This window comes from Muscardinus avellanarius (genome assembly GCF_963383645.1).
Source record: "Muscardinus avellanarius genome assembly, chromosome: 4".
Classification (NCBI taxonomy): Eukaryota; Metazoa; Chordata; class Mammalia; order Rodentia; family Gliridae; genus Muscardinus; species Muscardinus avellanarius.
Genome location: NC_137789.1, coordinates 39,063,245 through 39,135,333, shown reverse-complemented (window position 1 = coordinate 39,135,333; position 72,089 = coordinate 39,063,245). Strand labels below are relative to the sequence as shown.

The 72,089-nt window shown below is 42.1% G+C and overlaps 1 protein-coding gene across 1 annotated transcript; it reads right to left on the bottom strand.

The window, feature by feature from the left end:
• Positions 1-35,541: 35,541 nt before the first annotated feature.
• YWHAZ (tyrosine 3-monooxygenase/tryptophan 5-monooxygenase activation protein zeta) lies at positions 35,542-56,509 on the bottom strand (the record flags this gene model as incomplete). The annotated part of the gene is made up of 5 exons (XM_080694376.1): positions 56,207-56,509; positions 39,822-39,945; positions 38,946-39,109; positions 38,772-38,867; positions 35,542-35,601 (listed from the first exon to the last, which is right to left on the bottom strand). Exons 1-5 carry the CDS (start codon positions 56,498-56,500, stop codon positions 35,542-35,544), a joined length of 738 nt encoding a protein of 245 aa, XP_080550502.1. The 5' UTR covers positions 56,501-56,509.
• Between the last annotated feature and the right edge of the window lie 15,580 nt (positions 56,510-72,089).

The window sequence follows — 72,089 nt, the reverse complement described above, 5'->3', positions numbered from 1 at the left end:
TCAAATAAAGAATAAGAAATAGGGCTGAGGGTGCAGGTTGGAGCTAGAATGCCCCTGTCTTCCATCCCCAGTACTGCAAGAAAAGAAAAAAAGAAAATAAGAATATATATTATAGATGATACTATCCAGGTTTTTCACTGTTGGAAAAGATGAATTTATGTTGAACTAATAATGTAAAGACATAGATACAAAATAAAGTGTGGTTGTATACATATGCATGTGTATGTACACATACATGTATTTCCTACGTCTGTCTACATAGGGAGACAAAAACACAGAGGCACTCAGGCAGCAGTGAGCACACTAGCACTCAGATCTTGGTTTCTGAATACCCTTCCCCCCTAAAAAGAACCAGGGCTCCTTGGGAAAATGGTTGATTACAAGAAGAGACAGTACAAGATGAGCCTGCCTGAAACATCTTATGCCAAAAAAAGTATAAATGTGTGTAAAGAATCATGGAAACATATAAAAAGGACAGAAGAGCGAGTTTGAAGACGATTCCAAAGGTCAAATATAAAACAATTTAGGCACAAACAACTCATGAAGCCAGGCGTGGTGGTACAGGCCTGTAGTCAGATACAGGAGGATTTCAGGTTCAAGGCCAGCTTCAGCAACTTAATGAAAGTCTGTTTTGAAATAACATATAAAAGGACTGATGATGTAGCTCAAAGGTAGAATGCCTCTGAGTTCAATTCCCAGCACATAAAAAAAAAAAGATAGTAGCCGATTATACCTCACTGATTCAAATGGAATTGATGAGTTAAACTAATATAAATAAATGGGGAAATGGGAAAAGCCCTTTCTTAATTTTTTTTTTTTGGTATTAAGGGTTGAAGCCATCAATGCTTTACCACTGAGATGTACCTCCAGCTGTTTTTATTTTATATTGTGAGATAGGTTCTCACTGTATTGCCCAGGCTGGTCTTGAAATTGTAGTCCTCCTGCCTCAGCCTCCTGCCTCAGCCTCCTGCCTCAGCCTCCTTTTCTAGCTTGGGAAAGCTCTTTCTTATAGTAGAATGCTAACTAATAAATGCAGAAGGAATGATGAAATTAGAACAATCACCATCTCGCAGTCTTCATGGTATAAACTGATTCGTTAATAGAATCATCAGTAGATACAAAAATTAGTGTATTAGAGTGTCATAAGCAATAGTATAGTGACATGGTCTTCAGGTACAAATCACTCTGCAAGATTTAGTTATTAATTATAAGGAAAAATGGTAAGTTTGCATAAAGTTCTAAAACTATCCAACAACCACCATAACCAAACATTCAAAGGTAACATGACTGGTCCTGGGACAGATCAATATTGCTTACCTTCTGAGTCAGGCACGGGGAAAATACAACAGCCCTTCTCTTATGTTTCTGCCAAAAATGTCTGACCTGAATCTAATTGTGAAGAAACCCAAATAAACGTAAACTGAGGAACTTTCTACAAACTTTCTGGCTGGTATGCTTGAAAAGTGTCGATGTTGTGAAAGGCAGAGAAAGCCTGCGGAGCCGCCGGGGGTGAAGGACAAGTTATAGAGACAAGTGAGGGCTGCCTGCTCCGCGATTGTCTTTTGCTATAAAGGACAAATGGGGACAACTGGAAAAATTTGAACAAGGTCTACAGTTAGACAATATCTTATCAAACGTAATGTTCTGATGTTTTACAATTCTTATTTACAATGTTTATTCTAGAGAAGCGTCTTGTTCTTAGGAGACAGACACACACGCTCCTATTGGAGTGAGGAAGTATCCTGTTTACAGTTTGCTCTATTTGGGGGTAAATGTTAACATTTGGGCAATTTGGATGAACGGTATGTGGGATTTTTTGGGTACTTCGTAGTTTTACAGCATTTCTGTAAGTCTATAATTATATCTAAACAATAAGGATGTGAAAACAACTGTTTTCTTATTTCTCCTGTTCTTGCAGGCGGTGCAGGGTCAGTTGGTTGGTTGTTTCCTGGCCTTACTTGGGATCTTTCTAATCTGCAGTCAGAAGCTGGGGCAGGAGTACTCTAGGCACAGGCTCCATTTGTGTCTCCTCTCCTGTTCTTCGTTGGAGGGGGCTGGGAAGCTGAGCTCAGCAGGGACACTGGGACTGGGGCGTCTCTTCCCATACAGTCTCATAACTTCTCCCAGGCTTCCCACTTGGCCTCTCCAGCCGGGTAGCGGATCCCATGACACCGCAGCTCAGGGCTCCTAATAGTGCCAACGTGGAGGTCCCCAGACCTTCCTAGGGCCAGAAGAGGCATGTGCTACTTCTACTGTAGCACAGTTCTTTTGATCCAAAGGGACACAGGGATGGCTAGATGTGGAGGGACTCACAAAGGCGTGGCTACCTGGGAAGCAAGGCTACTGGTGCCACTTGTGGAGACCAGCTTCACTAACCCTGAAGGCCAGGGGCCCATCCAGAAGCAGAACCATTAGGCATGGCACAGAAAAAGGGGTTGTTAAATGAACTGGAGCCCACACAGTGGGGGAGAAACTGAGGAAGAGGAATGGGAAGGGAGGGGCTGGAGATCCAAGGAAGCATGGGTGGGGTGACAGGTCAGAGTTTACCGGAAAACCTGCACAACCTGGCCAGCCCCCTGCTAGAGGGGAGGCCGGCAGAGAAGTCAGGAGGAAGCGTGGCCTCAGCCAGGGAGAGGGAGGACAAGAGGCAAGCTCCAGCACCTCTGCGGAGCCATGATGACTTTCAGAGGACACTGGACATTGTTGGTCACTGTTTTGCTTTCTGCCTTCCAAATCTCACCTGGATTTCTCTTTGGCTAAGTCTAAGCTGGAACCAAGACAGTAAAGGGGATTGTGACAGTTCTAGCCCCAGCCTCGCAGAGGAGACACAGTATAAAACCGTCATAAGAGGGAGAAGAAAGGACCAAAATTGAGCGCTTACAACTGGGCTGCAATCTGCAAGTGCATTTGGATCTAGACAAGGACTCCCATCCACAGGGTCATAATTATGTACATTTGTTAAGCCTCATAACTATAATCAAAAGCATCACGTTTTCATGGATTAGTCTGACTTCTATCTCCTTTGAACCAATGGCTTCCAATACAACCTCAACAAGCAAGAACAGAGCTGACGTTTAAAGCTTAATCTAAATTCTTTAAGAAGAATTTAATTTAATTTCTTTAAGAAGAGCACAGGGTTACAAGGTCAGATCAGGAATTTATCCACAACAGTTTTCTAGCTTTCATGATGCTGAGAGCCAACATTCTCTAACAAGAGCTGACATTATGTCTTTTTTCTTTTCTACTTCCCTTATTCCTCCTCCTCTTCCTCTTCCTTTTTTCTTTCCTCCTCTTCTTCATAGCACCAAGATTGAACCTCCAAGCTACATCCTGAGCCCTTTTCTTATTTTTTTTTTGGTTTCCAAACAGGGTCTCGCTAGGTTGCTGAAAGTCTCACTATGCTGCTGAGGCTGGCTGCGAACCTGCCATCCTCCTGTCTCTGCCTCCCAAATATTGGGACGACAGGCATGCACCATCATGTCCGGCTAACCAACATTATTTCTAACAGTAACAATGCCGACAGACATTTCAGCCTCACCGGTACTTCCCGGGCACTGTACTAAGAGTGTCAATCCTTGTTAGAACCTTATAAAACAAGTACTATTATTATCATCCCCATTTTATAGTTGCGGGCTCCAGGGCACTGAGAGGTTGGAAGGCTGCCCAAGGTCACACGCAGGCAAGTGACAGAGCCAGGGTTTGCTCCTGGGCGGCAGCAGGGCAGTCCAGTGCTGGAGGCCACTCTGAACCTGTGACTGAATTGCTTCTCGTTCCATTCATTACCCTCGCCATCCATGCCCAGGGAATGGGTAAGAACAGATGTTCAGAATAAGAGCCTTGGGCAGTGTCGGGCACTTTTGTTTGTAACACACTTGTTTATTCATTTTGTCAGCCAAGATCGACTCAAAGCTTGCCATGCACCAGGCACCAAGCTAGGCTTGGAGCGACTGCGGGGCGCAGAGCCTGCCCTGTCCCCGTTCTGGAGCACGCAGAGGAGGGAGCTCACGAATGTATGAGCTCATGCGAGTGTAATTGAGTGTGTACGTTTTAAGGGAGATGAGTCAACCACCTGCAATTTCACTATTTCCTGCACATTTCAGCAGGAAAGCGAATATTTTCTGAAGAACCTTTTGATGAAAGAGTCAAAGTCAATTACTCTGAGCACACGTGCTCCCTGACGGCCTCCCGCTCCGTGGGACCCTCCCCTCACCCCGCCTGCTCATTTCCTCCTCTCTTCCTGATTTCGCTTTCACCTGCTGGGGTCAGCTGGCCACCAGCCCTCCTGCTTCACAGAAACTAAAGGGAAATGAATTGTTGGCTAATTACCGAGCAGCCCATCCCAAGAACGCCGAGGACATTGTGAAATGATGCATAGTTATCCCTGCAGTAGATCCCACAAGCCTGGAAAATAAGTGGATGTTTCTAAATCTCTCCAAGGCTCTATGCGGAAACCGTACAATTTAAACCCAAACGATCTCTCTTGCGCCCTAATTGCTGAAGGGTGGTGATAATGTTTTTTCATCCCAAGAGTCTTCTGGGGACGAAGGAAGCTAGGCTGAAGCCACTGCGAAGAACTGGAACTCAAGGCAAGAGCTTTTTATGAGCGTTCGTGGCTTTCCATATTAAAGCAAGGTGTCAGGCTTGGCAATACAGCCTCTAATCCCAGTCCTTGAGAGGCTGAGTCAGGAGAATTGAAGGTTCGAGGTTAGCCTTGGCAACTTGTGAGACTCTCAGCAACCTATTACGACCATATTTCAAAACAAAAAGAAAAATAAAAAAGGGCTGAGGATGTAGCTTGGTGGTACAGTGCCTCTGTGTTCAATCCCTACGGCGCCCGCGTGTACATACACACTCACATATACACACACACACACACACACACAAAGCAAGGTGCTTTCTTTGGGGTTACTGTCTTGCCTTGAGGGTTTTAGCTGGAAGGTGTTGTGAACTGAAAGTTTTTTTCCCCCAAATCCACATGATAAAGCTTAGTGTCCAATGTAATAGTATTAGAAGGTGGGGCCTTTGGGAGGTAATTAGATCTGAGAGCGGAGCCCTCCTGAAGGAGATTAGTGACCTAAGAAGAAAGCTGAGACAATCTGTCCACCAGGTAAGGACACAGCAAGAAGACAAGAGCTCTGCAGGGGAGCCCTCGCCAAGAATCCCACCAAGCTGGCATCTGACCTTGAGCCCCTGGAACGGCAAGAGACTAATGTTGTTTAAGTCACCTAGTCTATGGCCTTGTTACAGCAGCTCAAATGACCAAGATGAAGGGATGGAGACACGAACATTTTCAGACTTTGCCGTCTCCAGTCATTGTGCCTATTCATCTCACACATTCAGAAATTTTGTATCCTCGGATTTAATCCTGGAGAGTGTCAACTCTGTAGAAATGACACGGACATTCCAAAGCCTGCAGGAGCCAATGACTCAGCAGTGGCAGTCGTGTCCCCTGGGCTGGTGGGCAGGAGTTAGTCACTCTGCGCTGCGGGGAGCTAGCCCGCCTCCCAGCAGTCCCCGCTCGGCATGGACGTGGGGTTCTCAACTCTGACTTCATCCCACTTAATCATCACACCCATCCTCTGGGGCAGAGGCGTGACATCACAGCTGTTCACCAATATGCCAGGCTCTCCTGTCTCACTGGCGGGGAGGACTGTGCTTTCTTGCCACCTTGAACTCAGGCTCCTCTGTCTAGCTTGCTCTGGCTAATGAAGTGGGAATAAAAGCGATCCACTTTGAGTGCCTTGAAGGATTTAAACTCTGTCTTCTGCTGCAGTGATTTTGAAGCACATGTTGAAGAAGTGTGTTCACATTCAAACTCCCTGGAAAGCTGAATCAACCCATGGAGAACAGAGTCCTAGAGAATTAATTATCTTGGACCCACAGTGGACTTTTTTTTTTGGCAGTATTGGGTATGGAACCCAGGGACATTGTACTTTCGAGCTACAGCCCCAGCCCTATATTCTAGTCTTTTTATTTTTGAAATAGGGTCTCACTGAGTTGTGAAGGGCATCACTAAGTAGCTGAGGCTGTCTGTGAACCACAGTCCTCCAGTCTCAGCCTCCCAAATGCTAGAATTACAAGCGTGCGCCACCACGCCTGGAATACAGTGGACATTGTGCATGAGTGAGAATAAAACTTTAGTTGTATTAAGCAACTAAGATTTTAGAATCTTTGTTACTGCAGTATAAAAAAAAGCCTATGCTATCTGACACAAGTAGATATTATTGTCCTGATTTTAAAGATAAGGAAACTGTGCAATTGCTATGTGATGGTAAAAATTTAAAATTCAATTCAAAATTCTTTAAGGATATAATGCCTCCCTCTCATAACTTGTCTCTCCTTTTTCTTCTTTCTTTCTTTCTTTCTTTCTTTCTTCCTTTCTTCCTTTCTTCCTTTCTTTCTTTTTTATACTGGGGATTAAACCCAGGGTCATTCTACTTTTAAACTATATGCCCAGCACCCCTGACCCGTTTTTGAAACAGGATCTCATCAAGTTGCTTACGGTCTTGCTAAATTTCTCAGGCTAGCTTTGAACTTTCAATCCTCTTGTCTCAGCCTCCCAAGTATTGGAACTACAGCTATGTGCGTGCCACCATGACTGGCTCTTTCTTTCTTTCTTTCTTTCTTTCTTTCTTTCTTTCTTTCTTTCTTTCTTTCTTTCTTTCTCTCTTTCTCTTTCTTTTTCTTTCTTTCTTTTTTAATTTCAAAACAGGGTCTCACTAAAGTTGCTGAGGCTGGGCTCAAACTTGTGACCCTCCTGTCTCATCTCCCTAGTACTGGGCTAACAGGCAAGCACCATCATGCTCCACTCTTCTATCTTTTTAAAACAGCGTTGCAACTCCACCCAAAATCCATCTCCTGCTTCCATTGGTCCCTGTGCGATAGGCTAAGGCCCCTGAGGGCAGAGATTGTGCTATGAACTGTTGTACACACAGCAGACGCTCAATAAAGTTTAGTTTAATTGAATCACTTCCAAGAACGCTAAGCTTATTTTATGAGATACAAAACAACCCATTGTGTGATGATTTTTCTTTTTTTTAATGCAATGTGGGGGATTGAACCCCCTTACCAGTACTCTACCACTGAACTATATATACTGCAGCCCATAATTTTTCCCTCCCTCCCTCTTCCTTCCTTTTTTCTTTCTTTCCTTCTTTCCTTTCTTTCTTTTCTTTTCTTTCTTTCTTTCTTTCTTTCTTTCTTTCAACTTTCTTACTTTCTTTTTGGTAATATTTGGTATTGAACTCAGGGGTGTTCTACCACTGTGATGCACTCCTGGCCCCCTTTTTATTTTATTTTTTTGAAACAGGGTCTTGTTAAGTTGCCAAAGTTGGCCTTGAACTTGCAATCCTCTTGTCTCATTCTTCTAAAAACTGGGATTACAGGCAGGCACCACCATACCCAGCCCATGATTTTCTTTATTAGTAAGTCAAACAGTTTGAGAAAAATAAAAGATTAAGCATTTAAAAATGAGGCTGGGCATGGTGGCGCACGTTTGTAATCCCAGCATTCGGGAGGCTGAGACAGGAGGATCACGGTTCGCGGCCAGCCTCAGCTACTACTTAGTGAGGCCCTTTGCAACTCAGTGAGACCCTGTTTCAAAATAAAGAATAAAAAATAGGGCTGGGGGTGTGGCTTGGAGGTAGAATGCTCCTGGGTTCTATTCCCAGTACTGAAAAAAAATTATTGGCGAAAATATTTGATTGAATGACACTATACTGTGCATTTTACATAAATGATCTCACTGGAGCCTGGTGTGGTAGGTGTTCTTCAAAGATAGCTGCTGTCAAGTTCTGCCTTCCCTGGGTCGGGATGCCACTTCTTCCACAGAGAGGTGGGGTCCTTTTCTCCTTACCTTGAGCCTGGTCTGGCCTTCTGACTTGCTTGGACCAAAAGACAAGTGGAAGTGATACTGTGCCAGTTCTGGGTTTAGCTCTTGGGAGACCTGGCAGCTTCTATTCTCGTTCTGAGGAAGCCAGAAGCCACACTGCAAAGAAGCTTGGGCAGATTGCTGAACAGAGAGAGAGCGGGAGCATATGGAGAGAGGAATCGAGGCTCCAGCACCTGCGTGAAGCCTTCTGGCCTCCAGCTAAAAAGAGCTGTGCAAGGAGCCCAGCTGAAGCCAAGTGAAGCAGAAGAAACTCTCAGTGAGCCTTTCCCAAATCCATCCTTCCTTCCTTCCTTCCTTCCTTCCTTCCTTCCTTCCTTCCTTCCTTCCTTCCTCCATCCTCCTTCCTTCCTCCTTCCTTCCTTTCTTCCTTTTTTCTCTTTCTTTTTTTCTTTCTTTCTTTCTTCCTTCCTTTCTTTCTTTCTTTCTTTCTTTCTTTCTTTCTTTCTTTCTTTCTTTCTTTCTTTCTTTCTTTCTGCTATACTGGGAATGGTACCCAGTGGCATTTAACCTCTAAGCTATGGCCCAGCCCTATTTTTTTATTTTTTATTTTGAAACAGGGTCTCACTAAGTTGTGGAAGGCTTCACTAAGTAGCTGAGGCTGTCCACGAACCTGAGATCCTCTCATCTCAGCCTCCCAGACACTGAGATTACAAGTGTGCGCCACCACGCCCAGCCAAATTCTTGATCTATAGAATCATAACACATTTCTGTTTCAAGTCACTGTTTTGGGGTGGTCACTGCACAGTCATGCTTAATGAAAACTTTTGATACCAACTTTACAGTATGAGTACTACTGAGGCTGGAAAAGCTTAGGAATCCTAAGGCCACACAGTCAATAAGGGACAGGACCAGGATGAGAGCCCAGTTTCATCTGAGTCTCAAGCCTGTATTCCTAAACATACTCTACATTGTCTCTAAACTCAATTCATTAGTTTAGAAAAATTTTTTGAGCACTAGGAATGGAACCCAGGGGCATCCTACCTTCAAGCTACGTTCCCAGCCCTATTTTTATTCTTTATTTTGAAACAGGGTCTCACTAAGTTGCAGAGGGCCTCACTAAGTAGCTGAGGCTGTCTGTGAACCCGCCATCCTCCTTTCTCAACCTCCCAAGTACTGGAATTGCAGGTGGAACTTTTAAATATATTCCATACAACTTGGCCTTTTCATCATTTCAATACATTTAGTATAAAAGGGAATTCAATGACAGTTGCAAACTCTCCAAAGGACTTTGCTAATCACCTCTTCTAGTGGTGATATGCCCTAAGCCTTGTGGGCCCGACTCCCCCCCATAACCTTAAGACAAGAGGTAACTCGCAGTGGCTCTCATCCCAGCCGTTGATGTTCATGAGATCCCGGGAGTCTGAAGTCAGTAAGTCTATTGGGCTGATGTGCACCCATGTGACCATAGGTGTGCTTAGTGAACCACTGTAAAGATTGTAAAAACAGAGCCAGGTGTGGTGGTGCATGCTTGTAATCCCAGTACTCAGAAAGCTGAGACAGGAGAATTTTAGGTTCAAGGCCAGGCCCAGCAACTTAGCAAGCCCCTGCTTAAAAAAAAAAAAATGTATACACACACACACACACACACACACACACGCACACGGTTCAATCCCAGGTACCTATTCTGGCAACTACCCTGGATGCCCCAGTTGAAAGGTCAAGCTGCATGTGCAGTCCCTGGGAGAAAAGCATCATTTGAGACAGAGAGGGGACCAAGGAGCACTAAATGGGCTAGATGTTTGAGTGAAATCCCTCTTGGAAATGAGTCCTCCAGGTGCTTTGAGTGATACTATGTAGTTCAGGCATAAACCTTTCAGCTGAGTCCTTCCCAGAAATCTGACCTACAAAGTCAAGAGCAAAATAAATAGTTTTATTAAGCCACTAAATGTTGGGGTGTTTTGTTTCATAGCTATAGGTATCCAGAACACTAAGTAATAAATGTTAGAGGCAGGGTGTGGTGGCACATGCTGTATTCCCAGCATTCGGGAGGCTGAGACAGGAGGATCGCTGTTCGCAGACAGCCTCAGCTACTACTTAGTGAGGCCCTTTGCAACTCAGTGAGACCCTGTTTCAAAATAAAGAATAAAAAATAGGGCTGTGGGTGTAGCTCAGAGATAAAATGCCCCTGGGTTCAATCCCTAATACCGCAAAAAAAAGGTTAGAAAATGACCAATAATTAATTTTTGATGAACCTGTAATTAAGCTATAAATCATATATTGGAGCCTTCCTTAGACTGTGAATTCCAAGGAGATCATATTAACATTAATGTTCAAAATTCAGTGGCTCTGCCACCACCATCACTGCTCAGTTCTCCTGGACACTTTTAGGAGCCTGTGTGTCCCCACACTGGCCTGCCAGTTGCAGTCCCTGTAGAGCGTTCCCACATCCTTCCTCTGCTCCATGCCCCACTGCCCGGGATGCCACTGCTCACTGGTCTCCTCAAAGATGCTGTCCCCGCTGCTCCCTCAGCCACCAGCCCCAGGCCCGGGCAGCGTGGGATGAGGCCAGAATTTCACCAAGTCTCTGGTGGAGTCAGTTCCTTCAGCCCTGGCTCTCACCCCAGCAATGGCCTCTGTTTAAGGTACCAGGTGGGGAACAGCCAGCACTCCCTTGTCCCTGATCCCATCCCTCAGCCCTGCTTCTTCTGTGTCCATAACACAACACAGCACCCACCACCACCTCCTGAAAAACCAACACCTTCTAAGGCAATTAGTGGGTATGAAGGAGCCATAGGAAGGAATTCTGCTAGTTCCTGTAACCAGGGCCTGCCAAGATGCCCTTTTGCAGGGATTTCAGAAAAAAAAAAAGAAAAGAAATAAACAAATCATAAATATTCCTACATGCAAACAAACACTTTTTAAGCATCGCAGAGAACTAAGAGAGATCTTAAATACCTCTTAGACCTTTGCATTTCTACTTGTCAGACAGCAAGATATAGATGTGGGTAACTCTACAAAAGCAGGGCTCCACATCAAAGAACAGGGTTAGCCTCAGGGACAGAGCAGAAAAAGAAGATGGCGATGCTGGGCGGGGCTGGTGGCTGGTCTGCAGCAGGGTCCCCAGCATTCAGCGGCAGGCCGAGAGCACCCTGTCAATAATGAATGGAGCAGACAGCTCTCCAGGGCCCCTGGAGCCTCTACTCCTGAGATAGTTAAATTATTGATGGGAAATACATGATGTTATGGGCTGAGCTGACAGCTGGAAAACAAGCTGACAGCAATTTGAATGGATTCTGCCCCAATCAAGCAGAGGCCACACTGCTCAGAGATGCCCCAGGCCCCTGAGGCTGAGGATGCTAAAGGAGTTGGGATTTTTAAAGGGCCCATGACTCTCTGTCCAGAGTGCATGGTGGGTTTATCTAACAGTGTTCTTTATTATGTGTGAATCTCCTGAGGCCCTTGATGGGTCCTCAAGCCTCCACACACCAGAGCTGGTGCTGGGCACCTTCCAGGCATCACCCATTCTCCACCCTCATCTCCAAGGGTGACTTAGGCAGGAGCCTTCACCTTCTTGGCTTCTCCCTCTGCGTGTCTGTTTCTGTGTCCAGATGCCCCTGTATATTATAAAGACACGGTCATGTGAGATCAGGGCCCTCCCTAAAACTTCATCTTGATCATCTGCAAAGAACCTATTTACAAATCAGGTCACACTAACAGGTCCTGGGGATTAGGATTTTGACATCTCTCAGGGATACAACTCAGCCCAGAGCAGCCCTTTGTATCAAACCTGGTGTTTCTTTCTCTGCACTGGCTCCTGGACCCATCACCACCCAGTCTCTGCCTTTCACTTGTCTGTTGAGCTCAACTCCAGGTCCTCCTGGCTTATCCCTGGAGCACTACACCATATCTGTGCTTAGCTGTGGCTCCAAAGCCCCAACCAGGGTGGCACCAGAGGCCCTGGACCTTTGAATGATGCGGCTCCCTGTGTCTCTGTTACCTCCTGGAGGACTCAGACCCCTTCCTTTTACCTGGTGTGCAAACTGCTAAACCTTCTGGAGAGTGTGGAAGGTTGATTGTCACCTTCCTAGAAGTGGATTTGCTTCCATGTTCACAAAAACAAGGAAAGACGCCTGCACTTCTTGGCCTCTGGGGTCAGCATCGGTGCACAGAGCTGGCTCTCAAGGGTCTGTGCGCCAGTCTCAGCTCTCACGTAACCAGCGAGTGGCTTTGAGCAAATCACTTAACCTCTGGAGTTTTCCTCATTCACCTATAAATGCATGTATTAAACTAGATGTTTCTAAGCCCTTTGGATTGTATGACTCACGATGGGCTGGCAGAGATAGAGCAGAAGAATGGTGATATATTATTCCTCCTGGAACCTGTCAGGACAGAGTCTCTGCTGTTCATTGGTTAAAAACTCGGGGGCCAGCAGCACATTGCCTGGGGTATGAAAGGTGCTCAGTCGATGTTTGCTGAATATATATAGAAGGGTCAACAAATTCATGTGTGTTACAAAAATGTAGTATCTTCCACGAGTTCTGATCTTTTTGCCCTTTTGGAGACAAACTTGAAGAACAGAATGTTTTATAGCTGGATGGAGCTTCCTACATAGAGGGGCACGCCAGCAGCCTATGGGTGGGCCCCGGTGGACCCCACGGAGGACATGGGCTCCAGGGCACATTTTGTCCTCAAGATCCTCAGATACTCTTGCTCAGAACGGCTCCTTTGTCCTTGGATTGACACGCCATTCCCTTTGGCATTGTCTCAATGACTAAACCATGAGAAAACTTAGTGCCCCAGAAAAAAATTTCCCAAGGAACAGCAAGCTCCTGGAGTAAAACAAAAGCATAGCCAGGCACAGGGGCACACTCCTGGAGTCCTGGTACTTGGGAGGTTTTGACAGGAGATAGAATGAAGATTGGGGGTTATCTTGGGCTGGGAGAGGGGCAATGGGAAGCAACTGCTTAAAGACCACAGGGGTTCTTTTTGGCATGATTAAAAAAAAAAGTTGGAGCTAAATAGGGGTGATGGTTGCATAAACTGCAAATTAAGTTCCACTGATTCATTTCCTTTATTAGTTAATTCATGTATTTTTATGGCACTGGGTATTGAACTCAGGATACTCTATTACTGAGCTCCACCCCTAGCCCTATTTTATTTTTTATTTTTATTTTTATTTTTTATTTTTGGTGGTATTGGGGTTCCTGGGAAGCCCTTCTATCTCCGGGCTACACTCCCAGACCTATTTTATATTTTTGAAACAGGGTCTCTTACACCAGTGCGGCTGGCTTCGAACCTGCGCGATCCTCCTGTCTCTGCCTCCCAAGCACGGGGATTACAAGCGTGCGCCACCACGCCCGGCTCTTATTTTTTTATTTTTGAAACAGGATCTCGCTAAATTGTTGAGTTGGCCCCTCCTTCAGCCCAAGACAATTCCCAATTTTCATTCTATCTTCTGTTACATCCTCCCAAGTACCAACACTACAGGCTGTATAAGAGCTGACACCCCTCCTACCCTCAGGGAGCACCCAGGAAGCATCTCAGACAAGGGGCACTCAGACTGAGTCTCCAAGGACCATGTTCTGGCTGAGGTGTTTGGGGTTTCAAGGATTCAAAATCTCTGCAAACCAGCAAAGGTGAAAAGGAAGCTTTTACGGTGAGGCTTGAGGAATCTTCTGAAGCCCACACCCGGGAAATGAGTCGCACAGCCCAGGGCCACTGAAGGGAAACAGGACCCCGGGAAGTCCAGAGGTCCAGTCGGTCCTCTTCCTTGCTCCCCCTCCTCTGCCCCCTCATTTCCACTTCCCTCTGTGGGGCTCTTTGCTGGTCACACCAGCTTCTGATTGTTCATTAGTTTGTAAATGACCCCAAAATGGCTGCATAGGCTGACAGCCTGGAATCCAGATGAGCTTGTAATACCATTTGTTTTCTTTTTGGTGGTGGGTTTTATCACTGACCAATAATTTATGGCACTCAATCAAATTCTAGAGAGAAAGCGGTCTCATCGATTGGTGCAATTGTTTAGTCCAGGCAGCTCGAGTCACCAGCAAGCCAGCGACCGTAGCTGTTTTGGGCTCGGGTGGCTGCCTCTAGTTCAGTGAGCAGAGACGGTCTACGGGGCTCCTCTTCCGAGGGCGATGAGCCAGGCTCCTATGGGCAAGATTTTTGTTTCAGTTCTGGTTTTTTTTTTCCAAGCTTGTGGAAAGAAGTGAACTGCAAAAGAAAAGTGAGCTCACTTGTAGAAGGCGCAGGTGTAAGGGCCGGGGATAGCGGTGCTGTGAGGCCCCTTGAGAGTTTCAGGTCCAGAAGAGCTATTCTGATGAAAGTCGGTAGGGCTGAAATGGCACCAACCACCTAGAACAGGCCAGGGCTGCGGAGAGCTGGCATAGTAGAAATGCCTGGATGTCAGGCCAGCCTGGATCTGCCGTAAGGTTTAATGTGTTGTGTGCATTTTTACTCAAGGGTGTCAGTGGTCCGTGACCTAACTTCCTCCTTTTCCGAGTCCTAAGGGTCCAAAGGAACTGTTGGCGCTGGGGGGGGTGGGCCAGGTTGGGGGGGCACCTCCAGCAGCCTGTGGGTGGGGGATAGCTCAGTCCTCTGGCTGCCGTCTGAGTCTTAGCAGACTCTATCTCCCTTTCTTGGCCTTTTTGGGAATCAGGGAGGAAAGCAGATTGAGCCTTGTCGCAGGCTGCAGAGAGCTCTGGATGAATAATCACTAAAAATGTAGAAAGTTTCCAAACAGGGTTTCTCCACTGACACCACCTCTATCCCTGCGAGAGCGAATGTCTGCCATTCAGTGTGTACAGATGACTCGTCTGAGTGACTCCTTCCCTCCCAGTCTGCAGGAGTGACATGGGTCAGGGTGCAGAGAGGAAAGGAACCAACGTGTTAGAGTCTGTGACCTGTACCGGACACGGTACCAGCCCGTACGTGTCTCATTTAGGGACCCCAAATACTAGAGGATTTGGTCCTACCTCGCACATTTGTATCCACTTCATGAACACTTTGATTCCCATTTATTTCTTGTGAAGCTCTGGGTACTGGCAGAAAAACATCCAGCACATGGGAATGAGGCTCATAGGGGGACAGTACAGCCTTTCAGCATCATGGCAGGTTAGAGGCCACCTGAGAACAGAACAGAATTGGGCTGTCTGGTACAATAGCCACAGGCCACATATGATTAACGAGCTCCTGACACACAGCCCGCCTGAACTGAGATGTGCTGAGTGTACAATCCACACTGGGTCTCAGAAAATTAGCTTGGCAAAATTATACCAATATTTTTTTATTATGGGTACATGTTGAAATAATATTTTGGACATATTGAGTTTAATAAAAATATATTATTAAATTAATTTCACCTTTTAAAATGTGGCTATTAGAAAATTTATAATTACATATGTGGCTTGCCTTATATTTCTATTGGACATTCCAGTGGAATGTACTTGGCATATTTCATTGTTTCTTATTAGTTAAAAGCCCCAGACTTGATGTTACTTGTTAACTTGTAAATATGTGTCCAGTAGAGATGCAGATAATTTCTGTTGAGTGGACAGATAACCTTCAAAATTTATGACCTATTGAACATTAATCTTTTTCACACCTAGCCCAGCAATGGTATCCTAACATTTTATTGTTAACTTGCTTATAAATATCTTAACATCTCACATGTTGTTTATAGTGGTCTTATTGGTTCTCTCATTGAGTTAGATAATCTCTCTGGCACATGTTCATTTTATATTTTTCTGAGAGTTGTGGTTTTTACCTTTTACACCATTCCTGTCTAATGTGAATAGAATACAAGCTACATGTATAATTTAAAACTTTCTAGTAGTCACATATAAAAAGTAAAATTAATTGAAAAACATTTTTAGCCCTATATGCCCAAACTGTTGCCATTTCTCCATGTTATCAATATAAAAGCACCATTGGGAAGTAGTTTACATTTTTTTTTTTTTTTTTTGGTGGTACTGGGGTTCCTGGAAGCCCTTCTACCTCGGGGCTACACTCCCAGACCTATTTTTACATTTTCATTTTGGAAACAGGGTCTCCTAAGCCAGCGCGCGGCTGGCTTCGAACCTGCGCGATCCTCCTGTCTCCGCCTCCCAAGCGCGGGGATTACAAGCGTGCGCCACCACGCCCGGCGGTTTACATTATTTTTAATAAGTTTTTGTGATCCAGCATATCTCAGTGTGGATAAGCCACATTGCAAGTTCTTAGGAGTCATGTGTGGCAAATAGTTCCCATATGGGGTAGTGCAGGTTTCCATCCCATCCTTAGAAGCAAATGACTATGTCCAACAGATCAGGGAGCTTAAGTCATCCCCACTCACTGTGAGCTGGAAGGCAGCTGTCTCTGCAAAAGGATCTTTTTATATCCAAGGTGGCCAGTACCTGAAAGTATACTCCAATGCTTTGGCAATCTTTGTCTTGCCTTCAGACATTTCCTCCTCTCCATGTAATCTTGAGCAAATCATCTCCACCTCTGCATGCTCAGCTTCCTCATTTAAAACTTAGGGTACTGGACTTTCTACCATTGATGAACCATCATTCTCTGAACTACCACAAGGGTGGCATTCTCTGGGGGAAGGCAGCCCTGACTCGTGGAGGCTGTCAGGTGCCTAGGAGAATCCTCTACCTGTTCTTACTCATTTTCCAGTAAGTGGTGCTGAGAGGCTGGATATAGGGTATGAAGCTACATTTCCAACCAAGAAGTGGCCACTCCCTCTGGACAAGTGGGGAGACAGAGTCTGGACATATTGAATTCCAGGACATATGAAATTGACCTTAGCAGTCAATTGCCTTCCTCTTGGACCTACACGTGTGTGCCTTTTCAGGATCTCTTGCTTTCTGAGCTACTATAGTTAATCTTAAGCAATATAAGATAAAGTGTAGTGATAGAATTTCCTCTGGAGGCTCCCCAAGATAGTGAAGGAAATAGGGAGCCAGAGTATAAACAAAAGTAGGAAGGGAAACCTAGCACAGATGACTAAGGAGCTATAACCAAGTCTTTGTTTCTGTGGGTGAAAGTCATTAGAGCCACAGAAGAGGACCAGGGATTAGGCTGAGAGTATTTCTTTTAAATAAGTCAAGGAGGGAGAAACAAGCTGGATATACCTTCTCCCATCCCAACAAGATGTCTGTCGCTAGTTGTTAGAGACCCAACACCCATACATAAAGGAGAGATTTGATCTACTGGGTGCTCCAGAGCCAGGATCCATGCGACACAAGCCGCAAGGAGGCCAATTCCTGGGTGCAGGTTATGGGAACCTCTTAGGATGGAGGCATCCTGCAAGTCAGCGGGCAGCCTCCAAAGACAGGCGAGTCCTGGATGTCCAGGCAAAGGTCAAATGGCCTCTGGAGAAATGGTACAGGTAGAGGCTCGAGACTCCTCTGTGCTTCCCCATTTGAGTTACCCTACTATATTTAATAACGGTTATTACATGAATCAAATTATCATCACACTTCATAAATACGTACAATTAAAAATAAAAATAGAGACGCATTTGTTGACGTACGCCTAGAGTCCCAGCTACTCAGAGGCTGAGGCAGGAGGACCACTTGAGCCCAGGAGCGAAGTTGACCAGGTTGGTACATCTGTCTCAAAAGACAAAGAAATAAAATGAGTAAAAAAAAAAAAATGAGTTTTGATGTGAGAGAAAAAGTAAAACATTTTATGAGGAAAATATATTAGTATACTTTCCTATTAAAGACTAATATTAAAAGAAGTGAATTATTTGAGCCATAAAAATAATTACTGTAGCCAGGCATAGTGGTGCACCCTTGTAATTCCAGTACTTGGGAGGCTGGGACAGGAAGGTCGTAGGTTCAAGGACATCCTCAGCAAGTAGAGAAACTCTCAGCAGTTTGGCAAGATCCTGTTTCAAAACAACAACAACAATAACAACAACACAAATTTTAAAAAGGGTTGGGGGTGTAGATCAGAGGTACCCTGGGTTCAATTCCCAGTACCACACACACACAAAAAAAAACTGTGCTTGAACCCTTATCAGACTATAAGGACCTGTACCTTTTATCTCAGCTTCTCCATGTTACTTGGGCTTAAGAAGCTGCTCATCATATGCTGAGTGAATTAATTAACAAACGATGAATCAAACAAATGAATGAATCAATGGCTGAGTCAGTAATGGATGGGTGAACATGCCATTCTTCTATCAGATGAGCAGTGAGCTAGGTCATTTTCTCCAATTCTGAGACAGGACAGTTCAATGAAGGAAGAACAGACAGGAGAATCTGTCCATTCCTCTGAGCTGAAGCCTGGCAGGGGACAGTCCCTTTTCCTACCATTTCTTTGGGGCAGAAGGGCCGGGTGCATGCCTGTGAAGCAGGGCCCCACCCCTGCTGGTTGCGACTTCAGAGAGCCTTCTGGGGCCAGGCTGGGGGAAAGTGCAGCAGGGGTCCTTTCTGTCACATTGGAGCATTCCCATCCAGGGAGGCCATTTATCCCATCAAGCCACAAGACTGGCCTTCTGAGTGAGGGTCGTAGGGAACTGCTCCTTGTTATCTGATCTCCCAGCCTCTGGGGTGTATGCTGACCCCTGTATGCTTCAAGGGCAGGAGTTTGAGAAGTTTGTTATGGGACATTGATCTGGGAGAAAAGGATCCTCTGCCCCTGTGTTCATGGGCTCAGACCTCAGGTGGGAGGGACCACAGCAAGATGTGCTGGAGATAAACTCTGCTGCCTTCTCCTCTTCCCTGGAGCATGGGGTCATCAGTCACACCCCTGTTGGGACATCCAATACTCTTCAAGTTTTCCCCACCTGCCTCTCCAGGCCATCACCTCAAATCCAGGCACAAACCTTGGGTTTGTTCAGCTGTGACTTCCTCTTTCCAGGCCTGAGCTCTGCCCACCTTCTGCCCTCCAGCTGGCTGACCCTCCAAAGCCAGGCCTCGACCTTGCTTGGCAGCTCAGATGGCTGATTTAGGGCAAGTCAGTCAACTTGTCTACGTAGCTGCCGCAGCACCAAAACAGCAAGGTGAATACCAGCTCCATTAACCGTACAGGGTGGTTGTTAGAAACAGTCATCCTGGTTGTGAAAAGATTTGACCATTTCATAGTGCCACACAAATGTAAAAAGATACATGGTTATGTTTTAGGAGAAATTTGATTCATGGGTTTTTTTTTTAACTGTGTAAAGTGTGGGCGGCAGGGCAGGTACCACGTCACTTTCTCATGATGCAGGTGTCAAGTGTGAGGTGGAGGGAACAGTCTTTGGTACTTTGTCCCTGTTCCATTTTTATCATGAAAATCTAATACTAGTTCCCTGGACATTGGTGGTGATTTCCTCTCCTCCTTCCAGGTTTACAGTGTTTGACAAGAAAGACATTGGATTCTGAAGTGCCAGAGAGATGATATAAAGTAATGGAGTCTCTCTCCTCTCCCCTTTCCTCCTCCCTCTTTGTAACCAACTTTAACTTGGTTGCCTGATGAAAAGCAGAGGCTCGAAATGAGCAGTGTGAAAGCCATACCTTTCTGAGCCTGGCAACTCTGTCTTATAAATCCTTTAAGACAGGTCCTTAAGAATCCCCTTCCTACCACATGACCCAGCTATACCACTTCTGAGTAACTCCCAAAAGGGAATGAAAACAGGCAAATATAGATATGCATGAATATCTATGTTTATGATAGCACCATATGGAACCAGTGTAGGTGTTCATCAATAGATGAACTGATTATAAAATTATGGAATATATACACAATGGAATTCTACTCAGCCATAAAGAAGAACAAAATCCTATCATCTGCAGGAAAATGGATGAAACTAAATGATATTATACTAAAGTGGGATTAGTCAGTCACACAAAGTGAAAGGTCAGCTGTTTTCCCTCATATTAGAAGCTAGGGAGAAACGGGACCCAAAGGGTCTCTAGACAAAGGAGGAAAAATTTCCTTTTAGTGGAGTGCTGGAGGGGGCCTAAAGGAGGGAGGGAGGATGGTGGTTTGATGAAGGACACACTCCATGGGTCATGACTTACGTACACAAAATTACCAGTGACAATCTCAATTTCGTGCAAGGGGACGGTGAGGGGCAGGATAGACGTGTATGTGGGGACGGGGAGGGCTGGAGTGCTGTGTGCATGTACGTCTCTAACACTCTGACCCTCATCGTGATGTATGATTAAAATGTACCAACTAAAAACAAACATGAAAAAAATCTTCCTGTTGGAGGAGGATATCAGATCGGAAAAGGATATTTGATCGGAAAGCCCATTATCAGAACTTTTTATGGAGAAAACTGAGTTCAGAGATAAGAAAACTGTCACCTGTGCAAGTTCACAGGAGCCAGCAGGAGGTGCCACTCAAGCCTGCTCTCTCCAGTGGCCCACAAGGAATGCTCAACATCATGAAATAAAGTCTTACATTTTATCCACTTGTATTTATAATAGAAAAAATGGCTCAGAATTTCATAAAATTATATATCCTTCTCATCTTTATCCCTGATGCACCCAGTTCTCTTGAGAGGCCACTAGACATGCCAGTGTTTTAAATATTCTTTATTCTTTCATATATATATATATATATATATATATATATATATATTATATGCAAACTATCTCTTTTGCCTTTTGGTTTCTTTTACTTAACAATATATTTTGTAGATTTTTTTCATATGAGAACATAAAGATCTTTCTTTTCTGTTTTATAGCTGGCCTGTATTGTGAGACGTGGGTAATTTCCAGTTGTGTGTTATTTAAACAAAGCTGGACTGAATGACTGCAGGATACCTGCCTAGAAGTGGACTTGCTGGGTTGTGTGCTCTCAAAATTGAACAGATAATGCCAAATTGGCCTCCCAGGCCATGTCATGAAGCATCTTCCCAAAGTGATGTCCAAGAACACGTTCTCTTCACCGACACAGCATGTTTTCAAACTCCACGATCCTTGCCCACGTTCCTGTACCCTTGACCTGCGCTCAGGCCGGGTGAGGCTCACTTCCTTTTATATTCAATATACCTCCCAATTAGTTGAAAGCTAGATGTCACTCTTCTGGGAACTAATGAAATAGAATGTTCCAGGAAAAATAAAGCACATTCTTCCTATAAGGTACAATGTAATTCTAGCCAAGCAGCCATTTCATTTTAGGATATTATTTATTCCCTATTTAGCCATCCCTCCTTGCCTGAGCTACATGGCTCTGTGTAGGAAAGGGCTCAGTATGGTGCACTAATGCCTTGCACGTCATCTAGGTGTGCATAGGCGTGAGCCACAGCTAACCTGAGAAGACTGTCCCAGAGCAGGAGAGGCAGGGAGGCCTCTGAGGAGCTGCTGTGGGGCCACGTGGAGCTCTCTCCCACATCCCCAGGAGAGGGTTTCTCCTTGCTTTGCGGGGTCTGATGAGGTGGCCCTGTGCCCTGCACCCCTCAGAACAGAGCGGCAGGACGTGGAGCCCGCCTGCCCCAGGCTACGTGCGGCCCCTCAGGCACAGCCGCCATTGCAGTTGGCTCACCTCTATGTGTTTTGAGTGTCATCTTGTGTGTGTGGAGACGGGGGGCGAGGTCTTGGAGATTGGCCCTTTCCGCTTATTCTTCTTTGTGCTATCTTTGTAAGTGGTAAACTGAATCTAAAAGTGACACGACTTGTATCTTTCCCTCTTGAATCCATCAGACCTTGGCCTTGGTCTTGCCTTGTGTTTTACACATGACTTTTATACTCTGAATAAAATAGCACTTCTATTTTATTACTCATTTAATAACACATTTATATCATACTTCCTATACGCTAGGTGCTTTACAAGGGTCACTAAATACTTGCAACGACCCTACAAAGTAGATGATATTATTATTCCCACTTTTAAAATAAGGAAACTAGAAGGCCCAGCGTGGTGGCACACGCTTGTAATCCCCGCGCTTGGGAGGCAGAGACAGGAGGATCGCGTAGGTTCAAAGCCAGCCGCGCTGGCTTAAAGAGACCCTGTTTTAAAATAAAATATAAAATAGGTCTGGAAGTGTAGCCCGGAGGTAGAAGGGTTTCCAGGAACCCCAGTACCACCCAAAATAAATAAATAAATAAATAAATAAATAAATAAATAAATAAATAAATAAATAAATAAATAAATTTTTTGAAGATTTAAATAAGTTTATTAAAAAGAAATACAGAAAATAGAAATACAGAAAATAGTTACAACCTCATGCCAAAATGGCATGAGGGGGGAGGGTGGCCCGGGCCAACTCACCACTCCCCTAAATAATAAATATTTTTTAAAAAAACAAGGAAACTAGAGCCAGGTGTGGTGGCACACGCTTGTAATCCCAGCATTTGGGAGGCTGAGGCAGGAGGATCGTGGTTCGTGGACAGTCTCAGTTACTTAGTGAGGCCCTCTGCAACTCAGTGAGACCCTCTGAAAATAAAGAATAAAAAATAGGGCTGAGGGTGGAGCTCAGAGGTAGAATGCCCCTGAGTTCTGTCCCCAGTACTGCAAAATAAATAAATAAAAAATAAAATAAAATGAGGAAACCAAAGCTCAGAGTGGTAAAGAAACGGGTCCAAAGCCAATACGGTGGTATATGCCCATAATCCCAGCTACTGAGGAGGCTGAGGCAGGAGGATTGAAAGTTTAAGGCAAATTGTGGCAACTTAGTGAGACCCTGTCTCAAAATAAAAAGGGCTGAGAATGAAGCTCAGTGGTAAAACACCACTGGGTTCAATCCTTAGTCCTGCAAACAAAACAAAACACGTCCAAGATTACAAGGTTTGTGGCAGCGTCGAGACCCGCCCCTGAAGCAGGATGGGCTGCTCCGAAGCCGGTGCTCAGAACCACTGCCTGTTGCCACTTGATGCCTATCCTACAACACTTTTTCTCAAACTGTGGCCTATACAACACTTACATCGGAATCATCTGGATGACTCATGTAACATGCAATTTTCTGGGCTCCAAATATATGTTAAGAGAATAACTGATAAGGAGGACAGACGTTTCCAGCATCTAGAGGTGAGACACCCACCTTGCAGCAATGCTGCCCCTGGAGGAGGACGATAGACAGGAGGGGACTCTGGCGACCAAAGGAGCCACCATTAAAATTTGAACTCCCTGCTGGGCGTGGTGGCGCATGTTTGTAATCCCTGTACTTGGGAGGCGGAGACAGGAGGATCATGCAGGTTGGAAGCCAGCTGTGCTGGCTTAAGAGACCCTGTTTCCAAATAAAAACAATATAAAATAGGTCTGGGAGTGTAGCCCTAAGGTAAAAGGGCTTCCAGGAACCCCAGTACCATAAAAAAAAAAAAAAACCAAAACAGAACTCCCTACTTCTAGACTCTTGTATTTGAAGAAAACTTATTCCTATTTGGCTAAGCCACTTAGATTTTTGTTATACACAATGGATTGCAGTCCTAATGAATATGCAGTTTCTTTGAACAGGAGCTACAAGCCAGGCATGGTGGCCCATGTCTGTAATCTCAGTACTTAAGAAGCTGAGATAGGAGGATCGCAGGTTCAAAGCCAGCCTCAGTAATGCAGCGAGACCTTCAGCAACTTAGTAAGACCCTGTTTCAAAATTAAAAAAAAAAAAACTAAAATAGGGCTGGGGGTGTTGCTCAGAGGTAGAATGCCTCTGGGTTCAACCCCAGTACCACAAAAATAAATAAATGGGAGGAATATATTTATTTGACTTTCTGGAGCAGCACTGTAGAATAGAAATGCAATATAAGTCAAATCGGAACTGGCAGACTCAAACTGGGTCCGAGCCCCCTGTCTCTGACTCTGCCTCTCATGCAGACCCCTCCTCGGCCCTGGACTTTATCCCGCTGCATGTTAACAGGAGAATGTAACTCTGGTCCCAGGCTGACCAGAGTGTACCTAACCACCAAGAGGATGTGCTCACCAGGTTACCAGGGCTGGTGGGCAGTTCCAACCTCGCTAGGTCCTCAGCTCCCCCATCCCTCCCGCTCCTGGCTGCTCTGGCTCCACCTGGGCTGAAGGGAAGAGGAAACAGAAGCCTTCCTTGACGGAACCCGAAGGAAGCTGGTCATTGGTCTCTTCTGCCCCTGACATGCATGGCTGAGCCATCTTTTGCAATCCCTTCACCCCTTTCATCCAATCCTTGGGAACTTGTTGCTGATTACCCCTTGGGAGCCACCCCTCCTAGCTCCTGCTTGACGCTGGGTTCTGTGGGTAAATCCCACAGACGCTGCTGTGGGGAATCCCACCCAGGCAGTCCTTTGAAGACAAGTTCCTTTTAAGACAGCTATAGGCTTTCTTAATCTGGGGCCCCTGGAAACAGGTCCACATTCTTGCCTCCCCAGCCCTTAGGAGAGGAGGCTGGCGCTGGTGCTCTCCACCATCTGCATGGCTGGCTAGCTGCCACTTTTTTTGTTGTTGTTGTTGCTTTTGTGATATTGAGGGTTGAGCCCAAAGGTATTCTACCTCTGAGCTACGCCTCCAGCCCTATTTTATTTTTTATTTTGATACAGGGTCTAAGTTACTGAGGCTGTTCTCAAACCTGTGATCCTCCTGCATCAGCCTCCCAAATATTGGGATGACAGGTGATGTGCTATCTCACCCAGTTTGGTTGCCACTTGAGACCTTCCCATGGATTACACTTGTGGGGAGGTCCCAGGGGCATTCCCTCCTTCTCCTCTCTACCACTGGGCAGGCAGATGATAGTGGGAGAAATGCCTGGTACTCTAAAGCTTTCTCCAAAGGAATTCAATTTCCATTTTTTGGGGGCTCTTCAAATTTGACCATTTATAACACCATCCTCAGAAAATGATTCTCTAGACACTTCTCTTGAAAATCCTGGGAAAGACAAAAATAAAATAAAACAAAACCAAAGAAACTAATGACCAATAGTTGATCTGTACTATTTCAGGGTCCTAAGTAGAATCTTTACTTTTTAATTCTCTGTCCTCTGAAGCCAGTCAATTTTTTCTTGCAAAAACCAATTTAGTGACTTCCGGGAAGATGGCGACCGAGAAAAGCGGGGCTTAAGAGTCCCGCTAACAACCAATCTCCATTACCACAAAAAAAGAGCGCCTTTCATAGCCAGAAAACACCATCACCAGAAAAACAAAAAAACCACCAGGCTCCAGAGAGAAAGCGGACTGAGAACAGAGCTCAGGGCCACAGAGGAGACACACGCGCCCGAGGACGCGGCAGCAGCGCCATACTGCCGGCGGCAGCGGCGAACTCAGCGGACGGCTACAGCAAGCTGAGGTGAGCCGATGCGGAACAGCCAGGCGGGATCTTTCGGCGCAGACAGCATTTAAAGCTCCCAGTGGCTGAGCTCAGCACACGCTGCAGGGATTCAGAGTGGAAATCAAAACCAGAGAAGAAAAAATACGCCAGCCTCATGGCCGAGGGCGTGGCAGAGGCGCCATATTGCCACCGGTGGCGGCAGCAGCAGTGAATTCACCGAGTCCAGTACAGCTACATCTGTGTACTCAAGAACAGTGAGTCAAATTGCGGGCCACAGAGGAGAAATCCCAGTATTGTGCCTCCTGGGACTTGACCCAGTGAGGGAGTGGTGGTGGCAGAGATATCACACCATAGGAGAGCGTGCAACCTGGCACCCCCCATAGTTTAAAGCAGCCTCTATCGACTCCCTGGGTCGGAGACTCTGTGATACAACCCAGTAAAGGAGTAGTAGGGTCTGAGATAATACAGACTCGAGATCCAGAGCACCTTAAGTGAAGCCATAGTGACCCAAGGGAAGAACCCAGAGAAGGCACAAACCTCCGAAATCATGGGAAAGAGGAATAACACTGGAGTAATGAATGTGCACAACCCCACAACATCAGAACCTGATAAAACAGAAAATCAGAGATTTCTAGAAGATCAAATCAGGAAAATAACTGTAGAAATAATAGAGGTGCTTCGAAAAGAACTCAGAGAGAGCCAAAAAGAGATAAAGGATGCAATTAATGAAGTAAAGGCCTCAATTCAAAGCACAAACAACCGATTAGACCACATGGAGAACAGAATCTCGCTCTTAGAAGATGAGCAATCCAAAAATGAATGCACAGTTTCTAATCTAGAAAAAGATATCCAACAGCAGGAATCTGACATTGAAGAAATATGGGCCCATCTTAAGAGAGCTAACCTAAGAATAATTGGAATAGAGGAGGGAAAAGAAAGTGATACCAAAGGGATCAACAATCTCTTCAAGGAAGTAATAGCAGAAAATTTTCCAAATATAGAGCAAGAGGTCGATACACAGATCCAGGAAACTTATAGAACTCCCTTTAGACAGGATCCGAGAAGAGGATCCCCACGCCATATAATTGTCAAAATGACCAATGTGGAAGCCAAGCAGAGAATCTTAAAGGCAACAAAAACAAAGGGCCAAGTGACATTCAGAGGCAAACCAATTAGAATCACTCCAGACTTCCCAAACCAAGTCATGAGAGCCAGAAGGGCTTGGAGTAACATATTCCAAACTCTGAAAGAAAACAACTTCCAGCCAAAAATTTCCTATCCAGCAAAACTTTCTATCAAATTAGATGGAGAAATAAGAAGCTTCCATGACAAACAGAAACTGAAGGAATTTATGTCTTCAAAACCAGCGCTAGAGAAAATACTCAAAGAGATTAACTACAAAGAAGAAATAGGTAACACTCACCTGAACCAGAGAAACAAGAGTTTCCATCCAACAGACAACTAAGATTGGTTATCTGTGGAGATTCATTATTTATGTTAGTCTTTTACCTATCTCTAAATTGTATTGTTTGCCTTTATTGTTGTTAATTTTTAGGATTTCTAGTTGGAATATTAATATACCTTCAGATATAGCATTTGGAAATATTTTATCCAATTCTATTAGTAACTTTTAACTCTGTTTACATTGTCTTTGGATATACAATATTTTCTTTTATTTTTTAGGGAGTTTGTATATTCTTCTGTTGCCTGTGCCATTGAAATCATATCCAAGAAATCACTGCCAATTTCAATGTTGTGAGGTTTTATGACCCAGATTTTCTCCTAAAAGTTTATAGTCTTAAGATTTATATTTAGGTCTTTTATCTAGTTTGAGTTAATACTTGTATGTGGGATTAGGTAAGGGTCCAATTTTATTCTTTTCCATGTAATTATTATTTTTCAACAATATTTAGTTAAAAGATTATTATTTCCACCACCAAATCTTCGTGGAAACCTTGTCAAAAATAACTTGACAATATAGGGAAGAAGTTAGCTCTAGGATTGTATTTAACTCCAATGGTCTATATATCTGCCTTTAGAACAGTACTACACTGTTTCAATTATTGTAGCTTTATATGGTTTGAAATCAGAAAATATACATCTTCTTGCTTTGTTTTTGCTTCGAGATTGTTTTGGGTATCTAGAGTCCATATTCCATATCAGGATAGATTTTTTTTCTGAAAAATAAATATATGATAGTTTCACCTAAAAAAAAGAAAAAAATATTCTCTGGTAAGAAAGAAAGCAAAAAAGAAATATTGAAATGTTATCTTTAAGTCATCAAAAGCTTGGTATCAGACAAATGAAACTGTTATGTGAGATTATCATTTTTAATTTTGGATAAATTGCTATAATACTAGATGTCAACCACTAAGCCAAGCATGGGAGGGAGGGATGGGGAGAGAATGGGGTGGGGATCGGGTGGGGGCTGACTGGGCGATGTGTGCATGTATGTCTACAAAAGTTTGTATCCCACTATGATGTATGAATACAGTGCACCAATAAAATAAAATTTAAAAAAAAAAAAAAAAACCAATTTAGTAAAAACAACCCTTGAAGGGTCTCAGAGAAAGAGAAAAACAATTGGAAACCTTAAGATTTGGCCACATGTAGATAGAAGATGCTTTCATGACTTGAACGGAACCAAACTCAGTTCCTCAAAAGGTTGGAAAGGGAGAAACCTTAAGATGGTGAATTTGCTGGAGTCCTTTGGCTGGTATGACATGATACTCTTCAGCCCCTGCCCCCCCCCAAAAAAAAAATAAAGACCCACACACTACTAAAGGTCTTTAAAGATGGTTCTGCACCTTCATTTTGGAGTCTGGTACTTTCCATTCTACTTAACATTTAATAACATCCTTCCCATCTTGGCCTTTCCTTTGACTAAATCTTTGTCCCATGCTCTTCTAAAAAAAAAAAAATGCATGAAAATAAAATAAAATAAACTGGAAATAAAAGTAAGATAGTATCAGGGCTTAGTGAATTGGGTAGCAGTTTTTTCTCTATACAGTTTTTCTCTATACAGTTTTATACATTCAGTTTTTTGATATTTAAACAAACTTGGACACCATTTTTCATGTTTTCTTTTCCAATGTTATTTTTACCATTCAAGCAAGTCTTTGTCTTAAATTTTTTGGTCTATTGCATTTCATTTTCATTTAGTTCTTTTCCCTCTTGCAACTTCTGTTGCCCAGAATTAGAATCGTCATCTGTGTTCATCGAATCGATCTAAGTGCTTGTGAACATGCCAGCTCAGTCACAGGCTAGAAATATTACGGATCTTATTTCACCTATGTTCTCCTGCCCTAGAATGTCACCCTGTTTTTTTTTCTATGGGCAACCATTATTATAAAGTTTGTACTTGTCTTTCATGTCTGAGGTAGAAGAAATGGTTTTATCATGTAAATGTCTAAGCAAAAAAAAAATATATATATATATATACACACACACACATATTGCAGAACTGGGGATGGAAACCAGGGGAATTCTACCTCTGAGCTACACCCCCAGCCCTATTTTTTATTCTTTATTTTGAAACAGGGTCTGAGTTGCAAAAGGCCTAAGTAGTAGCTGAGGCTGTCCTCGAACCACGATCCTCTCATCTCTGCCTCCCAAATGCTGGGATTACAAGCATGTGCCACCATGCCCGGCTAGATTTATTCATTTTTGAATGGTACAGGACTATACTATGCATAATCAACTGGGATTATGTTTTCACTCAGGTGTTATTAATATTTAATATTACCAATTAGATATAGTCAATTTGTTTTCAGCACCAAAGATCATGTCATTGGATAAATATCCATTCTTTCAACAGACACTTGGTTTTCTTTTTTTCTTTTTTCTTTTTTTTTTTGCTAATTCAGTTTGTGAATATTCTTTCACGATTTTCTATGCACACAGGCAAGAGTCCTAGGAGACAGATTCAGGAGGGAATTGCTGGGTAATAGGGATGTGAATATTCAAGTCTACAAAAAAAAAATGCCAAATTGTTTTCTAATGGGAAGGATCAATTTAAATTCCCACCAACAATGTGTAAAAGATCTCAATCAACATTATTCCCCACCTATTACTCTAACCTAATGGGGGTAAAAATGGTCTTATTTCATTATGATCTTGGTTTGTATTTCCCTGATTAAATATCTCTTCATGCACTTATTGTCTATATACTTTCTTGTATGAAAACATTCAAAATATTTGATTTACTTGTTACCCAATTTCCCCTGCTCCGAGTGTGTTGGGGAGTACTGGGGACCCGATCCAAGGGCTAAGCTACATCCCTTTCTGTAAAATTTTGTAACAGGCTGACATCAAATTTGTGATCCTCTTCTCAGCCTCCCCAATATTGGGGTTACAGACTCCCCCTTTCTCAATAGGTAGGATTATTTTATCTACTCTGGATCCTTTTTCTTTCCAGTACTGGGGATTGAACCAGGAGTGCTCTACACTGAGCTACATCCCCAGCCCATTTTATGTTGAGACAGAGTCTCACTATGTTGCCCGGGATTGCCTCGAAGCTTCAATCCTCCTGCCTCAGCTTCCTCATCCCCTAGGGTTAGGTATGTGCCGCAGCGCCTGGTTTCACACTCTTTGTCAGATTTTGGCTTTCCACTGCAGATACTTTTATATAGTTCAACAGTTTCAAGATTCAGAACACACACACACACACACACACACACACACACACACACACACTTTCCTTTCTAGTTGGTGCTGTGTGTGTCCATTTTAAGAGAACTTTCCTTACACTTCAAGGTCAGCAAATTATTTAATTACATCTTCTTATGAACATCCCAGGACTTTTTGCTTTTTGTTTTGTCTTTTTGGTACTAGGGATTGAAACCATGGGCAATTCTACCTCTAAAGCTACATACTTCTGAGTCTTGCTAAAGTTGCTGAGGGTCATCCCATTAAATTGCCATGAGTAAACAACTGAGGTCTCCTATCAACCAACCTCCCAAGTGATGGAATTACCTTCCTGGCTTCAAAGTTTGTTTTTAAAAGTCCTTCTTCTGGAGTTGACTTTGGTACATGGCAATGAAGTAAAAAAAAATACAAATGCCATTCATTTTTTTAAATTCCCCAAATCATGTGTTTTTCGTCATTTCTCCCCACCCCATATATTAAGTTCTAAACGACATCTGCTCCCAAACTAAATCATGTTCATTAATGTGGAAAAACCTGTTTGGTAACCCTTAGCTTTAGTCTTCTTTGGGAAACATGATCTGCCAGGCAGATATGCAAACTTGTTTTGTGGCCTATATTCCTAGATTTAAAATCAGCCCTTTTTGGCTTAAAATGTAGTCTGGTATGTCCTTTTATTCCTGAATGTCATCTGCCATTTCCCACCCCCTACAGACTGTGTGAACACTGTGTATTAACACCCATGACCGTTTTGCCCCAAATAATGCATATTTATAGGTTTTAAATTTTTAGAAATCTTTTAAAATGGACACTGGACATTTAAAACAATTCCTCAGGTGATCCCAAAACATTAGAAATGAAAACCATAGGCTGTTAAGTAGGAAAGCAGAATGTAGCCCGCTTCTTTCTAGTCTCGAGTCCCCAAACTTGAATTTCTTAATTTCCTCTCAATTCCTCCGTACATGTCTCTAACTTCCACCTGTGTCTTAAATGAAACAAGTATCTGGAAAGCCTGAACAACAAACTTGTTTGCTGCTTACATTTTTTTTTTTTTTTTTTTTTGGTGGTACTGGGGGTGGAACCCAGAGGCTTTCTACCTCCGGGCTATACTCCCAGACCTTTTTTCTATTTTATTTGGAAACAGGGTGTCACTAAGTTGCTGAGAGCCTAAGTAGCTGAGGCTGGCTTTGAACCTGTGTGATCCTCCTGTCTCAGCCTCCCAAGTGCGGGGATTACAAGCGTGTGCCACCACGCCCGGCTGCTGCTTACATTTTCTAACATCCAGTTATGTTAGAAAATATAAGCACCTACTGAACTACTTACTGGGTTTGGAATTAGGAATACTAGCAATCCTTGATTATTATCAGGCTAGTTAAGTCTGGGCTTTTGGGACTCTGACGTCAATCACACAAGGTTGTGTGCTTAAATATATTCACTCTTACTTCTGCATTACAGACACACATACTTGTTTATGCGGTATGACTGTACATCCTTAAAAAAATGGGGTAGAGCACTGGGACCATAAAGTTCAGATGTCTTCAAAATGGTTTGGCCTATCACCAAGTGTTAATTCCAGTAACTTCCAAATTCTGAAACATTTGGGGATTAATGGTCATCAAATAGACTTCAATGGACCCAAGTGAATAGCATAACCAGATTTGGATTTAACACAGGAGGTGTTTTTAAGATTAGTTTTCAGGTTAAGGCAGTATACTTTATTTTTCCTGGTAATGGGAATTTGCACTCAGGGACGTTCTATCTCTGAGGGACTTCTCCAGCACTTTCTCAAATTTTGAAATGGGACCTTCCCAAGTTACTGAGGTTGTCCTGGAACCTGTGATTCTCTCTCATCATCTTAAGTGCTGGGATTACAGAAGTGTGCCAATCATACCTGGCAAGGGTTCTTATTACCACCTTGTCACCTATGATTGCAAATTTCCTTAGGGGCCTGTGGTGAAACTGACATACAAAACCAAGCTGGTCATGGTGGCCTTGCCTATAACCCTACTACTATGGAGGCTGAGACAAGAGGATCAAAGGTTTGAGGAGTCTCAGCAATTCAGTGATAGTTTCAAAATAAAAACATTGTGCCAAACAAATTCCTTAGACCAACATTCCTTGGTAACAGGAATTGAATATGGGCGCTCTACCTATAAGCTGCCATCTCCAGCCCCATTTTTAAAACAGGGTCTAAGTTCCTAAAGTTGGCCTCAAACCTGTGATCTTCTTGTCAGTCTCTCAAGTACTGGGATTAAAGGGGCTAGCCACCACGAGCAGCTCAATTTCTTTATAAATTTCTCAGTATTTAAAGAAAAATTAATCGACTATTTTGCAAGGTTGTTTTTTGGAGGGAAGTACTGGGGATTAAATCAATAAACACACTACCTCTCTGAGCTATATTCCAGGCCATACTCTTAAAAAACAAAAGTTTTGCTGAATTGCAAAGGGCTTAAGTTGCTGAGGTTGGCACTGAACTGGTTTTCGTTTCAGCCTCCCAAGTACTGGGGATTACAGGGATGTACCACCATCCTGGGTAAAGGTTTTAATTCCACTCAAGAAATTAATCCAACTTGAGCCATTTTCCAACTGTGCAGTCTCATATTACAAACTACTTCAAAGCTACCATTGTAATGTCCTATGTATACACGGTAATAAACAATTTATTGACCTTCCATATGGGAATGTGACAAATCGAAGCAATACTCGATCATTTCCAACACATGGTAGGTTCTGGGTGCAGTTTGTATTCAAGTTAAGGGCTATCTCCCCACAGGGAGACTATACAAATCATTTAAACGACACTGCCACTGTCGAGAAATGTTCCATGGTCTCAATCTATTCCCTCTGGATTGTTTTTTAACCCCTCACAGTTGAGGTTCCAGTCATTCGGTTCCACTCAAGTTGAGACCTTAAATTGCAGTTCCCAAGTTGAACTTTAGTTTTAAAATGTTTTAGGTCATGCTGGGACCTGCAACTACATTGTAGGGAAGAAAGGAAGGAAAAAAATTGACCTCCCACAATTGAAGCATTTTGGGGGGAGGATGGTACTGGGGATCCCTTCTACCTCCGGGCCACACTCCCAGACCTATTTTATATTTTTATTTGGAAACGGGGTCTCTTAAGCCAGCTAGGCTGGCTTCGAACCTGTGCGATCCTCTTGTCTCCACCTCCCAAGCATGAGCCACTATGCTTGGCTCAAAGCTTTTGACAATTATTCTTTTAATTCTTATTTCCTCCCTCCCCAATTAATTCTATGATCTTTACAGTATAAAGCAGCAACGGAGCTGTCAACTGGAAAGGCCAAGCCTACGGTCTAGCGCTGTGGCATTCCTTTCTTCTCCCTAACCACAGCACTGCTTCACTCTGCTAGGTCAACACTGAAGTGGCCTTTCTTAAAGAAAAACTTCAACAATTCCCATACAAAAGACACATCCTTGTATTCTTTAATTTCCTGGTACTATAATGTTACACTCACAACACAAACATGGAAGCCTTGACTTCCTTCCCTCATCTACTGAGCACTATATGTAGAAAATATTAATAGCTATTATTTAAGTATTATCACATATAATGCAATAAATAGAAATAGCTTAAATAGGCAAATGTCGACAAGTTTCAGATTTTATTTGTAATTTACTTGAATGAGACCCCGTCCTCTATCTTTTTTTTTTTTTAAGCTTAATTCTCCTTAGCTAGAAAAATTATTTTCACCTCCTTGGCCTGGGGTCAGAAGAAATCAAAAGAAAAAGAACTGTAAAAGTAGATGCACTGTGGTGTGCCAAATGCACGAGATCTTTTCTCCTGAAAATTAAGACCTCAAGGCCTCTATTGCACTTTTCTTTGAATTATTTGGGACAACTATCCAAAAAGGCTGGTATTTCCCAATTTGATCTGAGAGCATAATAAAACAAGCAACAGAACAGTGTGTGGGATTTCGGTTTCTCACCCTCATCACCAAGACTCACTGCCTCCCGTCATCAATATTTATTGAGCATTTACAGTGTACTAGGCACAATAGAACATACAGAAAACGTTGTCCCTGCTCTTGAGGAGCTTACATTCTAAAAGGAAAAAAATACACCTCTTTTAAAATGGCATTTTTGTTTGGTGTTTTCTGTAAAGTACTGAAGAAATATTCTGTAGGGTGAGCTTTGGGTATAACTTAGCCCCATTAGTATTTAAAGAGAGGAAGAGGAAGGATTTCAAAGGCAGACAATGACGGACCATTGAGGGTCGGTAGGGTTTACAGGGAGATAAACACAATCTCATCAACTAAGGAGAGATGTGCTGCAGTAAAGAGGATGTGGGAAATAGTTTGTGGGATGCAAGCAAAGGAAGCAGGATATCTTAGACATTGAGTGGAGCCAGAAAGATCATGCGGCCTTTTCCCAAGTACATGGCCACCAATTAGAAGTGGTTGGTGATAAAACAGAAGGCTAAAAAAGAAAGGTAACCTTACGCACCTGACAATTAGATAAAGGATCAAAATCAAAGGCAGGCCATAAATTCTTAAAAGACAAAATAATTTGGAAGCACAGAACTTAATGTTACCCACTATCATGATGGGCCAAGAACATTGCAGCTTCCTAAGTTAGAAAATGCCATATACCAAAAATTTAAATGGAACATGTTACTTTCATTCAATCTCCCCTCCCCTAGATAAATTTTCATTTTTATGGGGGTGGGAGAGAGGGGAATATGAGATATAGTTGAGAATGATAGCAGTATTAGTATTTTTGTTATGATAAACTTTGCATTTAAACTTGGTAAAAGCCCATTAGCTGCCGAGAGGGAATAAGGAATAAATTTCCAAGAATGTACAATTTTCTTTAGAGAAGTCTCAAAACTGTAAGATTAATTTACATGAAAGCTGTAGAGAAAGTAGTTGAAAAGTCCATTCATAAAACTTTTATTCCACTTACATGAACTTAATACACATGTTCTTAACAATTATGCTTGGATTGTTCATGAAATTTCTTAAGACATTAAACAAAGCTAGCCATCATCTCAAGTTATTTCCCCATTTAACTATTTTTACAGCACATGCATGTTAGGCAAGTATCAAAAGAAAAAAAAAATCACAAAAGCAAAAAAAAAAAAAAAAAAAAAAAAAAACCTAAAAAAAGTTAAATAAATGGGTTTTGTTTAACTGCGATGCTTGATATACATAAATTAATGAATACCAAGCAATTCATTTTTACTGCATCTTTACTTTTACATTTGTTCTTAGGTTGCCTAAAACATTTAAATACAAATAAAATGTGTAGCAAAAATAATGAAAGCAAACAGCAGGTAACTTTACAAATAATGGAATGTGAACCGTTTCTGCCCTTATCCAGAGTAAATTGGGTCACAACTTTGTCTAAAGGAGCACTTCTGGAGCTGTAGTCAAAGGTGTACTCACAGAGGTTGACTAGGTCCCCAGAAACACATGATTTACACATGTAGGATCCATGGGATATCTGTTTCTACCACACCCTTGTAACTGCTCCAGACCCTAAAGTACCCACAATAACTACACCCGTGACTGGAACCACTGATCCCTTTTATTCCCCACCAGGACAAACCAATATGTAGGCAGTTTTCTTTGCTTAGACATGGAAGCAGTTTTAACACTGGCCCTTGTGAAGCCACAATGTACCTAACGTACTATGCCAAACATTTATAACTTGTATAAAAATTCCACATCCCCATATTGGCCACCTCAAGATGAAAACAGTAACTCCCTAAATGTTAACTGGCTCTACTCCTCTAATATTAAACATAAAAACCACATGGGAAATATAGAAATTCAAATAGAAGTAACATAAACCTGTCATAAATCGTAAACAAAAAACTATTTGTGGGACAGCATGGATGACAAATGGTCTACTGTGTAAATTTTAGAATGAGGCAGACAAAAGTTGGAAGGCCGGTTAATTTTCCCCTCCTTCTCCTGCTTCAGTTTCATCTCCTTGGGTATCTGATGTCCACAACTATTAAAAAGAAAAAAAAGTTTTTTCAGTATGTTTCAGTATGGAAAAAAGAAAAAACTTTCACATGTATGTGAAGGCCCATGAATTTCAGCATGTAACCATGTGTAGCTGAAAAGTATTAGTAAAAAGCTCCATTGAAGGCAACTCCAAAACACAAAATACTTCAATATAAATAACTTCTCTCCACAATCAAAATATCATAAACATGGTACAGAGTACACAGCGCAGTTGTCTTCAAATAACAAAGGCAAATATAGAAACATCTGGTTATTCACAGAAGAGAAACCAAAAGAAATCATAAAGTAATATGAAATGTAAGGCTGACCACTGTCCCTTTGTAGAGGTTTTTTTTTTTTTTTTTGGTGGTACTGGGGGTGGAACCCAGGAGCTTTTCTACCTCCAGACCTATTTTATATTTTATTTGGAAACAGGGTCTTACTAAGTTGCTGAGAGCCTCACTAAGAATCTGAGGCTGGCTTTGAACCTGTGCGATCCTCCTGTCTCATCTTCCCAAGTGCTGCTGGGATTACAAACGTGTGCCACCCCGCCTGTCTCCCTGTAGAGCTTTGACTCCCACACCAAAGAAAAACCTACACTACATGAAAGTCAAGTCAGCATCTACTTTTTGAACTGCAAATTTAGTCTTTCTGACATTTTTAGCTTAGAAAAACACAAATCTTTATTTGTGTGTCTGACTCAAAATGAATACCAAACAAAGAATATGGTAAGAAGCAAATAGTCTAAACAGGTAAAAATGAAATGTGTGGTGGGATTTGAGTCTGTTAATATTAATTCATTAATGACAGTCTTTCAACATAATTATTTCAACTGCTTCAATGTTAAAATTTGTAAAAGTCTTAACCACTCCACGGTGTTTTTCAAAATAGGATGATTTTAAAATTTAGATTTAACACTGAAAAATTTGGCCTGGAAAGTAGATTACTTTGAATGTCATAAAGCAAGCCAAATGACCTTTTATGTAGCCCATGCTCCTGTTTTATACTAACAAGGAGTTTTGCAAGACAAGATGAAATTCTCTTAAGATCTCTTTTAGTATTTTGTATATAAACATTAAAAACATTTCTTTACTTCTAGAATATATCAGTAGATGCTAATAAGGCTCAGAGAAGACTTATGGTAAATGGTTAAGAAATCAGAACAGGAGCCCTGGCTTTCTTATTCAGATGTTACACTATACTCTAATACTATTTAGATATCTAAATTCACCAGGATGTATATGTCAGATCAAAAAGTGATAAAAAGCCGGGCGTGGTGGCACACGCTTGTAATCCCCGCTTGGGAGGCGGAGACAGGAGGATCGCGCAGGTTCGAAGTCCGCCGTGCTGGCATAAGAGACCCTGTTTCCAAATAAAAATATAAAATAGGTCTGTCTGGGAGTGTAGCCCGGAGGTAGAGGGATTCCATCCCCAGTACCACAAAAAAAAAAAAAAAAAAAAAAAGTGATAAAAAGCACAAGACAATAACTCTCAGGTTCCACCTTTAAAAATGTCATCTTTCCAGTTCAAACTGGAAATGAGTGTTTTTAAAATTAATTAACAATCTAATTTCTTTTGACATAGAAATTCCTTCAATTCAGCCTGGGTCTCTCACTGTAATGCTAAAAACTGAATCCAGAGTCTTGAATATGCTAGGGAAGCACTACCGCTGAGCTACGTTCCTAGCCTTTTGGAGTTTTATTTTGTGACAGGGTTTAAGCGGCCAAGGCTGGCCTCAAACTTGGGATCCTCTTGCCTCAGTCTCCTGAGTGACTGGAATTACCAGTGTGCACCACTATACCTGGCTGATTTCTTGACTAAAATTAAAATATTCCAAGTTTGTAGACAGATCCAAATGGTACTTAGTAAACTGTCTTTATAGCTATTTAATGGACAGACTGTAATAAAATTGGAAGTGAAATGTATAAAAAACTGACATAACCATCCGTAAGAGAAATGCACTAAAGCTAACAAACCCAGCAACATTAGCCTATAATCTCTAATTTCTGCCTCTTTACTGGACACACAGATGTTTTGAGAATTTTTTCCCCTCAAGCCTTGTCAAGACTTTAAACTCAGTATTTATCTGAAGGAGAAAAATAGGAAAACCTAGGGAACCAATGAGCTATACGAACCAATAACAATCTGGAGAGTCATTTGGATCACAATTCACATAACTTAAAGAGACCACTAAAATTTTATTTAGATTATTATTAAGGAATTAATGTTCTTTTTTTGTGGTACTGGGGATTGAACCCAGGGGCATTCTACCTCCAAAGCTATACCCCCAGCCTTATTTTTCATTCTTTATTTTGAAACAGGGTCTCACTAAGTTGTTGAGGCCACACTAAGTAGCTGAGGCTGGCCACAAACCTGCAATCCTCCTATCTCAGCCTCCCAAGTAATGGGATTACAAGCATGAGCCACCACACTCGGCTTTAATGGTCATTTTTTCATGTGATGTTATTGAGGTTCTGGAGTTGGACTATCAAGACCTTTCATAGTAAGTCCCCCCCCCCCCCAAATAAGAGACCAAGCAAAATAAGATTTCCATTTTGGATTCTACAGAGTATCTGGAATTTTCTGACATTATTAGTTAAGAAACCATTTTAATGGGCAATAATACCATAAACGAAGACATTCTCAGTTTACTTTTAAAATAGTACATTCTTCTGTAGACTAAAATGAAAATACTCAGTATTTGGAATGGAAAACAGCTTTGTCATTAAAATTCTATAAAACCATGGATCACAAAATACTTTGAGAATGGAATTTTCACAGCATACTTGTAACTAATGTGTTTTTAGTAGTTGGGTCTTTCTGTATGGTGGTTTTCTTCATATGGCTTTAACAGTAGACAGGATGTTATATTTAAAAGAACCAAAAATAAGCTAGGCCTAGTAACTCACACTTGTAATCTCATCATTTGGGAGGCTGAGACAGGAGGACTGCAGTTCGCAGCCAGCCTCAGCAGTTAGAGGGGCCCTTCACAACTCAGTGAGACCCTGTTTCAAAATAAAGAATAAAAAAACAGGGCTGGGGGTGTAGCTCAGAGGTAGAATGCCTCTGGGTTTTCTCTTCAGTACGGAAAAGAAAGAAAGAAAGAAACTCCTTGAAGTAAAACAACAATCCTTACAACCATATTAATCAGTAATGATGTTATTATGTACTTACTGTCAAGTTGTCTCTCAGTAATTGCATTATTAGCGTGCTGTCTTTGTATGACTCTTCACTTAATGTATCAAGTTCAGCAATGGCTTCATCAAAAGCCTGTAATTTGAAAAAAGTAAATGTAAGTGATCAAGTAATTAAAGTTGCTAAATTTCCACGAACAGGTAAAATACATACTGTCTTTGCAAGAGAGCAGGCTTTCTCCGGGGAGTTCAGAATCTCATAATAGAACACAGAGAAGTTAAGGGCCAAGCCCAATCTGATAGGATGTGTTGGTTGCATTTCCTTTTTGCTGATTTCAAAAGCTTCTTGGTATGCTTGTTGTGACTGATCCACAATCCCTGGAAAATACACACACCAAAACGTTATTGATAAAGTAGTCCTGTACTTCATCTTTACTTCTCAAACCAAGCCTTTCATTTCATGTCCTGTGTGTCATCTGAAAATATGGCTGTGAGCCGAACATGGTGGGACATGCTTATTATAATCCCAGCATTTGGGAGGCTGAGACTGGAGGATTGCAGTTCGCAGACAGCCTCAGCCACTTAGTGAGGCCCTGTTTCAAAATAATAAAAAATAGGGCAGGAGTTGTAGCTCCCTGGGGGTTCCATCCCCAGACTCACACACACAAGAAAATTTAAAAAGACTAAAAAATAGGACTGGGGTTATAGCTTAGAGGCAGAATGCCCCTGGGTGCCATCCCCAGTACTGAAAAAAAAAAAAAAAAAAAAAAAAAAAAACAAAACAAAACCTTAATAAGACTAATAAAACAAATAAGAAATAGGCTACTCCTAGATCACAATAGCCACGTTAATACCAAAGCAAAAAAAGTTTATAATCATTGTTATATTTCTAATAATTAGTTTGCAATGCTCATCAGTTATCTGTAGCCACTTCTGAGAAAGCATTAATTATATATAAAACTGACTTTTCTGAAAGCACACATTATAGAATACCAACATTAGGAGACAGACATATATCCTAAGGACTCAAATCATCACTATTTTATCCAAGTTTAGCCAACAGATGTAAAACAAAAATAAAAAAGCATACCTTTCTTGTCATCACCAGCAGCAACCTCAGCCAAGTAACGGTAGTAGTCCCCTTTCATTTTCAAATAGAAGACTTTGCTCTCTGCTTGTGAAGCATTGGGGATCAAGAACTTTTCCAAAAGAGACTTATTAAGAAAAAAAACAAAACAAAAAAAAAAACAAAAAAAAAACATGTATTAAGAACAAAATATTTGCAAAACAAGGTAACATTTCTTAAACACATAGTACAGCCAAAGTAAAATTTTAGTATCTAGTCACTGTCATATAATTGAGAATGTAGACGGCTCATACCTGTAATCCCAGTACTTGGGTAGCTGAGACAGGAGGACCGCAGGCTCATGATCAGCCGTAATAACTGAGTGAGACTGAGCAATCTAGTGAGACCCTGCTTCAAACAAAAACTGAAAAGGGCTGGGGATGTATTTTGGAGCTAAAAAAAAAAAAAAAAGTAGGACACAACTGAATATAGGTCCCCAACAAAGTTCATCTTTTCACATTTTGGTATTAAGGATAGCTCTACATATATTTAATCTCATTAACCTACTAAGATATATATTAGAAATCACCACAGACAACTGATAAGGTTAAAATACCATAGTTTTGTTTGAAACTTAGTAATTTAAACTTATTGCCATCTTTTTTTGTGTGTATGGCACTGGAAATGGAACCCAGGGGCTTTCTACCTCTGGGCTACACTTCCACACCTATTTTAGATTTTATTTAGAAACAGGGTCTAAGTTGCTGAGAGCCTCACTAAGTAGCTGAGGCTGGCTTCAAACTTGTGCGATCCTCCTGTTTCAGCCTCCCAAGTGCTGGGATTACAAGCATGCACCACCATGCAAGGCTCAGTTTATCTCAATCTTAATATACTAAAATTTACTATCTACTACAGTTTTCAAAGCAAAAAATGCAGTCATTACACTGGGGGAGAAGCCTCAATAAACTAGTGAGTTTTTTTCTTTTTTCTCCTTTTGGGTTAAGGGAGAAAGGACTAATTCAGTAGCAGAATGTAATTCCAGTACTTGGGAGGCTGAGACAGGAGGATTGAAGGTTCATGATCAGCCTCAGCAATGTAGACCAAAGATAGAATGCCCATGTCCAGTCCCCAGTACCCCCCAACACATTAAACACACACACACACACACACACACACACACACACACACACACCCTTTCTGATTAGTATACACTAAGAATTAAGGTAAAGTTCACATTTTCATCTAGGCTGAACCTCAAATAATTCTTAAGAAAGAAAAAAAGGATCTAGTTTTGGTTTCTATTCTAGAAGGGAGTCACCCAGTAATTTATATCTACTTATATGAAAAATCATTAGAATAAGTTTAATTTTCCTGTACTAAAGATTGAGCCCAGGGACATTATATCCAAGGTATGCCCCCAGCTCTATTTTACTTTCAGCTCTATTTTACTTTTATTTTGAAACAGGGTGCCACTAGGTTGATGAGTCTCACTACTTGCTGAGGCTATCTACAACCATCCCTGGCTTTTAAAAAAATGCTTTAAGTAGTAAGTCTGTGTGAGTTTACTCACTATGCTCCAATGGTGGGCGGTCAAGTGAATAAACTTTAACACAGCTACTCACTCACTGTACATGACAAGAAGGCCATTAGGAGATAGAGTGAATCAATCACTTTAAAGAGAGAAAAATTTAAAGCTACATGAGAAAACTCCTTTTTGAAAGGTGTCGATAAATAGAAGAATTAATCATCTTTCTGAGTAGAATTTCTATATCTCTAAAAACATTGTATCTTCCACTGGGGAAATTCACACAAACAGGTCTCCTGAGAATTAATAAGCTAGCCTTCAAGTTGAACAATGAATTAGCCATATGTAACAACAACTTTAAAGCTACTGACCAGAATCCACAATTTAATGAGGGCTGAATAACAACAGTCAGGCTGCTTATTAAAATGCTAGCCCTAACAAGCTGAGGAACATATGACATACCTCTATCTTCTGATTACATAAAACTAAGAAGCGGTAAGATTTAAAAACCTGCTGATGCCAGGCGTGGTGGCACACGCTTGTAATCCCAGCATTTTGGAGGCTGAGATGAAAGGATCGTGGTTCAGGGACAGCCTCAGTTACTACTAGGTGAGGCCCCTTGGAACTCAGTGAAACCCTGTTTCAAAATAAAGAATAAAAAAATAGGGGTGGGGGTGTAGCTATATGCCCCTGGGTTCCATTCCAGTACCGCAAAAATAAATAATAAATAAATAAATAAATAAATATTTAAAAACCCTGCTGAGCCCAACACAATGACATACACTGATAACATCTCAGTAACTGGAAGGCTGAGAAAGGAGGATCACAGGTTCAAGACTCAGCAACTTAACTACACAATACACCCTCCTAAATTTTCTTCACCCACCTTTACTACAAGGCAAGCAATAAGAACTTTAAAAGGAGAGTGATGGTGGGCACAGAATTTTATACAAGAAGAGTATATTAAACATGACAGTTAAACAAGTAAGAGCTAAGGCTGCATACTGCCCAAGTTCAAATTCCAGTTCCATTCTTACTACTGCTGTTTCACCCTGACCGAATTCTGCAATCTCCTTGGGCTGCAGGGTTCTCATCTGTAAGGAGGAGAATATCACTAGGTAGACATAATATCCAGGGGATTATGGAAGAGGAATTAAATGAATTATATAGCACAAAAGCATTTAGAGAAGTCTACCATGTAAATAAGCAACAAAGAAGTGTTGCCTTCCTTAGGGAAGAAAGCAAAAATCTTATCTGAACTACTACTTCCCTTTAGGTACTATCCAAATTAAACAAATTACCTTAAGAAAAGATATATATTTCAGTAAATTAGAACCCCAAACTAGCTAACTCACTCAACCCAGAAATGACCTTGTCTTTTGGACTCCCCCTACCATGTGAACTAATTTCCTAATGTTTAAAAGATAGCACCTTTTTTTCTCCCAACTGTGAACTGATTTCTCTCTAAAAAAGGTATAGGTATACTTTCTATAAAGAACACTAATAAAAATAAAATCTTCATATTTATGGTTTCAGACTTTTTGGTTTTAAGACCCTTTATAATCATACAATAATACTGAAAACTATTAGAATCATGTGCCTCCCAATATGCTTCCACTGAGGATGACATAATATCACTTTAAGAAACTCCTGCCAAAAACAATCTGAATAGTAAGGAATCACAATACAAATACAAACCAAGGATCAATCTACAAAACAACTGGCAAGAACACTCTTGAAAGAAGGCCAAATGTAGAGTATCTTCAGGATGGAATTCTGGAACCATCCAGGAAACAGTAATAGAGTGTGTGTGTCTGGAACCATCCAAGCAGTAATAAAGTGTGTGTGTGTGTGTGTGTGTGTGTGTGTGTGTGTGTGTGTGTGTGTGTATGGGGCAACTACTGGAAATTAAACCCAGGGTCAACTATGTCTGAGCTGTATCCTCAGCCCTATTTTATTTTGAAACAGTCTTGCTAAATTGCTGAGCCTGGCCTCAAACCTCAGATCCTCCTGTCTTAACCTCCCATTTACTGGGATTACAAAAGCATGAGCCACTATGCCCAGCTGGCTGAGCTAATTTTGTGGTGCTATCATGAGAGAGACACTAGATATTAACATGCCTACTTTTTATACAAAGCACCCATGAAAACTACTCACTGGTGGTTAAAGAGGGAAACAAGAAAGGTCAAACATGATTTTCATTTAGGACCCCCAAACAAGTCTAAAACAGCCATTTTTAGTGAAATTAAAATAATCTTTGGTTACTAAAAAAAATTCCCTATCTGTCCTCAAACCATACCCCCAAAGCAGACTAAACACGTCTCAATAAGGTGGTACTATTTAAGGGACTAAAAACATTAATGCTGCTGGGCATGAGGGGGCAACGCTTGTAATCCCAGAGCTTAGGAGGCTGAGACAGGAGGATTGCAAAGGTTCGAAGCCAGCCTCAGCTACTTAGTGAGGCTCTCAGCAACCTAGTGAGACCCTTTTCAAAATAAAGTATAAAAAAATAGGTCTGGGAGTATATCCTGGAGGTAGAAGAAACCCCTGGGTTCCACCCCCAGTACCACCAAAAAAAAAAGGGCTATTTTGGATATTCTTCAACCCTAATTACATGATTCTACAAAATTCAACTCCCAATTTATTGTAATCAACTTAAAATCTCACAAAATACTTCACACAAATGTCATTTACTAGAAATAAAACATCCTTCTAAATTGGAAATAATTCCAATTCTCAAGAAAAATATACTTCAAATTTTGGTCTTGCACAATTCTTTCATGCACAGATATTTCCGAAACTTTTACTTTATCCCATAGAGGCACTGAACCTTTCATATCATTCCTAGATCTCCTAAAAAGTAGGCAAAGCCATTAATTTGTTATAATAATTTGGAAATTAGTCTCTTAGTACTCCCCCTTGTGGTTAGAGTGTCTTCCAACCAACCAATTAGTAAAGTGCTCCATCAAAAATGTCAATGACATCAGGTGATGCTAGAGCTAATTTTATTGATATATGCAGACAATTTGATGTTACTCTTACCTTTCCATGCAATGTTTGTCTTACCAGAGTAAGATTTTAAGTGTTCTATTACTCTACCAGATTAAAAGTTTAAGAGTTCAACTCTGTCCCTACCATTTTTTTTTTTTTTTTTTTTTTTTTTTGCAGTACTGGGAATAGAACCCAGGGACATTCTACTTCTGAGCTATACCCCCAGCCCTATTTTTTATTCTTTATTTTTGTAACAGGGTTTCACTAAGTTGCGGAGGGCTTCACTAAGCTGAGGCTGTCCACAAACCACAATCCTCCCGTCTAAGCCTCCCCAATGCTGGGATTACAAGTGTGCGCCACCACGCCCGGCTATCCCTTTCTATATATATATATATATATATTAGAAAGCGACAGAATTGCTTTAACTTTAATGACAGAAGACTGAGGCTGAAGAAAAAGATAATTTTTCGACCAGCCACTTCACTGAATGATTCTAGATTTTCTAACAATAGGTAACAAACCTTTACCATTTAACTTTTTAAAACCAACAAGAAAGCTGGGCATGGAAGTGCACACCTGATTATCAATTCCTGTACTTTGAAAGCTGAGACAGAAGGATCTAAGAAAGCCTCAGCAAGTAGTGAGACTCTTGTCAACCTAGACACCCTGTTTCCAAATAAATAAAATAAATCAGGCAAGGGGTATAGCTGGGAGGTGGAAAGCCCCCGGTTCAATACCGAGTACCATTCCACCAAAAAAAAAAAAAAAAAAAACAAACACCCAAGAAACTTGATATAAGTAGTGTTAGGAAATATCAGTGCCACTTTAAAATGCTGTAACTCATGTAAAACTTCTAATTTATGTCCCCAATTAAGACATCTTAAATGCTTGGACTGTTACATACTGTAATTTTTGGAAAAATTAACCAGGTGAAAGCTAACAAAAAGTGGGACTAAAAATGGAAAAACCAGGAAACTGCTTGTTTCTGGATCACAAAGGCTAGCAAAATAATCCCAGAAAGGAATTAATGCACAGGTGTGTATGTCTAGCCCCCCACCCCTTTTGCGGGTCTGGGGATGGAACCCAGGGGCATTCGACCTCCAAGCTACACCCCCTGCCTTATTATTTATTCTTTATTGTGAAACAGGGTCTCAATAAGTTACGAAGGACCTAAGTACCTGAGAATGTCTGTGAACCGCGATCCTCTGGTGTCAGCCTCCCAGACACTGGGATTACAAGCATGTGCCACTGTGCCCGGCTTGTGCAGCCCTTTTTGAGACAGAATCTTGGCTAAGAATATTGGCTTGCCTGCCAAGCCTGACCTAGTACTTTTAGTCTTCCTGCCTCAGCCTTCTGACTAGCTGAGAATACAGGTGTGTACTACTGTTCTAGCAAGAATTTTAAAAATGTTTTAAAACAAATCCCTAAAGTCCCAAAACAGTAAATAGTACCCCCCAAAATTAACTAAGCAGTAAGCAATACTAAAATTGAGGGTTTTCCTTTCTTCCTCCTCCAGTCCCTTTTACAAATGGCATAAACCTTGGTCAAAGTTTCTCATAAACTAAGGCCCTATCTTTCCCAGTTATTTATTCTGCAAAGCTTTTTGTTTCAAATGATTCATTTTTATAGTTTTTAAATTTGCACATCCACGTTGCAAATTATATATAAATTCCCTGGGGGGACATTAGACCCTTACAAAAAGGGCTGAGATAAGCTCTTCAATGTTCAACCACAATATGTAAAACTTTTGACTTTCACTCATATTCTATTATTTGTGTACATATTCTTTCAAGCAAGGGCTTTTTCCGAAATTGGGTTTAGAAAATTACACAAAGTCAATAAACTATGGCCACAGGCCATACCAAATGGTATTTTTTTAAATAAAAAAAGTTTCAGCTATAACCTGCAGAACTTGTGCTAAGTTATCACCTCCCTAAAATAAGGTAGTATAGAATTTCATTTTTAGAGATATCAGACAGAACACTTCCAGGTTTTATCCTTGTGATCCAATTAAAGAAACAGAGCCTGAAAATAATCTCTATCAGATGGGAAAACAAAGGAGAAACTGGAAGGAAAAACCATTACTCAACAAAAGAGCATGATGAGTTTCCAGCATTTCCCAGTGCCTAATTATTAGTCTTCAAATGTCAATCCCAAAAATTCTGCTTTAAATAACATGTTTTTGGTGGATTTTCATCAAGTGTCTCTGGGTTGAATGTTTCTTTTTTTTAACCATTTCAATTATTTTTGAAGAAAAGAGACGACAGTTTATGGAACTCGATAGCAAGGTCTTCCTTTTTAAAAAAAACATCTATACTGAATGAGAAATGTTAGCTCACTACTGGGTTCCTTGGGTAAATTCAGATTTCCTTTTTCTTTTTGGTACTGGGGTGGAACCCAGAGGCTTTCTACCTCCAGGCTATACTCACAGACCTACTTTATATTTGGAAATAGGATCGCACTAAGTTGCTGAGAGCCTAAGTAGCTGAGGCTGGCTTTGAACCTGTGTGATACTCCTGTCTCAGCCTCCCAAGCACAGGGATTACAAGTGTGCGCCACCACACCTGGCTAAATTCAGATTTTATTTTTTATTTATTTATTTTGGTGGTAATGGGGGTGAAACCAGGGGCTTTTCTACCTCTGAGATATACTCCCAGACCTATTTTATAGTTTATTTGGAAACAGGGTCTCACTAAGTTGCTGAGAGCCTAAGTAGCTGAGGCTGGCTTCAAACCTGTGTAATCCTCCTGTCTCAGCCTCCCAAGCGCGGGGATTACAAGCGTGTGCCACCACGCCCGGCTTAAATTCAGATTTTAAAACTCTCTAATCCCCAAACCTGTTTTCAAGTCAAGAATTATTCTCCACTAAAAAAAAAAAAAATTCTGACTTAATTTCTTTAATGATGCTTTAACTCATTAAACAAGTCAAATAAATTAAATGTCAATACAAAAGTTGGGTGCTCCCTAGAAATTAAATGTTGTGACACAGGAAATTACTAAATTGAGAACAAATTGAAAATGACCCCTTCACAAAAATGCACCCAGTAAAAATGGGAAATACTTAACTATGGTAACACAGCATCACATTCCTCCCAAGCCAAATTCACACTTGTGCCACCTAAAAATACATCCTATTTCTTCAGTGTACTTTACATATTCAATACCACAAATGCTGATGTTTCTGTTTTCAAGGAGAATCAAGGGATTTTCCTCTAAAGTTAAAAATGACTTAGAAATCATACTTAGAAATTTAGTTCTCAAGGTTGTAAAGATGAAAATTAGCAATGGCTTGTTTCAGGAACAGTGAAATGAGAGCTAAAGGCTTTGTGTTAGGGACTTTAGCAAAAAAAAGGAGCAAATAGAATGAAAGAGTTTTAGATTACAAAGAGAAATACATGCAACACAGACTCAGGAAAAGAACAGTAAAAGTAGCAAGTCTGAGTCAACCAGCAGAAGCAATGTAAGGATGTTTATAATTAGCTTTTATCCAGTAGAATGAGATCAAGTTCAACCAAGAGTGGCGGCACATTCCTGCAACCCCAGTATTTAGGAATCTAAGATAGGATGGAAGGTTTGAGGCCTGCTTCAGCAATTTAGCAAGATCTTGTACTTATTTATAAAGAAATAAATTTATGTAACTTAGTTGACATCAGAAAACCTGTAATTCGGACACTATAAACTTGTTAGTGTGTGAGAGAGAGTGTGTGTGTGTGTGTGAGTGTGTGTGAGTGAGTGTGTGTGTGTGTGTGTGTGTGACCAAGGACTAAACTCAGGGGCATTCGACTTTGGAGTGACACCTACAGCCCCTTTAAATTTTTATTTAAAACAAGGTCTTGTGCCGGGCGTGGTAGCGCACGCTTGTAATCCCCGCACTTGGGAGGCAGAGACAGGAGGATCGTGCAGGTTCGAAGCACTGGCTTAAGAGACCCTGTTTCCAAATAAAATATCTAAAAATAGGTCTGGGAGTGTAGCCCGGAGGTATAAGGGCTTCCAGGAACCCCAGTATCACCCAAAAAAAAAATAAATAAATAAATAAAAATCTAGCAGCTTACCAAAAATTAAAAAACAAGGTTTTGCTAGGCTGTTGAGCCTGGCTACAATTGCTGAGGCTGTCCTTAAACCTGCAATCCTCTTGTCTCCCATGTACTAGGATTATAGGCATGCCCCACTACACTTGGCTTCTCACATACTCTTTATTATAATGTGTAAAGGATTACCTATTTGAAAACTTATGATATAATTTGATACTGTAAAGGTTATAAAGGCAGAACTACTTCATGTGCCAGAATCATTCAACAGACTTGAAAACAGGAATTACATCCATGAAGAAAAAAATCCCATCTTTCACATGTTAAAAGATGCCCCAACCCAGACTTGGTGGCACATGCCTATAATCTCAGCACTTGGGAGAATGAGACAGGAGAATCATAGGTTCAAGGCCAGTTGCTGGGGGTTATAGCTCAGAGACAGAATACACCTGGGGTTCAAACCCCAGTACCAAAAAAAAGGCTACAGAGATCAAACCCAATCCTATAAATAATTTTACAGATGGCAATGAAAATCTTTATCAACTATGTGTGTGTTTTACTGGGGATGGAACCCTTCTACCTCCGGGCTACACTCCCAGATCTATTTTAATTTTTATTGGTAACAGGGTCTCTTAAGCCAGCAAGGCTGGCTTCAAACCTGTGTGAGCCTCCTGTCTCTGCCTCCCAAGTGGGGGGATTACAAACGTGCGCCACCATGCCCGGCAAGAAGCTATATTTAAAAAAAAAAAAAAAAAAACACTATTTTTTACATGTTTACCAACCTATCTTCTATGTAGCAAAATTTGGTGCCATATCCTTTGCTTGAAGTCCCCAATTCTTAGTTTATACCATTATAATAATACCTTCAAGATGGAATCTGTATCCATCTCTCCTAGTTTCAGCTACTGCAAAATTGCTGGGGAACAAAAAGCTTTTAAATGTTAAGACTACCACCACCTCCCTAATGTTGTTGTTCTTTTTTTTTTTTTTTGGTAGTAGTACTAGGGTTCCTGGAAACCCTTCTACCTCCGGCTACACTCCCAGACCTATTTTATATTTTATTTGGAAACAGGGTCTCTTAAGCCAGCGTGGCTGGCTTCGAACCAGCGCGATCCTCCCGTCTCTGCCTCCCAAGTGTGGGGATTACAAGCGTGTGCCACCACGCCCAGCTTCTCCCTAATATTCTGACAGAATGATCAAGAATATAACAACCCTTTGACAGAAACTTCACTTAATTTACTGAATTTACCAATTCTACTTAGTTGAACTGGTTTATGCTAGGTTCTTCATTCCTAGGGAAACACTGATGGTCACTTGGCTCAATGCTTGGGTCCAGCAGGTTTGGCAGCCACTCTCAGGAGTACCCTTCAGCTTCTAAAAGCAAGTACATGCCTACCAAGATTTCATTATACTGGTGATAATTCCTTAATGTTGTTATTCAATGAAATACAATTATAAGGCAGGCTCAGTGGAGCATGGCTATAATCCCAGTACATGGGAGGCTGGGATGGGAAGAGTACAAGTTTGAGGCTCACCCCAGCAACTTACCAAGAACCTGTTTTAAATACACACACACACACACACACACACACACACACACACACACACACACACACACACACACACACACACACAGGTCTGGGGAGCTGGGAGTGGTGGCCCATGCTTACAATCCCATTATTCGGGAGGCGGAGACCTGAGGATCGCAGTTTGCCGACAACCTCAGCTACATAGCAGGGTCCTTCTCAACTCAGTGAGACCCTGTTTCAAAAACTAAAAAGACTAAAAAACAGAGCTAGGGGTTTAGGTCGGACGTAGAATGCCCCTGGGTTCCATCCCCACAAACTGAACATATACATCTTCTTTTTTTTGGGGGGGGGGGGTACTGGAAATGCAACCCAGAGGTAAGCTATACCCCCAGCTCTATTTTATTTTTTGTGGAAACAGGGTCTTGCTAGGTTGATGAGTGTCTTACTACTTGATGAGGCTGTCTTTGAATCTGTGATCCTCCTGTCTCAGCCTCCCAAGTACTGGGATTAAAAGCATGTGCCACCAAGCTTGGCTGACACACCTGTTTTAAGGGCTTAAAGCCATAATGAACAGCTATTTGAACTATTATTCCATTAGGCAATCAGGAAGCTTCTAATGTATCATTTTAGGGAGACTACTTAGAATTTAATAATAAATTGGCTGTTCCTAAATGCTAAGAAATCATTCACTGTTACACTTGTAATCCTAGTACCTGGGAGGCTGAATTGGGAGGATCACAGGTTTGACTCCAGACATAGCAACTTAACAAGATTGTGTTCCAGTATTTAAAAAGCTAGGGGTACAGCTCAAAAATGAGTTCAATGCCCCTCTCAAAATATCTGACAACAAACCTCATTTAATTAAGCTATTACATTTCTAACATGGCTTATCCCCCCACCTTTCTAATTCAAATATATAAGCAAGGGCTAAAAATAGTTTCTTTTTAAAAAAGATTAAAAGAACTGAATCATTCTGGGTGAAGTGACACAGGCCTCTTAATCTCAGTACTTGGTAGGCTGAGATAGGAGAAAAGCAGGTTCAAGGCCAGCACAGTAACTTATTAGCAAGACCCTGTTATTGCTTTCTGGTAAAAGGGTAAGTATAACCTGTTGTTTTTGATAAAATTATGGCTAGTCTCAGCCAGGCGTGGTAGTGCACGCTTGTAATCCCAGCATTTGGGAGGCTGAGACAGGAGGATTGCACAAGTTCGAAGTCAGCCTCAGCTACTTAGTGAGGCCCTGTTTCAAAGTAAAGAATAAAAAAAATAGGGCTGGGGTGTTGCTCGGAGGTAGAATGCCCCTGAGTTCCATCCCTAAGTACTGAAGAAAAAAAAAAAAAATTATGGTTATTCTCCTTCACACCAAATAAAAGAATGCCTACCTTTCTGTAATCTTCATCATTTCCATTTCATATACTTCAGACAACCTAACTGTACAAAAGAACTCAGAGTGTCAACCCTGAACACGAAAAAAAAACTGCTGAAATTTACTACCTAAAAGACATTGTCCAACTTATTACATCCTGGAAGGCACTATAGGAATCTATGCCACCTAGGTTCTTTATACTTTAAAACAAACTAGAATCCACATGACAAGAACATGTAAACATATTATAAAGTAGTAAAGATGGGTATATACTACAGAATTCTTTTGAGAAGCCAATTCAGACTAGGCAGTACCCAAAAGCTGCCTGGCTTTCTATCTTGTTCCTGTCCTGCTTAGTAACAGTTCTGTGGGCTGGAGATAAAATCAGTGCCCAGCAACCAAACCTTAAAACTAAAATGTAGAGCAGCATAATAAAATGTAATTCAGTCAAGTTAACTGAATCACCATTACAATAGTTCGTTACTCAACTGTTGCTGCCAACTGTTGCAAGCATCAGACACACAATTTTACTGCTTCCTCTCCTAGATTTCTATAAGGAAGCCATTCTTGCCAATACCAGAGGATTTCAAATTTGAAGTGAACCATTTGAAAACCCAATGGATGGCACGGACCCTCTGCGCCAGAAATGTATCTCTCTCTGTATCTCTCCCCCTCTCCCTTCCTCTCTCTCTATTGGTGGTACTGGGGGGTGGAACCCAGAAGCTTTCTACCTCCGGGCTATATTCCCAGACCTATTTTATACTTTATTTGGAAACAGGGTCTCACTAAGTTGCTGGGAGCCTCACTAAGTAGCTGAGGCTGGCTTTAAACCTGTGCGATCCTCCTGTCTCAGCCTCCCAAGCGCGCGGATTACAAGTGTGTGCTACCACGCCCAGCTCATCTCTATCTCTAACACAGAACCAAAAAGCTGAGACAATCCAGAAGGTAAGCAAGGTGTTTTACCTGGTTTGCCTTCTTCACAACAATGCTATGGTGTTGGTATTATTCCTACTTAACTAAACAGTTTTCTCAGTGGGACTGAACGATTCCCACAGTATAAAACTCTAGGGTTTTTCTTCTATTTTTGGATGCTGGGGACTGAACTTAGGGACATTCTACCTCTGAGCTATACCCCAACCTTTCCTATTTTTATAACAGAAACGGGGTCTAGATAAGTTGCTGAGGATCTCACCAACAGCCAAGACTGGCCTCTGAACCTGTGATCCTCCTGTCTTAGCCTCCCAAGAACTGCAAGTACACGAATATGCCACCACGCCCAGCTACTTGCTATCTTTCAGACTTATGCAGAAGTACTGTTACAGTCTTGAATCTCTCTCAACTACCAGGTGCTTGGTCTAAGCACCTGGCAGGAAACGCAGATTGCTTTAGTTGACATACTATGTCAACTAAATTTCAGGTTGATGATGTAAGAAAGAAAAGAGCTTAAAGTTATTTTGTATGAGGAAAGTCCATGTTGTAAAGAAAATTCCAGTGACCATTTCCTACAGAAATGCTTGGTCCCTCTTTTTGTCTGTTTCTCTAGGGTAGAGGGAGACTGAGTACTGAACCTGGGGCAATCTTCCTCTGAGCTACACCTCAGCTCTTTTATTTTTATTCTGAAACACGGTCTCACAAAAGTTCTGAGGCTGGTCTCAAACTTGTGATCCTCCTGTCTCAGCCTCTCAAGTACTAGGGTTACAGGTGCCCATCACTGTGAAAAGCTTTGCTTCTTACACAGCATAAATGAAACATCTGATAAATGCACATAACCAGAAAGGGTTACTAAAGAGAGCCCCAGAAAAACAGAATTCCAGCAATTCGGCTACTTTTCTCAGGAAAAGACGGTATTTTCTCAACGATGATAAAGGAGCTCAATATAATACAGTCTGGTTCATCACTAATGCTAACAGCAAAAGGATTACCTTACCTGGTTGTTTTTCTCCTATTAAAAAAAAATTAAAGTGCAACCTTTTAATAATCAAATATAGAATCCGGGAGTGGTGGCGCACGCTTGTAATCCCAGCATTTGGGAGGCTGAGACCAGAGAAACGTGGTTGGTGGACAGCCTCAGCTACTTAGTGAGACCCTCTGCAACTTAGTGTGACCCTGTTTCAAAATAAAGAATAAAAAATAGGGCAGGGGGTGTAGCTCAGAGGTCAAATACCCCTGGGTTCCATCTCCAGACCCGCAAAAAAAAAAAATATATATATATATAGAGAGAGAGAGAGAGAGATATATAGATTTAAGAAAATATTTTTCTAGAAGAAATAGCAGCTCTGCTACATTTTACTAGAAAGAGGAAAAGGAATTCTTTTGCAAGATGCTTCCAAGTCAACATGACCTCTCTGAAAAACAAGGTAAGGAAGCTGACACGTAAAGAATAAGGTCAGCCAGGTGTGGTGGTGCACACTTGTAATCTCAGCATTTGGGAGGCTGAGATAGGAGGATGGTGGTGGTTCAAGGACAGCCTCAGCTACTACTTAGTGAGGCCCTTTGGAACTCACTGAGACTCTGTTTCAAAATGAAGAATAAAAAATAGGGCTGGGGCCAGGCGTGGTGGTGCACGCTTGTAATTCCTGCATTTGGGAGGCTGAGACAGGAGGGTTGCATAGGCTTGAAGCCAGCCTCAGCTACTTAGTGAGACCCTGTTTCCAAATAAAACATAAAATACGTCTGGGCATATACCCCGGAGGTAGAATGCCTCTGGGTTCCACCCCCAGTACCACAAAGAAAAAAGAATAAGGTCACCTCTAAATACTCAATTTCTCAATTTTCTTAAGTTCAAACAAAAAAGACCTTGGAAAGCATTGGGTTATCCTCTTTCCCAAAAGAAGCCCTTCTGTAAACCTAACAGATACCTGAGCATCTACTATGTCATAACCCATGAAAAGACCACTGAGAAACAAGTCTGGAAACAAGAGCTTGTTTAGAACTCTCTGTTATTTCTATGGTAAAGGAATTAAAACTTTCAAAGCAGATGATGTTTCATTTAGACTGAGAAGCCAGTACTAACCTGAGCAAGGTAAACTTGGGTAGTGTCAAGTATTGACCTCCTTAATAATCTTAAGAGAAGCTACATATAATCATTCACATCTACAGCTTCTTATGCAGTATTTTTTTTGGGGGGGGGAATAAGGAAGCCAAAGGGAGGCAAAGTTAAAATTGCTATTGTCTTTTCCTAGAAATATCCTCATAAGAAGAGCTTGTTTATACTTTGTGGAAAACATGCCAACACCTACCTGGAGCTGTAAACAAGCTTGTCAACAGAAGGTAAATGTTAATAAACCAGTCCTTTTTACTCCTAAAATTGACTTTTGTCTTAAAGGAAACTATAATTTACAATATACCCTTTGAAATTAAGATAAAAATACTTGGGGGAAAACCAAACTGTACAAAACTTATTAACACAGAAAATGCTAGTAAGTTAAAGAAAAAAAAAAACTCAAAAATTTTTTATTATAGAAAAAATATGACATTTTCAAAAAAATTCCTAATTGCCTTAGCAAATAATAGAACAGGCATGTCATTTAGCCTCAATAAAGGCTTTTTACATCTTAGAAACAAATGATAGTAACCACAATAAAGACTTCAAATAAGCAAATATTAATGTGTGTGTATGCACACACACGCCCTTAGATGCCACACACACGCCCTTAGATGCCACGTAAGACTCTGGTTGTGAGGTCACTTTAATTAGGACAAAAAATAAAATCACTATTCTTTAAAAATGCCATTTGAAAAAAAAATACCATTTGGGAATTGAAAGTTTTCCATTAGTAAAGCCTAGTGTTAAATCCTAATATCACAACTTTAACAAAACTCAAAAACCCACAACCACATCAGAAATAATCCAATATTGCTTATTTACAGCAAGTCTTCCATGAATATGACTCAAATAGGAATACTGCACCCAGATTTTCATACTGCATCCCAGATTTAGTAACCTGTCTAGAGAAATTAGGATACTGCCCCTGCCTCTGTGCATCAGAGCCCTGCCATATTGAGAGCCAATTATTGAAGTCCTATAATGGTAATCATTTAGTAAAATCACTTTATCCCAGAACAGAGGTGCACACCTGTAATCTCAGTACTTGGGAGGATCACAGGATCAAATCCACTTTTGTGGATCCTCAGCAACTTAGGGAGACTATGTTTCAAAATAAAAAATTAAAAGGACTGGAGATAACACTTTTAAGTATAACTCCCAAAACTCCTGGTTCATTAAAAATAAAAGTATTCATGTGTATAAAATGTTGTGTGTTAATTGGCTGGATCCTCTACTAGATTATCCCTCAATTTTTCTGGATCAGAAAGCCAATTTGTAAGAAAACACCAAAATTAACCAAAACATAACATTTAATTCTTTTAAGTTTTTAGAGAAGCACAGTATGTACTAAATTCTTAAAGTACTTCCCGAATCTAGAAAATCAAGTTTGAGTTAATCATAACCTTGGATGTCAGTGTTCAAAGTTGACTTCCAACACTTAAATGCAGGAAGAGGAAGAAGCAACTGTGAAGTCGTTCACTTCTGATGGCTGACCGGTCACATTAACATTATGGCAGCTAATCCAGATAAGGGCACTAGTCTACAATGACAACGAGTCTTATTACATCCTTTACATGAAACAAGTAAAATACCCATATCCATATATATATACGTACACACACACAATTAAGACAATTAGCTCTAGAACTAGATATTCTAACTATAACTGAAACGGTAATAATTCAGTTTACCTTTTTAACCAGCATGTAAGTTATATATGCTCAACTGTTTGATAATAATCATTGCATTTATTTTGTACAAATTATCCACAATTGTTTCAACAGCTTTGAAGTAATGATACCATAAAGACTCCTAAATTTAGAACACTTGACTAGAAAAGAAAAATCAAAGGAAGAAAAAGTTGTAACATAACTGATACTCATAGAAAGCCTGAATTATAATGAAGCTAGACTGAATGATTCTCACCAGTACATCATTGCAGATATCTCTTAGCTCCGTCTCAATTTTCTCTCTGTATTCTCGAGCCATCTGCTGCTTTTTCTCAGCACCTTCCGTCTTTTGCTCAATACTTGAGACGACCCTCCAAGATGACCTACGGGCTCCTACAACATTTTTATAAGCAACTGAGAGAAGATTCCTCTCCTCATTAGACAATTCAGCTCCTTGCTCAGTTACAGACTTCATGCAGGCTGCCATGTCATCGTATCGCTCAGCCTGCTCGGCCAGTTTGGCCTTCTGCACCAGCTCATTTTTATCCATGACTGGATATTCTGCAGGGGAAAAAACAAAGAATATTTAGAAAACTTTCCCATTAAATTATACAGACTCATAAAATTATTCTGCAGGGGGGAAAAACAAAGAATATTTAGAAAAATTTCCCATTATACAGACTCATAAAAATTGCATCTGTGGTTAATAAGCCATAGTAACACCTCATACTTAGTTGCCTGTGAAACATCCTCCACATGAAGAATTAAGATGTAACCTCATAAAAGGACTACCAGAGCAAACCACTTCTCATTTGGCCAAAATCTCAATTCTTTCTTTCTTTCTTTTTTTTTTTTGGTGGCACTGGGGATGGAACCCAGGGGACTTTTACCTCCAGGTTACTCTCCCAGACCTATTTTATATTTTATTTGGAAACAGGGTCTCTTAAACCAGCTGAGGCTGGCTTCAAACCTGCGCGAGCCTCCCAAGTGCGGGGATTACAAGCGTGCGCCACCACGCCCGGCTCAACTTCTAATATCACACTATGTGATCAACCTAAGCTGCTTTTCTTCCTTCACTAAAAGCAATGGCTGCAAAGAATGTTAAAATTTCTTATTTTACTTCCAGAATCTTGAGTCATGTCAGTTTGATGTAATTTACATCCTTTAACTTTCATCATACTTATTCTTGTTAGGAGAGATTAGTTTGTACTATACATACCACCTTAGATCCACTAGATATCTGAAAATTTGCTAGCTAATTAAACAGCATGACAATTTTCTTGGAAAACAATGAAATTGATTCTTAGATACTTTAAATATCAAATAATCAAGAATCAATAGCTAAACCTAAGGCTTCATCTATCTGTACCTTGTTATATGCATACATACTTAAAAAAAAATCTGAGTCCTGAAACCTCAATTCTTAGCTATATGTAAAGCACTAAAGTATCTCACATTGGAAGCCACCAATACAGTCAGTTCCTACAAAGAATCAATGCATTTTGTTCCTAAAAGTCACAATTTGAGTATGTTATCACGCACTCTGCCCTTTCCCATGGCTTCCCACCTAATTATTTTCCTCATGTTAAAGTTCTCTAGATTTCAGTTTACCTCTGCTGTATTTTTCTTGAAAGATATCCTACTGAAACAGAAAAATACTAAACTCTATAGTGATCCCACAGAATTAAGGAGTTTTAAGAAATACATACAGCCTGAAATGCACTATTAAAGAATGAACAGAAGAAACATTGCCACCCACAAAGGGAACTGAATCCCCTTTTATCTTCCCAGAAAAATCCAAGAACACTTTTTTTTTTTTTAACCAAATGAGTAGTTACCATTATTTAAACAAGTAATCACCTAGGTCAAATGAGCCCTGTACTGACTCAATGTGTAAACTATTAAATTTGAGATTTCCCCCTAGTTCTCGAAATGATTCATTTTCCTCCTAGGAACCCAGAGTCGTTCTCCAGTTAATGTTGCTAATTTAGAACGATTTAAAACCAGTACAAAGGTTTCCCTCCCAACCCCTACAGCACAAGGGGAAGTGGATTAGGTTTCTCATACAAGAACTAGGGCTCCAAGGCCTCGCTTCAACACTGCGGAGAAGACTCGCCGCACCCACTTAACCCTCGACTGACTTAGGACGTCGGGAGGGCGAAGCGACAGCGCCCAGCCCGTGACTTTTAAGTGCAAATCCTTCCGTCCGCGCTCTCCGCAACCACCTCCCCTCCTTGGCTCCGCCCAGGCTAGTGCCTCCGCACAAGTCCCCGGCTCTCTTTGTCATGGCGGATCTGTGTCAAGGAGCCCAACCTACTGCTGAGTGTTAATTCCCCCACACACACCAGAGCCGGAGGGAGGAGCAGCCCGCGCCCCCGCCCTGGTCCGTGGGGGGGGGGGCGCCCGCTCGACCGGGGGCAGCGCCGCGCCGCCGCCCGCAGAAGCGGAACCGCGACCGGCCGCCGGGGACACACCCCGCTCCCCGCCGCGCCCTCCCCGCGCCCGGGCCGCGCGGGCCACAGCTGCGGCAGGTGGGGGAGGGGGCGGGAGCCACACCCAGCGCGGCGCGGCGCCTCCGCCGGGCGGCCCGGCTCCCCGCCGCCGAGCCCGGCGCTCGGCCCCACCTGGGCGCGGGTCCGACCCGCGCCGCCCGCGCCCCTCCCCGGCAGGACGGCCGCCCCTCCCCCCGGGGAATCCAAGTCCTTCCTCCCCTGCGGAACCGGGGCCTCGGCGCCGCCCGCGGCCACCTGGCCGCCCCCGGCGGGGAGGGGGCCTCACCTGCGCCCCCGCGGCCCGGGAGGCGGGGGAGGCGAGGGCGGGCGCCGCGGCGGGCGACGGCGGCTCGGCCTCGGCGCCCGGGGAGCCCGCGCGTGGGCGCCTCTCGCCGGGGAGCGGGCCGCGGAGCCCGGCGTCGGCCCGGAAGCCCGGGGCCGGAGGCGGCCGCCCGCGCCCGCCCGAGCCCGGCGGAAGAGGAGCCGCCGCCCGCGTCCGCCGAGGACTCCGCCTCAGCCCGAGCCGCGGCGGCGGGCCGGCCGCGCGGAGGGCCGGGCCGGGGCGGGAGGCGCGCGGCGACGGCGGCCCGGCGCCTTACCTGTGTCCGGAGTGGGTGGCGGCGGACGGACGGGCTCGGCGGGCTGCGGGCGGCGGCAGCGGCGAGGCTGAGACTCTGTCCCTGGATCTCGCTGCTCACAGGCTACAGCCGCTCCGCAGACACGGGGTTTCCTCCAATCACCAGCCCCGGCAGCAGGGGCACCACACGCACGATGACGTCAAACGCTGCTATGGCAACCGTTGATTGGTGCCCACAGCGCTCCGGCCGGCGCAACCGCCGCTCCCGGCGCGCGCCCCGCCCGCCCGCCCGCGCTAGAGGGCGAGCCGCGCCGCGCGCGCCCCCGCCGCTCCCCACACCCTCCCCGCCCCGCTGGGCTCAACCCCTCCGCTCGCCCCCGACGCCGCCTGGGCGGGAGCGCGCTTCGCTTTCGTCCCCACGACCCCTCTTCACGGTCGCCCTCCCTTGGGCCCCACACCCTTCCGTCTTCCTCCGCGGGAAGGCGGCCGCCGCCCACCCCCACTTCGCGCCGCCCGGGCTCTGCGCCGGCGCCAGGCTCTCGGCGAGCGGGGCTCGGGCTCGCCACATCCGGGCCTCAGCGCGGCGCCCCGCCCTCCGCGCTCGGCGGGCCGGGCCGGGCGGAGGCTGCGCGGCGCGGCCTCGGGAGGGCCGGGCGGGGGCCGGCGGGGCGACCCGGGCGCGCGGCCCCTCCCTCCCTCCCTCCATCCGGCCGCCGCTCTACCTGCTGGCCGCGGGCGGCGGCCGTAGGCCTTTTAAGGCTCGGAAGCAAGCGCGGCGTCCGTCCCGGGCGCGGCCGATGACGCAGGCGCCCCGACGGGAGCGCGGCCGCGCGGGGACAATGGTGGGCGCGGGGCGCGGCGGGGCCCGGGTCGGGCGTGACGGGGGAGCCTCCGCCGCAGGCGGGGCACAGGAACGCGCGGGACGCCTGGCTGTTCTGGGTGGGCTAGATTGTTTCCACCCTCCTAAGCTCTCCTCAACCTCATAGGCGTGACCTAGCACACAAAAGCCGTCCCCTGGCTTCTGGGGGCCAGGTTCGAGGCGTCGCGGTTCCCGGGGCCCGGCCGGTGGGGCGCGGGGCCGGGGCGGGCGGAGGGCGGAAGTTGCAGGTGCCGAAGCGGTAGGGCCGCCACCCTGCCCGCGGAAGGAAGTGGAGGGAGACACGGTCACTGTCAAGTATCTGCCCTGCACCCCTTCCTGAGCTCTGGCTGGGAGAGGAGTGAAGGATGGTCTGCAAAAGGCCTCGAGTTTATAGGTGGGGAGAAAACTCGGAACTCCTCGATTACCTTTGTTGTGTAAGCACCTTGATTATTTTCCATCCGCCTTTGGTGAGTACCTGCTTGGGGCCTGCACCAAGATCCTCTGGAATTCAGCCTCAAGTTCTCCAGAGGATTCAGTTTTTGAAGACACAAAATGATATCTTATCCGTCCCGCACTTTGTCCATTCTATATGGTGGATACAATGTCTGGACCACAAGACTCTCCTACAAATTTTTGCCTGAAATGAGAGCTGGTTAAATTATAGTACAGACCTAGAATTTACAGTGACCAGTTCAGTTTCAGTGTTTATTTTTCTCCAAGTTACTGTCACAACCGATTCATAGTAGTTTAAATAGATGAACCAATTGGTTATTATTTCTGAGGCGTTAAAAGTCAACTTGCCTCTATTCCCAAGTAAATTCTTTCAGGGAATGACTCACTTTAAATGACTAATATTTTTTAAACAATTAAAAAAAATGTTTCCAGTTTTTTAGAAATTTGACCGCAAATACTAGGTTAATTTTTTGAAACTGGAAACTGGTTTCTTTAATGCCTGAAATAGTATGTTTATATAGCCTATATGCTTTTTGTTAAGAGAGTTTTCTGCACAAATAAGTTGCATATTTACTTTGGGAAACAGCTAAGTTTGCCTCTTGCTTCAAATAGCAAGGCATTTTAAATAAAACAAGTTCTATAAGATTTTAGAAACTCAAGTCAACATAATAGTGGTGCAGTAGGGCTTCAGGGAAGCAAGAATTGGGTATATCTTGAATGCCTCAAGCAAAAACTATTTTGAAGAACAAGGAATTATCTATGGCAACAAAACAAAGTAATAAATAGAACCTATGGACTTGAAATCTGGGGGAAATTACTGAAGACTTTCACTGCCAGGCTGACCTGTTTTTATTTTCTTCACTGCTCTTACCTGAGTCAAGTTGATTAACCTCTCTCCTTGATATTCACAGCAGTAAAATACTGGTAATAAAAATACTTAGCGGGGTGTGGTAGCACAGGCTTGTAATCCCAGTACTTGAGAGGCTAAGACTGGAGGATTGCATGTTGCTGCCAGCCTTAGCTACTTAGGCCCTCTGCCACTTAGTAAGACCCTTATTTCAAAATAATAAAAAGTAGGGCTGAGGATGTAGCTCAAGGTAGAATGACCTTGGGTTCAATCCCGAGGACCACACACACACTTGTTGGTGTAGAAGATTATGTGAATACACACACACACACTTTTAGCACCACTCTGCACAGATCATATAATATTTGTGTGTGTGTGTGTGTGTGTATATATATATATATATATATATATATATATATATATATATATATATATATATATATATATGCCGAGAGCCTCACTAAGTATCTGAGGCTGGCTTAGAACCTGTGTGATCCTCCTGTCTTGGCCTCCCAAGCACTGGGATTACAAGCGTGTGCCACCACGCCCGGCTATAGTAAAGATTTTAAAAAATAAAAATAGGAAAGAAGGAAAGGAAAAAGAAATGAGAGAGTAAGAAAAATAGGAAGCTAATCTTGAGATAAAAGACAGTTAAAGTAACTGAAGTATTTCCAGCTATTCTGTTGACCTTTAGAATGGCCTTAGCAAAGGAATATTTTCTCAATTATAAATTACCATAATAGCCTCACTATGTTATCATCACTATCATCATCATCGTCATCTTTATTATTGTCCTGGGAATTGAAGCCAGGGGCTTTCTACCTCTGTACCATATCCCCAGTACTATACATACATACATACATATATATATATATATACACACACACACACTGATGGGTGTTGGATGTTCAAAGGGTAGTGAAAAATAAAATGAAACTATTTTTAAAATGTCTCTTGAAAGGGTGAGGTCTAAAATTCACTCTGGAAATGCACATTTGTGTTAGTCTGTTAGCGTTAATGAGATGTTAGTGACAACACTATTGCTCCATTCCTGTACAGGAGCAGCCAAGGTCTCCAGAGCTATGCTACACATTAAAATGGGGAAGAATTCAAGCTAATTAGCATAAGTCATCTCAACAGAAGGACTTTATTGGTGATGTGGATATTACATGATCTTTTAAGTGTAATCACAAGTCAGGCTAGAATCGCACCTCAACGGTTTTAATGGAGAAATCACCATTCTTGAGGTCAAAAGTGGGCCTAGTCTTGATTTATCATTCAGAAGTTTGTGACCTTAAATTACTAAACTGGACATACTAATTCCCAAATCAATCCAATTATTGTAATGATTAAGTGGAGAAAATAAGGAGAGTGCTGTAGATCCTGATGATTGCTGTAATAGCCTTGAGTTAGTGCAGGCAGAGGCAGGCTAACTATTCACCAAACCCATTTTTCTCAATCATTGCCACAGCTAGATTCCATTGCCCAGTCTCCCTAGGAGTTAGGTCCACACCCTGCAACTAAGTATTAGCTAATGGGCTATGACCCAAGTGAGGTCTTGGTCCATAAATCTTCCCTGTAGAGATCTCCATTAGGTCCCAAATGTGACAGCAGAATGGTGGGAGAGCAGCTAGAGGCCTCAAAAAGGGTGGGATTATCCTGGCATGGTGGTGCTGGTTTGTAATCCCAGTCTTTGAAAGAGTGTGGCTACAGGATCACAGGTTCAGGGCCAGCCTCAGCGACTTAGACCCTATTTTGAAATAAAAAGAATTGGGGATGTACTTGTAAAAAGAATGCCCCTGGGTTCAGACCCAAAATCAAAGAAGGAGGATGAGGGGAAGGGTAGGATTATAAAATAGACTGGGTCTCTGAAAGTCTACAAGACCTGATTCCATCACATTGGGGTTTGTTAACTTCTATCTTTAAGCCACTGAAATTAAAGACATTTATACCTGCTAGTGCTGTAATGTCTGTATGTCATTGGCAAGTTCAAAGCATAGTAAAGATTTTGTGTGTGTGTGTGTGTGGTACTGGGGGTGGAACCTAGGGGCTTTTCTACCTCTGGGCTATACTCCCAGACCTAGTTTATACTTTATTTGGAAACGGTCTCACTAAGTTGCCGAGAGCCTCACTAAGTATCTGAGGCTGGCTTAGAACCTGTGTGATCCTCCTGTCTTGGCCTCCCAAGCACTGGGATTACAAGCGTGTGCTACCACGGCTGGCTATATAAAGATTTTAAAAAATAAAAATAGGAAAGAAGGGAAGGAAAAATGAGAGAGTAAGAAAAATAGGAAGCTAATCTTGAGATAAAAGACAGTTAAAGTAACTGCAAGTATTTCCAGCTATTCTGCTGACCTTTATTTATTTATTTATTTATTTATTTATTTTTGCGGGTCTGGGGATGGAACCCAGGGGCATTCAACCTCCAAGCTACACCCTCTGCCCTATTTTTTATTCTTTATTTTGAAACCAGGTCTCACTGAGTTGCAGAGGGCCTCACTAAGTAGCTGAGGCTGTCCGCGAACCGTGATCCTCCAGTCTCAGCCTCCCAAATGCTGGGATTACAAGCGAGCGCCACCACGCCTGGCTTTCTGTTGACCTTTAGAATGGCCTTAGCAAAGGAATATTTTCTCAATTATAAATTACCATAATAGCCTCACTATGTTGTCATCACTATCATCATCTTTATTATTGTCCTGGGAATTGAAGCCAGGGGCTTTCTACCTCTGTACCATATCCCCAGTGCTTTTTATTTGCTATTTTGAAATAGGGTCTTTTTAGTAGACACAAGCCTTCCTAGTAGACCCTAAATCTTTGGGGGGCATTTCAGACCCCAAATTGGGTAATGGGTAAGCAAGGCGCCTCTGTGAAGGAACTCAACAGTGGAGGACAGAGATGGACACAACAAGGCATAGTGAAGAACTGATGGAAGTGAATCTGTTTTGAAAAATCTGAGCTGTGAGTACCTAGTGTCCATGCAGAGGTGAGGAAGTCTTCATGAAGAAAACTCTTATATATCTTACAGCTTGCTGATTTCCACCAAAATAAATTTTGTTTTCCTGCCTCCAATGACATTTTAAATTTTGTAATTAACTTTTTAGTTTCCTTACATTTTACCCTATGGGTGACTGTTCTATAGTATGTATTTTCATATCAAGACAAAAGCATTTTCTAAAATGTTCTTTTCCCATAGTAAGCCAGTATGTCATATATGGAGTCTATAAACATCTATATTTCCTTGTGGTCTAGATTTTGGGGGACAGCTCGTATGTTGTGGTAGTGATTTGTTTTTCTATTGTAGGTCAGTGAGGAAAGGTCCTTCCAAATGAGGGAATGTCCTCTGCTTCTCTTTACTCTTGGAAACTGATTGATCTAAAGTTGTCCAAGGGTGCAATTGTGTACTTCTTGTTCAAATTCTGGAACGCAGCAGATGTTCACATTTGTCACCTATTGAGCAGCCGCCATGGCAACAAGACCTTCCCCTTGCCCAATTGTCCAGTTTTCTGTAATGACAAGAATATATGTTGCCATGCGTCAGAGGCTGCCTGAGGCTCTTCTTTAGTCCACTCTGATAAGTAGAGAAGAGCATGTGTCGGCACAGGGCCTTATCTGCAGCTCTCTATTCCAGGGCCCTTGTCCATCATATGTTGTAATGAGCTCAGCTGTCTTCCAGCCCTTGAAATTGCTGCTGTGACTACTGAGATTATAAATTCTGATCAAATGATAAATTGAAAATTTAAGCTTTTTGGGGGAGTGTGTGTGAGACAGGATCTCCTTATGTCCCTCAGGCTGTTCTTGAACTAGTTCTAGGAATCCTCCCATCTCAGGCTCCCAACTTCTAGGACTTGAAACTTAAACTTGTCCTGTCAACGTTGCTCTCCTTTTTCAGAGGACAAGGTATCCATGATAGATTCCTGATTTGGCCTCATTTTCAGTATAGTCAGTGGAGATTTCTATTTTTTTCATTTAATTTATTTGTGGTACTGGGGATGGAACTCAGGGGGCATTCCACCCCCAAGCTTTACCCCTAGCCCATTTTTATTTTGAACTAGGGCCTCACTAAGTTTGAGGCTGACCTCAAACCTGGGATCCTCCTGTCTCAGCTTCCCAAGAACTGGGATTACAGGCATGCTTCACCATACCCAGGCACTTATAATCTATCAGTGAAAAGAAAGAGAGATTATAGCATGAATCTTACATGAGCACCATTTTAACTTTTTAACCAGAAGCCAATGACATTTTAACTATGCTTTCACATTTTGTAAGCAAAGATCAAGACCCTAATTTGGGGTTAAGCATTAAGGACAGTTTTTGGAAGTTACCATGGAGTTAGACATGAAGGTGTTGGTTTGTAATAAATTTTGACTGAATTCAGAAATAATTTTTATGGAGAGGTACTTATCCATAGACAAGAAAATGAGAACAAATATAGGTACTACTATGTGCGCTCAGTACTACCATGTGTGCTCAACTAGTAGAGCTTGCTACCAGGAGACAGTGCCTAGAGGCAGATAAAAGCAGCAGGGAGCTCCCAGTTTGGAAGGTGCACTCATTTACAATTCAGGAGGGATCAGTTCACCATTCAAATAGTAGTCATGGAAAGGAAAGGTTAGAAGATGCTGTCTCTTCTAGACTTGTATTTCAGACCTGAGTTATAAGCAGAGCAAATGTTTGGAATTCCTTAACATATAAAACACAAGCCAAGTGTAGTGGCACATGCCTATAACTTCAGTACTTGGAAGGCTAAAGCCAGAGGATAGCAGGCTTGAGGACAGTGTCAGCAATTTAGTGAGACCCTCAGCAACCCAATGAGACCTTACTTCAAAATAAAAAGGGCTGGGGGTGTGGCTCAGAGATAGACTGGTCTTGGTTCAATCTCCAGTACCAAAAAAAATAAAAATAAAATAAAATAAAATACAACAAATAAAAGCCAGGCATGATGGTGCACACTTGTAATCCCAGTACTTGGGAGGCTCAGATAGGAGGATCACATATTCATGGCCAGCCTCAGCTACTTAGGCCATTTGCAACTTAGTGAGACTTTGTTTCAAAGTAAAGAATAAAAAATAGGGCTGAGGGGGTAGCTCAAAGGTAGAATGCCCCTGAGTTCAATCTCCAGTACCACTAAATAAATAGATAAATAGAATGAAAATGTGTATATATCAGAAGAAAAAAATTGTTAAATTTCCTTCCTGTTCAGCGAAACAGGCATCTGGAAAATGAATCATGAGTAATGTGAATTTCTGGCAGTTTTCCTGTTTTTTTGTCCATCCTCTGGGGCAGTTGCTCTCCACTTGAAATTCTTTTCCAGGAGGAGTTCTCACTCTTTTATATCCATGAAATCCTCAAGAATTCCTGAAATATTTCAGTGACTCAATAGGAAATGTAAACCAAACCCACTCTATAGAACATGAGATGGTTATTCTGGGCAAGTTAGATGTGTTTTTGATATGATTAACTCTCACACAGTTAATGCTTCACTTATTTGTTAAACATTGATTTTTCTTTTTTCTTTTTAGTCAGGCTAATACTGTCAGTAGGCTTTAGGCTTGGATAATTAAAAAAAAATGTAGGAACATGTTAACTGATAAATGGCCAATGGAAGAAAAGGAACCAAGTCAAACCATTTCTCTAACCCACCATTTGTGGAAAGCTCTATCTGGACAGTTGACAAGATGAGGTCACCTTTCTTTGGTGACTGACCCAGCACAGCTAGCTTATACCTTTTGGGTGCAAACAGCATAAAGAAGTTAAACACTCAGGTAAGCAGCCTCTGTAGAGATGAGAGGGCAGGGACTGAAATAGTACCAACCAAGGTCGAGCTTCAGAAAGAACAATTAGCCCTCAGCCACTGACAAGAAAGGCCTGATTGTTTTATTAGAGGAAGTCGAGAGCCAGAGGATATGAAGAAGTGGCTGTTGAACTTGACCTGGGAATAAAGAGAATACTAAGCCCAGGGGAAGCACCCAGACCTGCTACAGGGACACACTAGGAACCTTGCCTGAGGAGGCCTTCCTTATGACGCCCACTGCCCTGTGCAGAAACATCCCAAGGGACTTTCCAGAAGAGTAAGTGACATCAAGACCAGGGCCGGGCGTGGTGGCCCACGCTTGTAATCCCCTCTCTTGGGCGCTTGGGAGGCAGAGACAGGAGGATCGTGCAGGTTCGAAGCCAGCCGCGCTGGTGTAAGAGACCCTGTTTCAAAAATATAAAATAGGTCTGGGAGTGTAGCCCGGAGGTAGAAGGGCTTCCAGGAACCCCAGTACCACCAAAGAATAAAAATTAAAAAATAAAAAGTATTAGTCAATAATAAGATTTTTTTTAGTATATGTGTTGCCAAAGCAAGCACATAAGATTTTTTAAATTGTTATTAATAATGATTTTTCCATACACAGTATATCTTTCTTAATAATTTGGCACTTAGCATAGTTCCTTGCAAAAACATTTATGATCATTGAATAAATATTAATCAATTTGTGAGTGTTGAGTATTTTAGAATTATTAAAGAGTCATATTTCTTATTCAGAATCAAAAGATAGAGGCTTAAGAACATTTGAAGAAGCAATTTTTGAGGGGTCTGGGGGATCAAAAACAGGAATATTCTGCCCCTGAGCTCTACCTCCCAGCCCTTTTTAAAATTTTGAAATAGGGGCTCCCTAAGTTGTTAAGGATCTTGCTGCATGGCAGAGGCTATCCTCAAACCTGTGATCCTCTTCTCTCAGCCTCCCAAGGACTGGGGTTACAGGCATGTGCCACCACACCTGCCTCTTGAAGAAACAAACATAAGTGTGGCCTATGGATGGGTCTGCAAGAGTTTTTTTGTTTCTTTGTTTTTCCTTATTTTTAACTATTAATATATATTAACCATATAAATTAGTGTGATTCAGTGTGATATTCCTATACACACAAATATCAAGTGTTGGGTATATCTATTTTTTTTCTTTGTGCCCTTTTTCCAATTTCTCTTCAACACGGAATTCCTTGTAGTTCCTCTTCTACTTTCAGGCTCTTTCTCTCTCTCTCTATCTCAAGATTCCATATACAAGAGAAAACATCCAGTACTTGTTTTTCTGTGTCTGACTTACTTCACTCAACATCATGTCTTCGTTTCATGCATCTTGCAAATGACAGGATTTTGTTCTTTTTTATGACTAATATTTTATCATGCATATATACCTTATTTTCCTTATTCATTCATCCATTGATGGGTACCTAGGTTGGTTCCATAGCTTGGCCATTGTGAATAGTGTTCCTTTCTTTTTTGTTGTTATTTTAAGTTTTTTGTGGTGCTAGGAATTGAGCTTGGGGCATTCTACTTCCAAGATACATCCCAGCCTTATTTTTTATTTTGAAACAGGATCTCACTAAGATCAGGCTGGATTTGAACCCATTGATCATCCTGTCTCAGCCTCCCAAGTATTGAGATTATAGGCATGTACCACCACGTCCGGCCCCCTTTCTTCTTCTTCTTTTTTTTTTTTTTTTGTGGTACTGAGGATTGAACCCAGAGGCATTCTATCTCTGAGCTACACCCCACCCCAGCCCTATTTTAATCTTCTATTTTGAAACAGGGTCTCACTAAGTTATGGAGGGCCTCACTAAGTAGGTGAGTCTGACCTTGAAATTCAATCTTCCTGTCAGCCTCCCAAGTACTGGGGTTACAAGAGTGTGCCACCATGCTGGCTTCCTTTCTTATTAAGATAATTTCTGATATTCAGCTGGGCATGTGGCTCCCTGAAGTAAAGACCACATTTCTCAGCCTCTCATCCAGCTGAGCATCATGCAAATAAGAGATGGCCAAAGAAATGTAAGGAGATGTTTTATATGAGACCTCTGAGGATTGTCCTTAATGAGGAGGGGGGCACTGAGCTTGTCTTCCCCTTCTTGCTAGCCACCGTGGGGACATAGTAAAAGTGCCCAACAGGACCAGCTGGAGCATGTGATTGAAAGCAGAGCCCCAAAGTCAAAGGCAGGTGGGTGCACGCCTCGGAAACCCAGACTAGCCCTGAACCATGGACTCTCGCATTATTGTGAGTAGAATCTTGTCTTTATTAGTGAGTAGAAGCTTATATAATCTTATGTGATTAAGCCCAGCTGATTTGGAATTTTTGTCATTTGCATTCAAGCCGAATCCTAGCCAACAGCAACCTAAGTAGCTCAAAATTGTTGCAAAAATTATATACTTGTTCTGGATTCTGTGGCTCTGGAGCATCTCCCCAGTGCTCCAGTATTGTATAAGTCTTTTTTTAGTAGGTCATACTACATTTTCTCCTGGCTAATATAACTGTTAAAGTGATGTATCACTATATCTTATCATATTCATACCTACTATTCACAATAATTCTCATGTCTCTTTTTCCTAATTTGTTAAAATAATTTTATTTTGCAGGTGTAGTCGCTCACTCCTGTAATCTCAGTACTAGGGAGGTTTAGACAGGAGGATCACACATTTGAGGCCAGCCTCAACAATATCGTGAGACCCTGTTTCAAAATAAGAAACAAAACAAAACTCAGCAGCTGGGGTGTAGGTCAGAGGTAGAAAGAACACCCTAGATTCAATCCCCATTACCACAAATTTTAAAATTTTATTTTGCTTTATAGTTTTAAAATATATATAAATAATGAATAGTCCATAAAGATTCAGGAAATTTTCCTTTCCTTTATGTCTTAGATGTGGTTTTAATTTTTTTCTTTGTTAACTTTTGCAGTGCAGTTCAACCCAGGGTCTAGCACATGCTAGGCACATGCTTTACTAGTGAACTACATCCTCAGTCTAAATTGTTTTCTAATCATTTTTATTGAAGTAGAATTTATACACAGTAAAATTCAGTAATTTTGGACAAAACTTGCTTGTGTTGCATAATCATATTACTAAGTCCAGAATCACAATATGCAATAAAACATTCCCATCCCTCCCAAATTCCCCTTGTGTCCCGTTGCATTCATGTGTTCCACTGTACCGCCACACCAGGCAACCATAGATCTTTCTGTTAGTACTTTTGCTTCTTCTATATAAAGGGCATTTCATATAAATGAAGTCATATGGTATGTAGGATCTGTCTGATTTATTTGGTGACTGTATTTGGATGTCCATGGATAGTGCTGAGTTTGATGAAGGGTATAGACAGTAACTAAAACATACTGCTTTCTACTCATCTTTTGGTGAAGTAATATTAGAGCACAATATTTTGCTGATACAAATGAATGATATAACTCCTTCAAGCCATCATATTATTATTTTTGTGAATAGCTCTTTTTTTGGTACTTGGAATTAAACCCAAGGATATTCTCCCTCCGAGGTAAACCTCCACCTCCTTTTGTTGTTTACTTTGGAACAAGCTCTAACTAAGTTGCTGAGGGTCTTCCTACATTGCTGAGACTGGCCTCAAACCTGTGATTCTCCTGTGTCAGCCTCTTGGGTATTGGGGACAATAGGGTGTGTGCTGCTGTGTCCAACTTTGTGAGTATCCCATAATAATTTTTCTGACCCTTATCCAAGGTAATCATTCACTTCTCTAACTCTAAGTATCACTGAAGCCCCAGGTGGATGGAGAGCGGTAGACTTCCATCCTAATTCATTCAATCCAGTGGATGAATGCTTCAAGACCAGGGCCCCAGGGATGACCCATGAGGCCAACCCAGGGATGCGAGTGAGTCACACCACGATAGGTATTCACATCCTACCAACCAGAAGGCAGCTCCTCCTCCGCCACTGCTGTCAGCCAACCATAAGGCACATGTCATGAAAATAAATGTGCTGTAGCCATGAATGGGGCTGCCTCCAAGAGAGTGAGCTCTTCAACCTTGGGAATAGTCAAAAGTTCCATGACACCTGACAGGGATTAAGTTGAAGTTAGTAATTGGTTATATTGTCTAAAATATTGTGTTATTTTTTTCTTGTGTGTGTGTGTGTGTGTGTGTGTGTGTGTGTGTGTGTGTGTAGTACTAGAGATTGAATTCAGAGAATGCATTCTATCTCCAAGCTACACCCCCAGCCCTTTTTTATTTTTATTTAATTAATTAATTTTTTTTGCAGTACTGGGTATGGAACCCAGGGGCATGGAACTTCCGAGCTACATGCCCAGCCCTAATCTTATTCTTTATTTTGAAACGGTCTCACTAAGTTGCAGAGGGCCTCACTAAGTAGCTGAGGCTGTCCTCCAACCTCGATCCTCTGGTCTCAGCCTCCTGAATGCTGGGATCACAAGCGTGTGCCACCATGCCCGGCTTATTTTTTATTTTGAAACAGGGTCTCACTAGGTTTCTGAGAGTCTTGCTATGTTGCTGAGGCTGTCCTCAAACCTGAGATATTCCTCTCTCAGCCTCCCAAGTACTGGGATTACAGGCGTACACTACCATGTCTGGCTTACAGTTTTAACTTTCAAACTAGAGCTTTTTATTGTTGTTCTTTTGGAAGCATTGACGGCTGAACCCAGATCCTTGCACATGCTAGGTAAATGCTCTATTGCTGGGCTACATCCCCAGCCCTTTAAAAATTTTATTTTGAGATAAGGTCTCACTAAATTGCCTAAACTAACCTCAAACTTGCGATTCTCCTTGCCTCAGCCTCCCGAGTAACTGGGATAACATGTGTGGACCACTGCCTGGCTTAAAATTTTGATAACTAAGCAGGAGTGGTGGTGCAAAGTCTGTAATCTCAGTACTTGGGAGGCTGAGATAAGAGGATCAAAGGCTCAAGGCTGGCCTCAGCAACTTAGCAGGATCCTCAACAAGTTAGACCCTATTCCAAACTAAAAAATAAAAAGGGCTGGGGGTAGAGACTGGAGACAGAATGCCCCTGGGTTCAAGCCCTAGTGCCAAAATAAATAAATAAAAATAGTATGTTAATAAAATGAAATATAATATTAATAAAAATAATTTTTAAATTTTTTATTATTGTTTCAAAATTAG